This window comes from Malania oleifera, chromosome 5 (genome assembly GCF_029873635.1).
Source record: "Malania oleifera isolate guangnan ecotype guangnan chromosome 5, ASM2987363v1, whole genome shotgun sequence".
NCBI classification, from domain to species: domain Eukaryota; kingdom Viridiplantae; phylum Streptophyta; class Magnoliopsida; order Santalales; family Ximeniaceae; genus Malania; species Malania oleifera.
In genome coordinates this window covers 7256468-7328556 of record NC_080421.1, presented here as the reverse complement: position 1 = coordinate 7328556, position 72089 = coordinate 7256468, and the positions used below count along the sequence as shown (strand labels likewise).

The window sequence follows — 72089 nt, the reverse complement described above, 5'->3', positions numbered from 1 at the left end:
AGTGGTTCGGTCGACCATGTTATTGGGAGTAACCCACGTGTCAATTCAGTCGACCGTGCAGTGCAAGTTCATTTCAAAATGGTCGACCGAATAGTCAACCTGTTGACCTTGGTATGTTCGGTCGACCAAGGCTTCTATGTAGGTTCGAGTTCGGTCGACTGAGCACACTTAATGCAGTGAGACCTAGAGAAACTATAGTATTTAAATAATAAAAGAAAAGGGGAAAAGGAAAATGTAACAGGGGGTTCGTCGACGAGAGAACATGAGGGGCTCGTCGACGAGGGAGCGTTTCGTTGACGAGACGATGTTTTGGCAATTATGAATTTCGTCGACGAGGGGAGAGTTCATCGATGAACTGCCTTCTATACCTTGTCGACGAGGTGACGTGGCTCGTCGACGAAGGCTAGTGTATAAATAGGCCAAATCTTCATTTTTGGCCGAAAACTCTCGCACAACTCCCTTTTTCTCTCTCCTCTTTGGTTCCCTACCCTTCTCTCTTAATTTATGGGTCCGTTCTTCGTCAGATCGATGATCCGAAGCCACCACGACACTCTTGGGAAAGTTCTCTGCATATTTGCTGGAGTGGATCGCCGGTGGGACGAGCTTGAAATTCATCCTAGATTCAAGGTAAGGCTTTTTATTCAGAATTTGGATTTACCATAGTTGTAGGAAATGTTATATATGAAGAAATACTGAAGTTTAGTTATGAGAGATGTTATTTTCAGGGTATTGACCAGGGAACCCTGCGGGTGTTGGAGTGATTGTTTTAGGAGCTTTTTCAGGAATCAAGTAAGGGGATAAACTAAACTAGTTATTTTCATGAAAATGTATATATGATTTTACAGTATCTGATTTTAGGAATATATATATATATATATATATATATATATATACATATTAGCATTATGTTTGGGAAAATATTGTTGTAAATGACAATATGTTTAAAATATATATATATATACCCATTCTGTGTGGCATGAATAGAATTTATTATGAGTTACTGTTTTCTGGGAAAATGTTAAATGATACAGAGAATTTTGAAAATGATATAACGGCGTACGAGTCGAGAGTTTTAAATGATATACCTGCGTATGGGCCAAGAGTTTTATATGATATACTGGCGTATGGGCCGAGGATGTTCTCATATGATATGCCAGCGTACGGGCTAAGCTTGTTACATGTTATACCGACGTACGGGTCAAGCCATTTATATGATATGTCGGCATACGGTCCCAGCCTCTTATTTGATATGTGATACGGCGTACGGGCCGATGATTTTCACGATATATATGAAATGTGATACGATGTTATTGAATTGACAATTATTATAATGGAATAGCAATGTATCACAATTTGAAATATGTTATATGTTATCAGAACCTTGTTGACTTGGTTTAGGCTTGCACTTGCATGGTATCGTAGTTACGTGTTCATGATCATCATGATATTAGTGCTATCGCTGTCGTACAGGGCAGCGTGAGGATGGATAGTTGATGTGGTTATTGAAGTGTTGGCACCCCTGGTGTATGGACCAAGTCTGGCAGACCCATCGTACTTACATACTGTACTTTTGACTTGGCAGTGGTCGGCCAGCCATTGTTAGGTCCCGCCTTCAGGCCACACAGCCTAGTCATGTGGGGGTAATACATGACACCAGCCAGCTAACCTTCCAGGGTTGTTTTTGTATTATTATTATATGAGATGGATTATGCTTATGGAAATCTAGTATGTTCTGCCATGCTATAATTATACACGTTTTTCCCAGATGTGATATAGACAGTTTACTAAATATGTTTATGTATGATTTATGTATAACACAAAAAAACTCATGTTGCCACACACTGGTATTAGTTTATTTTCCCTTACTGAGAGGTGTCTCACCCCGAATTATATGAACATTTCAGCAACCCCAGATAGGAGAGCAGATAAAGCTTTGCTGAGGTAGTTACAGCCGATCTACCCTTTTTGAAGGGTAAGTGTTTTAACAGGGTCAGATGGATTTTGGGTGACGACCCTAGGACTGGTTTTTGACTGTTTTGGGATGTTTAAGTTGAGTATAGTAACTCTGGTATTGTGTTGAATGTTATTATGGAATGTATATAATTTTATGTTCTCTGCTACTTAGGCTTCTGTATTATAACTTTGATGTATCCCTAGTACCCAGGGGTTTAGGTTGATTATGATCTATTGGGTTTATTATATCGATTATTATTATTATGAAAAAAAAAAACAGTAAAAAAAGCAGGTCGTTACACTAAAAGTGTGCATTTAAGTCATGATTTTCATTTGAAGTCACCCTTTTTCATATATTTATAACTTCTAAGTTATAAGGGACTTTTCATGTGATGTTTAGGGACCTAAAGTCAATTTATGGATTAGGTTTTTTAATTAAACCTAAAAACTTGACGTCGGTCGACCGGAGTCTTTTCTATGGTCATTGATTTCCCTATGGTCAGACTATAGCCTTTAAGCATAAACCTATCATGCATTTAGATGCATTATTACAAACCCAAGAATAATAAATGCATTTACAACTAAAGATGAACATGTCTTCTTCTTTGCTATTCATATTTCTATGGAATATGTCAGGAGCATGTGCTCGTTTATGGTGTTTCTGGCTTCCACTTTACTTTCATGTGTGTGATCTAAATGATTAACCTGTTCATGTACTTAGGCACACACATTAGTAACTTGCCGTTTGTCATTATCAAAACTAGGGATCGGACTAAAAAAGTCAACATGGCCCCATTGCAGGTCAAAATTAAGGGCAAAATTGAATAGAACAATCTGCTTCACATTATCAACATCCTATTCATGCTCACTTGTTCAAATTATACTTTAAAGGCTCAATCCTGAGCACTTAATATGGAAAGGACTTCATGTGCCATAAGGAAAGAGAGCGTTTAGAGGTAGAAGAAAAGCTCCAAGATACATGCAATTTGAATGCAGAATTATCTAGAACTGTTGACGGCCTGAAGTGGGAATGTAGAGAGTCGAAATTGGTGAGAGAAAATTTAGAGAAGCATATTCTTGAACTCTCTAAACATAGCTCAAATTAGAACAACGAAATTGAAAGCCTTCATAAAGTGAATAAAAACTTGGAGTTTGAATAAGGTATATTACATAAGGAAATTGAAGAATGTAGAATCAGGGAAGAGAACTTGAATTCAGAGTTGCTAGGAAGAAGCAACGAATTCGAACTATGGGAGGCTGAGGCTGCAACTGTAATGCCCCGGTCACGCCACGTGAGGCTCGGAGTGTTAAGAGACCAAACACGCGTCTCTGATACCATTCACACAGCAGAAATAAATAAATAACCTCAAACATAATACCAAAGTTCTATATTCATATAAGCAAACTCATAAAGTACAACCAAATTTTCCATATTACATTACCAGAATAATTAAACATAAGACTATACATATCCGTTCTTTTTATTTACTCACAAAACTACCCCGCCTTGGAGCTTTCTAAGTTCGATTACCTGGAAGAACTAAAAATATGAATACACCAACGGGGTGAGACACCTCTCAGTAAGGAATAAATAATTTACAACAATGTGTGGCTGAAGTATTTAATATATAATAAAAATATTCATACAATTGCATTTCACCACCAATAGCAGCCAAGATAACGCATTCATAATCACACCATTGTCAACTTCTTTGTCACCCAATCACATGCCCACATACATAATTATTTTTTTACTAGTAATTCTCGAGAATAGGGAAGTCTACCCGTCCATACTAGCAGATTCCCTCTACTCTAGTGCTAACACCAGGGCACTTACCTTTCTCAATAAGCCCTCAGGTTATGTATCTAGGTAAAGTCTTCGAGAATAGGGAAGGTTACCTGCCCATACAAGTGGCTTCACTCGACTCTAGTATCCACAAATAATTACCAGAGTACTCACCTTCGTCAGCAAGCCCTCGGGTGGAGTATTCTACTTTACCATAAAAACTTAAATAATTAAAGTTACCCACAACCAAGAATAACCTATTTCTCAAAGTTCCACATGAACACATAGACCACAATCATTTCACACCGAATATACACAACATCCATTCTCACCCACACAGGGTCTATTTCCATACAAAATGTATCGTCCACACAGGACTCTAGTACACACACATATACATCCACACAGGACTGGTCCACACAGGATTGTCAACCATACAACAAACATGTTCACTCAGGACTGATCCACACAGGACTGTCAACCATACAACATACATGTCCACACAGGACTGGTCCACACAGGACTGGTCCACACAGGACTAATCAATCACACAGATTGCAATACAAACCACCCTATTCATGGTAAATAGGTAAACAAACTCCTCATACCACTGCCAATGTTTACCTCCCAATATAAACGCCCATATAATGACCTCCTCATACCATTGCCAACGCTATATCGCAATTCACATAAACCACAACACAAATCAATAACAAAACCAATTACTCAACACATCCACAACTCTACCACAGTATACACAACAACAGTATTCGCAACCAACCAGTATATCCAACCAAAAAGAAATCACAACCCAAATAGTATTCACAATCAAAATAAATTATCATTCCACAGTACTCGCAACCATTAAATTTTTAAAGCTATTTTCATATCACACAAAGTTTTCCCCAATATATTATATATTTAAAAATAGTATTTTCACTACCAGCATGGTTCATCAAATTATACCTAAATATATAGAATTTATACCCAAAATTAGCCGATTTAAAATTAATAAAAATATTTTATAAATTATTTCCCCTTACCTGCTCCTTGAAATTCCTGCCTAAACCGAACAAAATGAGACCCTGTATTCCAAAAATCCTAACTTACTCAAATCTTAGAAAAATACTCATTTAATACTTCCTAAGCTCCAAATAACTATATTTATTAATAAAATTCCAAAATAACTCACTTACCCTGATTTTGGGATGTTTCCCAAACCTCTCAAATAAAAATTCTGCTCCGCCTATGTTGGAGAGAATCTTCTCAGGAGTCTCGTGGTAGCTTCTGATCGTCGAATTGGGTTAAATTCAGGTCGGATTTGAAGAGAGAAGGCAGAGGGGCTGTTTTTAGAGAGAGAAACAAAAGAAAAAATGAAATCCTCCGCTGAAATTCTGATTTTTGCCTATTTATAAGCAACTTGCCACGTGGCCTCGTCAATGAGATATCTGGACTCGTCAATGAACCTAAAAGCACCACTTATGGACGAAACCAGTAGCTCGTTGACGAAATTCAGATATATGAGAACCTCTCTCGGTAAACCCTTGTCAACGAGACATGCATACTTGGCGATGAGGCTCAAAAGTTTTCTCGTCGACAAGAAAATCCAGTTCGTCAACGAGTGTTTGCTTGTTACCCTTTTAAAATTTCTTTTCCCTTTCTTCTTTATCATTTTCTTATTATTTTAAATAGTTAAAAAAATTTTGTGTTGTTACAGCAACATTTTATTTTGATCTTCAAATATCTATTGTGCGTGAAGTTCTATTTGAAAATAAGTGTTAGCTTTGGTGCAATCCTGAGAGGGGGGTGAATTGGGTATTTAAAAAATTATCGCCTAAGTCAATTGGTTTAACAATAGTATTACACAACCTAGGGTCAGTCTATGCAATCAATAAGTAAACATACACGTGCAGTAAAGTAAAGTGCGGAAAAAGTAAACAATACACGCGATATGTTATCGAGGTTCGGCCAAAGTGCTTACATCCCCACCTTAGCTAACAAACACAAGGATTACCATTATAGGCTCACTTAACAGGTGGAGCGGCACCTAAACAATCAGGTCAATTAGCACAAGGCTGACCTCAACCTTTACAACCAACTCAATTAACACAGAACTGACCTCAACCTACACAATCCTTCCGGGCTGGATTACCGCCCCCTCAAGCCACGCTTGGAATACAACAGATTTCTCAATCAAATGGTACAGTAATTATGCTTTCAAGTAAAGTAGATGTGTACCCAACACGCACATTATAATCAATGCACTACCAAAATATAGGATTTGATAAGCTCAGTGTAGTCTAAGTGTCTACTCTCAAATATTTATGCAAATATTGCAATCAGTGCCTGAGAGTGTAAATGATATGATCTTTGTGTTAAAATAATGATTTCAATCACAATGCACAAACAAAGATTTTTAACACACTTTCAAAATCTCAACAAATATTTTTGTACAAATATAAACCTCAAGAGATATTCAGATTTAAATTATAAAACGATTTGATCTTTGTGTTTAATAAGATAAAATCAATCAAAGAATATTTCAACAAAGATCTTTTTGCGTATGTACAAATATCTCAACAAAATATTTCTCAACGTAAATCACGCGAGATATTTGAAATCGATTTGTAAAAATTATTTGATCTTTGTGTCAAGATGATATTATCAATCAAAAGGTACAATAACAAAGATCTTCACAAGTAAATATCCCAACAGTATTTTTCTCAAAAATAAGCACACGGGATATTTGAAAACGGTTCGTAAAAATTTATTTCACAAACAAAAAGCAATACGAACTCTTGAGTATCGCAAAGATGATGCAAAACTCACAAGCTCTATGAAGTTTTCCTACGGAAGACTTATTAATAAAGTCTTCTAGAAAAAAATCAAGCTTACTCTCGGATAAAAATGTATCTCAATTAACTAGAACTAACGAGAGTGTAAGCTTAACCAAAAACTCACAATAGCACTCTTACTTAGCAAGATTTGCAATGAGGATCAGTAAGAATGAAGAAATGAAGTTTGAATGTGAGAAATAGAGCTTTTGAAAATCAGAGAAAATTTACTAATTATTTTTGCTAATCATGCCTTAATTTTTGCAAATGAAGGGGTATATATAGAATTCTCCAAAAATATAACCGTTCAGGACATGTAGGGAATTATTAGGATAGTTTAAAAACATTTTAGCACAATTAACCCTATTTTATCATTTTAACCACGGTAAAAATAAAGGGGCAACTCGAGAGCATTGGTCGACCGAAGCAAGGTTCGATTGACCGAGTTGTGCACGTTCGGTCGACCGGGCAAGATTTTAACTAACAGTTCGGTTGACCGGACAAAGTGTCCTAAGGGCGATTTTCCTTTTCTGTGCTGTTTGGTCGACCGGGAGGTTTTTGAAATAATTAGTTCGGTCGATCAAAGCGATGAGTTCTCACACGTGGGAACTCAGTCGACCAGGGCATTGACTTAAGAATTTGGCTCGGTCGACCGTATGGTCAAAGTGTTGACTCAAAGGGAGTTCGGTCGACCGGGTGAGAATGAACTGGTAAGTTTGATCGACCAGGCAGTGGTCAAACAGTTGAACCAACACCAGTTCGGTCGACCGAGTGATATTGTATTAAGTAGTATGGTCGATTGAACATGCAATTTAAGTGCATTTCGGTTCAATTTAATTTTGCAATCACCCTTTCTTTATGACCATATATATATGCGTGTGTAAGTGTCCTAGGGTCATTCTAGGCCTTTTTTTGTTTTGAGGAGACCAAAAAAATCCGACATTGGTCGACCGAAGGGTGTTCCCTAAGGTCCATCTATAGTATTGAGCTTATCCATCCTACCATGCAGGTAAGACACTAATTATTACAGACTATGTTCCTATGTTGCTATTACAGACCTAAATATAGAATTGAATTACAATACAACATGAAATAGTTTTTAGGATCTTCAGGTATTCACTTCATGTGCCATGTGCATGCACCATATAATACTTCTGATTGGTCCTACACACAAACTCATCAACCATTAAATATTAGCGTATTTGTCATAATCAAAACGGGATATGGCCAATAAGGTCAACAATGAGGTTCATGAGCTTACTGGTGTTTGTGAGACTCTAGAAGATGAAAGTGCTTCAAAAAGTATTAGTGTACATTTCTTTGACAAAGTTGATAAATAATCAAAAAAATATTTTTGTAACTTTTTTGCAATAACTTTTAGATTTTTTTAAAAAACAATGATTTTATAATTTTTTTGAAAAAAAAAAGAAAGAAAGCACTTACATCAACAAATAAATAAGCCCTTTAGGCAATAGGAATGGTCAACCTACCTGCAAACACAATCTCAATTTACAAGAGGTGACATTTCCAAATTACATTTCCCAATTAAAGTTACCTCATTTCCAAATTCTAGGTCATCTCTACTCATAGAAATCAACATCATTTACAACACAACTTGAATAATAATAATAATAATAATAAAAACAAAAACCCTATATATATAACCACAATTTAAAATTATCATCTCCTATCAATCTATATGGTTACATCGATATCTACCTTGCTATATAGCAGCTTGTAGTAGCTTCTACCATGCTGTTTAGATGCCTTTTCTCCTTCATTCTCCTCTTACCAATTATCCTCATCTCTTCCTCTATTTCTTCTGATAAGCAAAAAATAACACAACAGGTCCAAGCTCTTCTGAATTGGAAGCTTACCTTAGATTGCCCCTCCAAATCTCTCCTCTCTTCCTGGACGACAATAGATAGTCCTAATCCATGCAGTTGCCTCGACATCGTTTGCGACCGTTCTGGTGACTTCTCTGCCATAAACCTCACAAACGCATACCTCACAGGTATGCTTAATCACTTTGACTTCTCTTTCTTTCCCACCTTATCGTCCCTCGATCTCCACTGTACCGGCGACCGCGAAAAGCAACGGCAGCGGCAAGAAGCAATGACGGTGACAACAACGGCCGCGGGGAAGGCTGGAGAGTATGCGCACAGGCCTGAACAAGAAATGAAGGAGGAGGAAAGAAGGGAGGAGATAGAGGAGAGGATCGACGTAGAAAGGGAAAGAAGGGAAAAAGAAAGATTGGGAAAGAAAAAAGGCGGGAGATTGGGGAAATTTTGCGGAGAGGGTATAGTGACAGTTTTAAAATAGTCACTCTTAGTTACATAAATTCTTTTTTTTTTTTTTAAATAAAATGTACTATTAGTGACGAATTTAAAAAATTGTCACTAATACCCTATTATTAGTGACGATTTTTCTAAAGCGTGACTAATATTCTTAACTAATTTTTTTTAATATTTTTTAAATCATAACACTATTAGTGACGGATCTCAAAACCGTCACTGATTACACGCCGAAACTGCGTAATTGGATGTTTTAACCCGGGCTTTACGATTTATATTTTTAATTAAATATCCAAAATTATCCAATATTTTAATAAAGTTCCAAAATTATCATTCTTGAGTTTTATTGTGCAATTTATGAATTTTTGGTAATATTTTATCGCAGGAAAATTTCCGGGAATCAAAATCGACACCTGTTCGTATTTTATGCATAACTTTTCCATTTGAACTCCGATCGAGACGATTTAAATTTCTAGTGAACAAGGAAAGGACTATCTACAACCTTTGTGTTTTGAGTTTTACAAGAAATGGGATCTAAGAGAGTCATATTTGGCTGAGAACGCAGAGAGCAAAGATGAAGAAAAAAAAAAATAAAACCATGTTTTGATGTGACCCGGCCATGCATGGCGGGTCGGGTTAGCTACCAGCGGGTCATAGGTTTTTTTTCCCCCTATCCTATTTATACCTTCTTTTCTTCCCCTGTTCGGTGTGCCTCCGTGCACCCTCTGCACTACCTCTCTTTCCCTCACCCTCTCTTCTCTTCCACAGCCTCCCTCGGATTCCCCGCTGCAACTCCTACCCGCAGCCCCTGCTAGCCAACCAAACACCAGCAGACACCTCTGCCGAGAGACCTGCTCCAGCCAGCACCAGTAGCCTCCTCTGCATCTCCACCTTCTTAGCCCTCTCCCGAACTCCTTGCAATCTCCTACATAGCCACCAATCCTCCAGCTCCGCCCACCCTGCAACAAAGCACAACCAAGTCTCCAGCAGTCCTCTTCAACATCTCCAGTAGCCGAGACCCCCTGCTACAGCAGCAACCTGCTGGAACCTAACCACACCAGCAGACAGCTCCGGCCTCCTTCCCCACCACTCCTGCTCAACCTGCTGCAAGACCCATGAAGCACCCTCGGCTCTTCTTCCAGACCAAGAGGCCACTACTCTCGGCCAGTCTAGCAAGTCCCACACCAGCACCACAGCAAGCAAGCTGCCTCTGCACATCTTTCCGGCCTGAAATTCCTCTGTTCTCTCTCTTTCTCTTATCTTTTCTCTTTCTTTTATTATTACTAATTAATTAGTTGAATATTGTTAACTTTTTATTTGAGCTTATTGTTATTTTTAGATTTTGAACATTATTTGGGGTGTTTCATGATTAGTGAAGTTTAATTTTTTTCCTTTTTTATTATTCTCTTTCGGTTAAATTTTTTCCCGTAGATTAGTTTAATGTTCCAAGTTATTTAATTACTTTAGTTAGGGTCAGTTTCGTCAAAGTTCATATTTTTTTTTTTTTTCAGTTTTGTTAAAGTTCGTATTTTTTTTTTTCGGTATCATTCAAAGTTTAGATTTTTGATGTGTTTGCATTTTTGTTCGAATTCTTGGTTTGAATTATTGATCCATATTAAAGGTTTGATTTTTAGTGTGTGTGTATGTTTGATTGAGTTTCCATTGCATGTTTTAATTCCTTATTTGTAGTTGCCATCTTTAATAATGCGTGTTTAGGTATTTCCTTAAGTAGACTAGGATTTCCATACTTGTTTTTTTTTTTATTGCAAGCATGAGTGGCTAAGTTTGGTAATTTGGATTGTGGGTCGATGTCGTTTGCGTTCCATGGTTTATTAGTTTCCCTAAAATATTATTGCTAACCTTTTATTTGGTTGAAACCAAAAATTTAAGGCATCGTTGATAAATCGCTGGCTCTTATTTCTTATTTTGTTGTTGACGTTGGGCACATCAAAACCTTGATTTAATCTAGGATTTTTATCAACTAATTTACACGACATTCGGTTGATGCTTAATGAGAGTTTGTATTTTCTTCCGTTTGGATGTGGCAAATTTACTCGAGCTTAGTAATAAAATTTCATCTTATTAATGCTTTGATTGGATTAACAAGAAGAGGAGTAAGGCCTAGGGAATTAGTAGATGATGGAAGCAAGCAGACATTGACCCGTAATCCGAGTATTTGGTAAATTGTTTCAGTTAATCTGTTTAATTTGATTGCGTTAGTAGGTTTACATTTTTGGAGAATTGATAAAATTTCAGTTTCATTTTGATAGTTTACTCTAGCTTCTCTCACTTGGTTTACTGTTTTCAAAATCGTAAAAGACCAAAAAGATTTTCAAACCCTATTTGACAACAACGAGAGTTCACTAAACTTACATAGATACTTTGATACTCAGTGGTCCCTGTGGAATACGATCTTGGACTCATCCTTGATACAACTTGACATTTCTGCACTTGGAAGCATAGCTCAGAACGAGTCAAGTTTTTGGCGCCATTGCTGGGGACTAATTGGTGTCATCGAAGTGTTTCTCAGATTTCAGAGGTGTTTTAGAGCTGTGAACGTCTTCACAGCCTGGGTGATATCTACTTCCTCTCCTTTGACCTGTTTGCTTTTATTGCGTTTATACTATGTTTGTATGACTAGTTGGGCTAGAGATAACACATTTAGACTAGTCAGGACAAACTCATCCATCTCATCATTGAGTGAACCCGTTTCACTTGAATCACTTGAATCACTATTTGATACACATAGCATCATGGCTGAGAATGAACCTCATGATATGGAGAACCCTAATAGGACACTTAGAGAATATTTGCAACCTGTTAGGACCAGTACCCCATCCTGCATTGTTCTACCTTTGAATGCAAATGCTTTTAATTTTAAACCTGGGATGATTCCATTATTACCTCATTTTCATGGCATTGAATCTGAAAACCCATATTTGCATATTAAAGAGTTTGAAGAAGTTTGTGCCACATTCATGGATAGAACATGCACTGAAGAGGTAATAAGACTGAAATTGTTTCCCTTTTCTTTAAAAGATAAGGCAAAAACCTGGTTTTATTCCTTAAGACCAAGATCCATTGGGACTTGGCAAGAAATGCAAACTGAGTTTTTAAAGAAATTTTTTCCCATACAAAGAATTAATGTTTTGAAAAAACAAATCATGAATTTTTGCCAAAATGATGTGGAAACATTTTATCAGTGTTGGGAACGTTTCAAAGACCTCTTAAATGCATGTCCTCACCATGGGTATGAGAATTGGAGGGCCATCAGTTTTTTCTATGAGGAGTTAAAACCAAAGATGAGGCAATTTGTGGAAACAATGTGTAATGGTGAGTTTTTCAATAAAGAGCCTGAAGAAGCTTCTGACTATTTTGATTATTTGGCTGAAAACGCCCAATCTTGGGTTGTCTCTGATGTGTATGATAGATCTGAAAAGCAAAAATGTATTAGTGGGGGTGGTAAGTATCAATTGGAAGAAGTTGATGATTTGAATGCTAGGCTTGCATTGATGTCCAAAAGGTTAGATTCCATTGAGCTTAAGGAGGTAAATGAAATGCATATTTTACCATCATCTTCTAAAAAATGCAGCATATGTGAGGATCCAGGGCATGTGACTGATGCATCTCCAACTATTCCTGCTCTTAAGGAAGTTTTGCTTGATCAGTCTAACCCAGTGTGTATGGTTTCTGAGATTTCTTATGAACCTTATTCTGATACTTACAATGCAGGTTGTAGAAGTCATTCAAATTTCAGTTGGACGAATGACCAAGTGGAGCCATCTCCCCAGGGACAAAGTCAATACATTTCTTATGTAGCATCTGGCCAAGACTCGGGACCCTCTTACTTTGCAAATCAGCCTCCTCCAATGCAAAGAAGGGAAATGGAAGATTCCATACAGCAGCTAACCGTTAGCTTGCAACAGTTCATGGCAAGCCAAAATGTATTCTACTCTCAAACTTCTCAAGTCATCAACGAGATAAGCACCGATTTGACTAGACTGAACACATTATTGAATGCTTTGGAGATAGATGAATCTAAATTTCAAGCCCAGCTAGATACTCAAGTGCAGATTGCAATCAGGGAACCGTTATCCTTTATTGAAGCAAATGTTAATGATTGCAATGCCGAAGCAAATCTCAGTAGTGGTAAGGTGACTGGTGCACTAGATGAAGAAGTTGAGCAGAATGGTGAGACTTTAACCTTCATGGAATCAGGTACAAATTTTAATGTTGATGCTTCTGAAGAACCAAAGGAAATTGTTCCAAAAACTTTTCCTCAAAGGCCGGTTCTTAAAGAAGTATATTTCCTGGAAACTATACTGGATAAGGATCCTTTCTTGTTAAACCAAGAAAGACAATTTGAAAATGTGTTGTCTGATATTATGGAAAGTATTGATTTATTCATAGATAACTTCTGTGTAGATAACAAAGTTGATGCATTATGGCGACTCAAATTTGGAGATTCGCTAGTTCAATTTATAAATCTGCACCCACTAGACGAAATTCCTCCCGAGCCTCCTCCAGACACACTGTGACGTTTTTCTTTCCTTTGTTTTCATTTTGTTTCATTGTGTCTTATTTTTAGTTTATTGATAGGTACAATTTCCTTTAGTTCAGTTTTCCTTTTCCATTATTTCTTCATCCAGGTACGCCCCACTTTTCCCGTGCACAGTTTTTCTATTTCCCCTATGCTTTCACATTGAGGACAATGTTCCATTTTAGTTGGGGGGTGAGCATTTGCATGAGACACTATGCACGTATACGTACTGGGTTTTATATTTAAAAAAAAATCATCAAAAATCAAAAAGAAGGAAAGAAAGAAAGGAAGAGAAGTAAGGAATTACATTGAATTATGCTATGCGTAACATTGACTTGTACCCTTCACATACCTGCATATAACCTAAGAACTACACACTTGAGTCATTTATGCGTAGTTTCTCTTTATATGATTTTATGACTCCATGAATAATTGATTGGTAGTACATTTGAATTAATTTGGTTATATAATTTTCTGTATTTACATGACATCTCACGAGGTTGAATACACACTCACATGATTCATTGCACTTAGGGTTTCCTGTGAGCATCGAGAGAACACCCGTGACGACTATGACACCTTGTGAGATATCCTTGAGCTATGTATCGTCCTTTTAAGTGTTAATATCAAATCAGAGTTCATGGAACTCAAATTTTTTTTTTTTTTCTGGATGATTCCTTGTACACTAGTCTTTGTTTTTGATTTGCTAGCCTAGAGGTGACTTCTAGTGGGGAGATAGAAACTTAGGTCTTGTAGCCTACTCAAGATATGAAAGCTGAGCCACCCCTAGAGATAGAATTAGTTCATAGACCACTATTTGAGCTCAATTCCCATTGATTGTTTGAAGATTACAAAAGAAGTGTTATGATTGTCCTAATTGATCAATAAAAGACAGAAAATGAAAAATGAGCAGAAGAAAGGAAAAGAAATAAAAATGCACGTGAAATGAAATGCTAATGTCTGTTCCACAGAAATATCATTAAAAAGTCAAGGATACAACACATGTTCTCTACGTACGAAGATTCTTCAACCAGTTAATGCCTCATATGTGTTCACGACAAGTTTGTGAATAAGTTGATCTAGGGTGGTCTCAGTTGGATGTGGTGAGTAGGTGAGAAGATGCTAGGGTGAAAGACCCGACACCTCATAGATGGGCTAGATCCCTTCCAGACTAGTCCACTCCGTACATTTACCGTTGTTCCTTTTATTATGTGGGATGTTTGATCGCAACACTCCTCCTCACATATAATGAGCGAACCCATTTCTTTCTTTTTGAGTATTTTTGAGGGTATACCGGTTAAGCCGAGTCAAAGCGACCGTTCTGTAGGTGTCCACTGGTATCTTAGGTGTATTGAGTCACACACACACACACCTCGAGAGTCTACCTATTTATACTCGAACTTATACGACTGCATTAACTCTGAATGTGCCACTGATTAACTTCATGTGAGTATACTGCATTTAAATGACATATAAATGATGAAACTTGCATGAGTGATGTGCTTTGGAGAATGTGCATCGAATATGAATGAGCATGTGTGAAATTCGGTTATATTCTTGTATGTGAAACGGTATGTTTGTGTCGCATGTGCATTGATTTCATGATCACTAGAATTTGAAGTTGTAGATATCACCCTAAGATTCATTCACGTCATTTGCTAGAGACTAGCAAAACGTTAGTTGGGGGGTGTCACTAATAAGTGATTATTAGTGATGAATTTTCAAAACCATCACTAATAGTGTAAAATAAGTTATTTTTATATTTTTTAAATAAAAAACTATTAGTGGTGGTTCTCTAAATAATCACTAATAACTGACTATTAGTAACAAATTTTCAAAACCGTCACTGATAGTGTTAAATAAAATATTTCTATATTTTTTAAATAAAAAAACTACTAGTGACTATTAGTGTTGAATTTTCAAAACCGTCACTAATAGCGTACTATTAGTGACGAATTTTCAAAACCGTAACTAATATTATTAAATAAGTTATTTTTATATTTTTTAAATAAAAAACTATTAATGACTGTTTAAAAAACCGTCACTACAAATAGACTATAGTGACGAATTCTCTAAACCATCGCTAATAGTGTTAAATAATTTATTTTTATTTATTAATATAATAATAGTAGCGGCGGTTACTTAATCGTCACTAATACCCCAAGATTCGTCGCTAATATTTTACCGAAATAATTTTTATGCGAAAAATGGTTTCCTGCGATAGTTTGAGTGGAAAAATTCGTTTTTAGTGACGAAAATATACTTTTAGTGACAAAATTGAATCCATCACTAAAAACTAGTTTTTTTGTAGCGTGAGTTTGAAATTTTCTTAATTAAACTAGTATTTAGATTTAAATTACAAAAATACTTATCATCCCAAGTAAGTTTTAATTAATGTGTTGAATACTCATATAAAATAGACGTCACTCACTTTTATAAGTACAACACTTGACTCTGATAAAAAAAAAAAATTAAAATACATAGTGTCGTCAGTAAAATCATTGGATCTATCTAATCTTAAATTTGAGATCTCAACTTTATTATATATAGAAATGTCATGAATTTGTCTTTCACTAAAATTTGAAGCCCATGGGCCCAGGGCCCATCATTTAATATTCTTCTAAGGTTGATGAAGTTAGGCATGATTACACGATGTTTTTAGCCAAATACAATTGTTTTAAGCCTACATCGTGTCTAGCAAGTAAAGCAACTAGGCTTCCAGGCTTGAGAATTGGACTATAAATTTAGTCCAAGAGGGGGGTGAATAGACTCTTTTCGCGTATTTGGGTTTTCTCTACAAAATTAAATAATTGGAAAAATTGCAAGCAATTAAATCACAATATATAAAGTAAATCAAGCACAAGACATAAAATAAAGAGTATAGGGAGAAAAATCTTAACACCGGTATTTTAACGTGGTTCGGCACCAAGCCTACGTCCACGCTTTAGCACCAAGTCAAAGATTCCACAATCCACTAAGAAACTTTTTCATCGGTGGAGAAGCCTTACAATTTGAGAACAAATCCTCACACTCAGGAACAAATCCCTACCCGCTCGCAAAGAGCCTTCGGCTCACCAAGAACCTTCAACAAATGGTTCACAAAGAACCTTTACAACAAGAAGATGATTTACACAATATGCTCCTTAAATGAGCTGATTGCAAATACAAAACAAATCTCACACTTAATCTCTCAAGTAATGATTCACACAAGATAGTAAGAGAGAATGAGCACTTGAAATGAATAACTAAATGCAAAGTGCTTAGGTTTTGTAATCAAAGATGTTTTTCACTAAGAATGATAAAAAACTTTACTAAACAAGTCTATGAACTTATATTTATAGCCAAAACCCTTACTAGCCATTATTTGACCGTTGGGAGCAATTTCCAAAAGAAACTAGCCGTTTTCTAGTTATTATTGCACTGTTCATGATGCGTCTCGTCGACTAGTGACCCCCACTTGTCGACTAGTGGCACCCTGCCAGCAATATTCGTAAACATTCCGCTTGGACTCGTTGACGAGTTGCACTCAAACGTCGACGAGTCAAGTGTTGACGAGTGCCTAGAATCAGAAAAAGTCATCAACATGAAAGTTGTGGTATTTTTCCTTAACTTTCCAGGGATGCAAAAATTGTCTTTTTTGAACTTTTTTAGTAAAAGTTATACTCCAAAAATCGAAGAGCGTTCAAAAAATTTGATAGGTGCATAATTGAGGTTTTAAACCCAATCAGGACCAAGTTTGTAAAAGATTGTAACACTAATATAATTTAAAACTTGTCCTTATGAAATTTATTTTAAATATAAGATATCTTATTTATGAAAACATATTTGAAAGCTCATTTTGATATCTCATATGCTAAGTATGTTCTTTATAAAAGTATACTTGACTTTCTTGAGGCTTTAGGACATAAAGCATGCTTATGACACAATCGGGAATAAGTGTGAAAATGTTTATGAAACCAAGATGTTGAAAACTTGTCCCTTTCGAAAATATATTTGAGTTTAGGATCTATTTAACAAACTCTTTGATTTAACTTCAAAAACCGTGAATGTTGAGTTTATGACTTAAGCGAGATCTTAAAAACTCATGTGTCCTAGTATGCATGTGTTTGTTCAACTCTTACTCAAAAATCGTGTATGAAATAAAACTGCAGGAGTTACAAAATAAACTACCTCAAATACACACCCTATTACATATAATACAACATTAAGCTTCCTTTGGTGTGCTTAAGTAATTCTGAGTGAGTGTCCTTTTGATCATTCCTTCTTGATGTCAACTTGGTTTGATCTTTACTTTCGATCAAATACTTCATGTGTTCGTCACATGAACCTATACTAAACATCATCTGCAAAGATGGAATGCACTAGGAACAACATATAGGTTAATATCATCAAAACATATAAATCATGATTATGTAGCCCCCAAGGATAACAATCTTCCCATTTTTGATGATATCTAACCTATTACTATTTTACTTAATTTTTGCATTTGTGTTTATACTTACTATAGCTTAACATGTAAAGATTAGTATACCTAGAACGACTAATGAGTTGTTATCATCAAAACATGACAATTGAGATCATGTAACCACCAAGTCTAACAATATATATATTATACTATACTATACTAAATTGTCCAAATTTAAGTAAATTTAAGTCTAATGCATAAAATATGTGTTCAATTTCAAGTCAAGATTATATATATTATACTAAATTTTTCCAAATTTAAATTTATTTAAACTCAACGCATAAAATTTGTGTTGAATTTCAAGCCAATATTTTGTTAAACAAAAGAGAAAAAAAATAAGAAATTTATTTTTTATTGTATTTTCTTGGTTTATGCTAAATATTATTAAAATAAAAATTTGTAAAATGTGATTATAATTAAAAAAATGTAAATGTTAATAAAATTCTATAGAATTTTTTTCATGCATTTGCCATATATTTTACACTTTTTTTTTTTGTTTACTTTGTTTGATAACCAAACATGTCTTCTATATTAAGTTTGTATTTTTTAGATATATTTTGAATTCCAAACTCGCCCTTATTATTTTCAAGTGCAAACTACAAGAAAAATCTCTTTTATTTTTCTTCTATTTTTGTTATTGTTTTTGCTCCCATTAAATAAAAAGAATTATTTTGAAAATAATGACTTAAATTGACACAATGTTATTCAACTTAAGTATGGATGTGAGAGTATCATAGTATATTTTTTGTTCTATTTTTGTTCAAAAAAATGAAAACCATATGATATTAAATCATTATTTTTATAATCGCAAAACTATCCTAGTAATAAATGCCCACATTTCTTTAGGACCCCAATCACCAAATTAAATGTATTTGACTACACAATTTTAAATTTAATTAAAACTCGTTCATATAAATTTAAGCTTACATGAATCAAATTTAAAATATTCAAATTATATTTTAACTCAATTCTAAAAATGTCAAATACAACATATTCAGTATGTCATCTCTTACATATGTTTATTTACAACGAGAATTTCACTTTGTTTTCTCTTGTGCTTATTTAAAATGAGAGTTTCACTTTCTTTATGGCGAAATATTTGATGAGTCCATAGAAAGCAGGCGAGTACACCGAGCTAGTGTACTTTTAACTCAAAATAATCCAATAAATATCAATTAAGTTAGCTACTAACAAATTTCTATCTCTATAAAACATGATTGACCTTCGCTATTCGCTCCTTTTATGATGACATTGCTCCTTTTATAAAACTGTGCCCTCGCAACTTGTTTTCGATTTATATTGAAATATATTTTTTAATCATTTGTAGATACATAGGCTTTTAGTATACTATTTTATCGATTTCAAAAAACAAGTTGACCTTTTGTGATAAAAAGAGGTTTTCAAAACCACTATGTCTTCCCATTAATATTTTTACAATCAAAATGAGCTGCTGTATATAATTAAGTTTAAAAAAGTAAATCAAAATTCTAACCTATCACCTAATTAAGTTTACAAAAGTAAATCAAGATCCTAACTAATTCCCTTAATTTAAGCTAATGTATTCTTAACATTTTGTAAGCTTTTTTTGTGGTTAATTTGAGTTGCACTTACTCCCCCTTTTTAAAAAAAAGGCAAAAGACATGGACCTTCTATAAGGTTTGGCAAAAAGATAGGTATCTCTCTTGATATCTCAAAAATTTCATTGATCTATCATGAGGTTTAAAAAGAAGTTTGTCATAAAGACACAATTCTCTCGGTAAAAAAAAAAAAGACTTGTCGTTTTACAAAATACAAAGGGAAGTTTATGATTTTTTGGCAAATCTTAAGGGATGTCCTTAGAATTCTTGAAACCTCAAGTAAATTCTTGAAAATTTTGAAATCTCATGAGAGGTCATAGAGTAGATTAGTGTGTTTTGCTTTTGAAAAAAATAGAGGAAGCAAAGATTAATCTTCTTGGAATAGGGTGCTTAAATTGTGAACCTAGCCTTTTTTTTTTTGCTAGAATTGCATTAATAGAGGATAAACTTAATTTACCAGGAACATGAAAAATAGGGTTTGTTATTACTCTTATCCATTATTCCATTTGCATGAGCAGTTTCATAACATTTTTTTTTCTTATTTGTTGTTCTATTTTCTATTGGAAAACTTGAAACATGCTAATTAATATTAGATATTTGTGCTTATAGTTTTTATTAAATTAGTTTTTTTCTAATTATGAAAAATATGCATGTCTGTTTTTAGACAATTTACTTCTTTGGGTTCCATTGCAAGTTAAAAATGCAATGGAAATTGTAGGTTCTCTAACGACCCCGACCCGCCACGTGGGCTTAGAGTGCTACTTTAGTGATGTATGTGTACCTAATACCTTATTCATCATATATAAAACACATATACGTAGCAGAAATAAAATATAAAATTTTCAAATTATATTACCAGAGTTCTATTTATGCACAAATATATCAATTTTCAAATAATTTCATACCATAAAACTAAATAAAAATAAAATTTCTATCTATACATTACCTACATAAAATTTTCACCACTAGTCCAGCTCCTCTAGTTTGCTAGACCTGATCTTTAGGATTTCATGAAAAGACAGTTTGTAAAATAGGGGTGAGACACAACTCAATAAGGGAAAGACTAAGTTAACTCAGTGTGTGGTCAACGTGCATTTAGTGTACAGAAAATAACCAATTTACTAAGTATATAAACACATTTATGAAATTATTCTTATTTTACACTTACACACCATTAGTCGAGGATAGGGAAGATTACCCGCTTATACAAGTAACTTCCCTTTATTCTAATACCATTATTGTTATTAGGATACTCACCTTTCTCAGCAAGCCCTCGAAGTTATCTTATTAATTATTCGTTTTCACATAAATTAACAGATATGCATATAAGACACTCTCTGTGACAAACACGCCATTTACTTTTCCCATGGCATGGGTTGTGCGGCCCGAAAACTGGATTAAGCCTGGGTGATTAGTCCAAACAAAGTAAAAAACAACATCCTCTATAAACATGTTTGCAGACATCCACAGTAAAGCTGCAGGTCTGACACCCTTATTTCAACCTCACGCAGGCAGTCGGCTGGGACCCTCTACACTTCTATTCAGAACATTGTGGGTGCATATGGTCTAACTAGCAACGGTATCGTGCTCACAATACACTGGTCCCCAGGGTTCCTAAAGCATATCATGCAATTTAGATGGTAGAAAGCATCATTTAAAACATCAATTCACATATATTTCCTATTATTTCAAAAACTTGACCCCCAGCCACAAATACAATTTGGCTCACAGCCGTTTAAACAAAACCCCGACCCTCGACCATCAAATCAAAGTCTTGCATTATTACAGTTCTAGTATTTTTCACAACAATTCCAGTATTTCACAATCAATTCAGTATTTCAAAATCTAAGATCCAGATATACAATAATTCATACCAATTAAATCATCTACCACACGATTTTCCACATTTTAACATATCCATATAAACAAACAAGCTTTCCACCGTTCATTTTATTCAAAAATACCATACCATATATCCTAAGTTTGTAAAATTCATTTTGAACTGTTGGTTTTCAAAATAACCTTTAAATTCTTAAATAAATAAATATATAACAATTTAATCAGTTCATATTTAATAAAATTTTGACTTAACTTAATTCCCCTTACCCGATTCCTAAAAAGTACGCTAACACCCCGGCCTACGCCCCACGGCGTTCAAAATCCCTGAAACCCTGAAATTCAAATTTAACCACATTATTCATCACAATTTCTAGATTAACTTTCTCTAAAATTTCTCTAGGTTCTAAATTTCCTAAATAGCCTAATAAAACTTAAATTATTAAACTTACCCCCGATTTAAGATTGGTGCCCTGGAGCTACAATTCGAAAATCCGCTCAACTAGATTGTAGAGAATCTCCCCACGAGTCTCCTGACAACTTCCGTTCGTTAATTGAACTTATGGTTTAAGAAAATTTGAGGTAAGTTTGAGCATTGACCTTATCCCAAGAGATATACCTACGCCGCTCTCACAACAAATCTGTTCCAGTTGAAGTATCGGTGGTGGAGAATGAAGTCCAATGGTATTTTCGGATTTTCGATCGACCGAATATTGGAGGCGAGATTGAGGAGAGTGGGAGAAATGAGACGAGGAGTGAACGGAGTTGCGTTGCCTCTTCTTTCTTCCTTTCTCAGGAAGTTAATTCCTTCCTAAAGCCTGGAAGGTTATATATATATATATAAAGTATTTTATTATAATATTATATTATATTATTTAATAATTAATTAATTATTTTAATTTTTAATTTTTTTTATAATAATTTTTAATTAATTAATTATTTTTAGGATATATATATTTATATTCTATTTTTTTTAAAAAAAAAATAAACGACCTTTAGTATTTATATGTGGTTCTTATAATATTAGAAAAATTTGAGACCCCTTAATTTGAATTTGTACGAATTTTCAATAGAACTCACATTATTTTTAATTTTTTTTCCTAATCAAATAGTCGCATGAAGTGTGATGTCATGTTTACATTATGGATGGGTATTCAAAGATTTAGTTCATTTTTTTGAGAGCTTTTTCAAAGTGAAGAAACCTAATAATAGGGTACTTTATCTAAACTCTGAACAAAAATCATAATAACTTGTCATTAACTTCTTTTAATTGTTATATGTAAAGCAACAATTTTTGTTATTATTTTTGGTTTGTACATAGTCAATTTTAGTTTCTTTTCCTATTTAAAATACATCTTAAATACAATTTTTTTTGTTAGTTGCTTACTTTGATGGGTTTTTTTTTTTTTTTGCTTAATGTTAACTACATCTTTGAAATGACTGCTATTGAATAATACAAGAAAGGCGATAAAATATTTCAAGTATATGCACAATATAAAATGAAGGCTCTAGGGTTAACAAATAAAGTCATGAATTTGAATACACTATCCAATGAATAAATAGATAAAAAATAAAAATTAATATAATACTTTGAGATAGTATCATTAACAATATTTCACAAAAACAGTTGAAGGTTGTAAATTACACAATGGCCTCTTGAAGTATAGCATTTTCATTGTTTATATTTTTAAAATTCTTTTGCCCTCTAGATCGTTAACTTTTTTTTAATAACATTATACTGAGGCAATCAACACTCAAATCCCCATACTCTGGCAGTAGTGAATATTAGTTTTCTATTCTTAAATATGTTGTTCGAGAGATGTTGGGCTTTCTAAACTTGTTTAACGCATGTGTTGAAAACTATACTAAATTTTTTTTTATAAATTGGAGGTCCCTATAATGGATCTAAGTTGATCTCACATTTTTCAATATTTAAACGTAAAACCTACAACATAAAAATCTTGGAATTATCCCACATTAGTAAAGAGTAATAAAATATGATTGAATACCAAAATTGCACCATTATATATATATATGCGATACAAGAAATATTCAGCTTCAAATATTACTAATAAAAAAATTTAGAGACTTTTCATCTTCCAAACTTATTAATAATTTTTCAGTTATATGTTTGTATTAATTTGTTGTAAGTACATGATTATTAAAATCTAATTAGCAATACAATTAATGTAGTCGTTGGGGATAGTTTATGAATTTATATAAGAAATGGATTAATCATAAAAATTATAAAATTTTTAGACAAGTCAAAATTGGTACCTAACAACCCCTTGTTGATTATGTTAGTGCTTTTATTTTTTGATATCTTGTAAAACCCTAATCTTTGTTCCTAGTAGTTACAAATTTAAACTTTTATACCTCTTAATAAAAATCATAATAGTCAAAACCTGAGAAATTCTTATTGAACATTTCAAGGTTGGATCTTGATAAGGGTGAAAAAATAATATGAAGATGAAAATAGTACCCACTATATATATGGGTCTCCAATTGACGGGAAAAAAAATGGACCTTTTATAATACAGAGCACATGACTCGAATTTCGAGAAAGATATAAAAATAAGTATGAGATAGGCTTCCGCATACCCCACACTAAAAATTTAATTAGTGTGACACTTTATTGAACAAAAGAAAAAAAGAAAAACTCTTGCTAAAATTCCAATTTTATCTCTTCCTATTTATGTATAGTACTATTAAATTAAAAGGGAATTCCCTTTGATAAAAAAACAAAAAATAGAAAGAGAATTCTCATTTTCTAAAATTATGTAACAACTAACAACCTAGTAACAACTCGCCTCATTAAGTAGACATTATTATAAAATAAAAATAGTTATAAATAAATTACAAAAATTATTTTATAATTTAACATAATTAACGGAGTTATTTGTAAAACAAAAGATTATTTTATTTAGAGAAGAGGCATGAACGGAAATCAATAAACTAATTAAGTGAAAAAAATTATTTCAAAGGAAAAGTAATTATGGAGAGTCACAAATTTTGTTAAATATCCATGGTGTTGGTACCTATTTTTTAAGTACTAATTAGACACGAGACTGATTGATAATAAATATCTATCTCTAGGGAATGATTTGATCACATCATTTTTCTCTATTTTTTTAGTAGCAAAATATCTTTTAATTTAAATAGTAATAATAATGTCTACATTAAAATTTTTATTATTTAATACAAATTGTATATTTTATTAAACAATAAGATAACATATAAATACTTTACTCAATTGGCCTTATAATTTTTTATTTTTTAAAATTTTAAAATACAAATTGTATATTTTATTAAAAATAAAACAAAAAAATCTTACTAGCTAACTAACCCTAATTTTTTTCCAAGGCTTTTGCCCCATTTTACTAAAGGTTGTTTTGATCAAGAATTTTGTTATGAAAAAAGAAAAAAATAAAATAAAACTTTCTTCAATTGTATATTTTTCTATAGTAAATACTATCAAAATGAAAATTTGTTCTAACATGTTTAGAAGTTTAAAAAATCAAGTGTAAAATCAATTTTTTTTTATTAATTTAATTTTTTTTATTTTATCTATAACTTGACCTTGATAATTAGACATGAAAAAATAAATTTTATTTTATTTTTTGATAAATATTTAGATAAAATTTAAAATCTTCAAATCAGAAATATGGTATTAATAATAACTCATCAAAGTGACGTAGGGTTCAGTTCACACCATTAGACCTCTTGCCTATAGGGGTTGAAGTCTGACATTATATCATCGGTGAATTTGAAGATATTAAATTTGAAATCACCATTTGTCGCAAGTCTTCTTCTTTCTTTTAAATTTTAATGAGGCAAGTCATGCTTCTCTTGTTTGGTCTCGCAGAACAACGGTGCGGCATGTGCTCTCTCCCTCTCTCCTATTTTAGCTAGCTACTGAGGGGAAATATTTGATACTGGCCTCAACGAACTCCATCATCCTCGGAGAATTTTCTTTTCTTTTCTTTCCTTTCCACTTTTGGTTTGGGCTTCGTAGTCCTTATAAGAACACTCACCCTTCTAGCCATTTTCACCCTTCTGAGCCTCTCTCTCTCTCTCTCTCTCTCTCTATAACAATGGAGCTTTCTTTTCTTCCTCTTCTTGCACTTTCTCTCCTTATTTTCCTTGTTCCCAAACTGCCCAGATCCCAATCTGCAGGGAACAGCACTACTCATGACTACGTCGACGCATTATCGAAATCCATTTTGTTCTTCGAGGGGCAGCGGTCGGGGTTCCTGCCGGCGGAGCACCGGATGGCGTGGCGGGGCAACTCGGGGATCGCCGACGGCGAGGATCGCGGCTTTGACCTTATCGGTGGCTACTACGACGCCGGCGACAACGTCAAGTTTGGGTTCCCGATGGCGTTCACGATCACAATGCTGGCGTGGAGCGTGGTGGAGTTCGGAGACTTGATGCCGCCGGCGGAGCTCCGGAACGCTCTTGCCGCCGTCCGGTGGGGCACTGATTACCTTCTGAAGGCGGTGGCTCAGCCCAATAGGATCTTCGTGCAGGTGAAGTTAGATACTAACCATATAGTTAATAATTTTAAAATATACTTTTTCAAATGGAAGTTTCACATGTAATTAAGTGAAGTTTTTGTCGAATGCGTATGACCTCATGCATGCATGGTGCGTGTCTAGGTCATATTATGTATGTGATTGCCTTAATTAATTAATTCTGCTAGCTCCTTAAATTATAGCTGCATGTGTTTTATTTGCCATTAAATTTATAGTATGTCTAAGTGTTCTGAAAGTATTATTTTATATTTGTATAAAAATGATTAATCTTAATTTTGATTCGTATTTTCCGACCACACCCCCAGTTGAAATCTTACAATATATTAATGTTGTGTGTGTAATTTGCAGGTGGGGGACCCACGGCAAGACCACGGGTGTTGGGAAAGGCCGGAGGACATGAACACCGCCAGGACCGTGTACTCCGTGACGGCACCTAAGCCGGCTTCAGACATCGCCGGAGAGATGGCGGCGGCCCTAGCTGCTTCTTCCATGGCATTCCGATCATCCAACGCCAGTTACTCGGACACGCTGCTGAAGAATGCCATCAGAGTGTTCCAATATGCAGACACCTACCGAGGAAGATACACTGATGATATTGAAGTTAAAAGCGGTGCCTGCCCCTTTTACTGTTCCATTTCCGGATATCAGGCGAGTTCATATATATAAAATATGTTAATTTAATATTATAATAAATAATATGAGTTAATTTTTTTAAAAAATTATCAATTTCTTGTATACGTTAACAAATATGGGTTAAAATTTTAAAAACAGCACTTACTTGATTATTTACTAATTTTCTCTTTAGTATTTCAAAAATATGAATTAAAATTTTTTTAAAACAATATTTATAAATTAAATAAGTAACCCGGCCCATTGGGTATCCAATCTAAAACTTGTTTAATTCGTTAAATAAATGAGATTATAAATGAGCTAGGCGCTAAAATGTGTTTGGGGGTATTTAATAAATTTTCTTTATATATGTGTATAGGATGAGTTGATGTGGGGAGCAGCATGGCTAAGGAGAGCAACGCACAACGATTCCTACCTTAATTATGTGTTGAAAAATGGCCAAACATTTGGAGCTTACTATAATATTTTCGAATTTGGGTGGGATAACAAGCATGCAGGCGTCAAAATTCTTCTCTCCAAGGTAATTAATTTATTAATCTCAACAATTAATTAATATTTTTCAAGGATTAATTAATTAAAAACTAATCAAAAAAACAATTGTAAAAAATAATATATCCTAATACGTTTTAAAAATTAATTTATAGTCTAGAAAAAATGACGGTTAAAATATTCATTTTTGATTCCCATGGATTCTCACAAAAATATGATATTTTATTTTAATATTTATATTATATATTCATTACAGGAATTTTTGGAAAATGGAACGAATTCTCTACAGCCCTTCAAGGAATTATCAGACAGCTTCATGTGCTTTCTCATGCCGGAGGCACCCTCCCCTTACCACATAGGCTACACACGTGGAGGCCTCATGCACAAGTACGGCTGCTGCAACATGCAGACCGTCACCACCCTCTCCTTCCTCCTCCTCGTCTACGCCCACTACCTCGAACAGGCGGCTCCGCCGTGCTCCGCGCAGCCTGGCCGCGTCACCTGCGGCAACGCCACCTTCGGCCCCTCCGCGCTCCGCCGCCTCGCTCAAAGCCAGATCGACTACATCCTGGGGGACAACCCGAAGAATATGTCCTACGTGGTGGGCTACGGCCCCATATATCCGCGACTCATCCACCACCGTGGCTCATCCCTGCCGTCCATCCAGGACCATAACAGGACCATGGGGTGCAGAGACGGTGACGTGTATTTTAGATCAGCCAATCCCAACCCGAATGTGCTGGTGGGGGCCGCCGTGGGTGGGCCCGGGTGGGACGACGGCTACGTGGATGACCGGTGGAACCCAGGGCAATCGGAGCCGACCACCTACTATAATGCGCCGCTAGTGGGCGCACTTGCCTACTTTGCGGCTTCTGCCACTGTAAATAAAAGTGTTTCTTGTTAACATAGTTCAGCATTTCGGTAAAATAAATATTGGTCCGTTCTTTTTTTTTATGCCGGTGTCCAGCATCTACTAGATTACTGGGATGCAACATAGTCAAGACTAATTCCATTCACACAAAATCCACCCCAAGCCCTGAAGGTAAATCGAGATTTGCCCAAAAATATTGGTCCGTACTTGTTCATATGATATAGAACCACTTAATATATTTCTTTAGCATTCTATTTTAGCCTTTATGTAACATTTATAACTAACTGTACATCATTCAATTATATCTCTTTTGTAATATATATTTATATTTTTTTTCATCTATCAAAAGTATAAATTGCCACGTGTCCATATATAATATATTGTTTATTTAGAAAATTCAAAATAATTTTCATTTACATTTTTCATCAATCATATTTCAAAAAATTAATAATAAATTATTTATTTATGTAAAAAATCAATTGAACAGACAATAATAGACAAAATGTAATAAAAACTTAAATGAACTTTTCTAATTTAGTTGCATGAATTTAAACTCCAAAGCTGAAATTTGAAAACACAAATATCTTGCTTTGTTCGTGAAATAGATACATTTTGATTCCAATTCCATAGTTTGATTTTGCATAAATGAGTGTGGAATTGCATTCAAACTAAAATATCACCTAACCAAGCATTAAAAATTAAGGAATCAAAAAATGGATTTGTATAACTACTATTTGTTACTAAATAAATGTAGTAATCACACTCTAACATCCATTCGATTCTTATTTTGATTATATTTTTTCTTTGATTTCTTTTTTACTCCAATCAACTCGATTTTCAAACCATATAGAGGAATATTTTTCATTGCAATTGAATGATGAAATATTAATCACCTATTCGTAACAATAGATTTGAATGGTTTTAATTAAAATGAGAGATTTAAAATTACAAAAGCATTGCTCATTCAAGTATATTTTTAAAATTAACATGATAGGATCAATTTGTAAGACCAATGGCCAAAATGGACAATACCTCACTAGAGTTAGGCTTGGAACCGTTACATAGTCTTGACGTACACATGATTAACTTAACACATCCTATTTCTTTTGAATAAATAAGAAACTACAGTTAAAGCATTGTATGGACAAAGTTATAAGATTTGGTTCGATGGACTAAGAAGAAAAAAAATTTAAGACTAAAAAGAAATCACTATCTAATTAATTACTTAAATTCTTCACATCAAAATCCAACTTTTTCATAGTGGATACTTTTAGTGCATCTCCCATGAAAAATGTACACATATACAAATTAGTGCTTCATGAAAAATATATATAATCTAAATATACAATTCCCTTGCAAATTGTTATGAGTCGGTGCTTCTTTTTTCTATGTGAACGTGAAAATAAATAATAACATTAACTATATTATTTTCTTGAAAAAAAATTTATTACAAATAAATATTTTCAATGTTTCTAACGAACTAAACTTGAGAAAAAAAAATATTTAACCTGCCAATGTACAAATGTGTCCACATACCAAATATGTTTGCACAATAATAAAAAAATTTTACCAGTAAAATAAACACATAAAGGAGAGAAAAATGCTTGGAAATGATTAGTAGCAGGAAAAGCCTTTCACACAAATTCACTATTTTTTCATCCTCCAATATCTGACTTATTTGGGTTAGTATGTCATTATCCTAATTCCCATGGTATCATTTATTAAAGAAAAAGGTGGAAGGGGTAGTGGTTGAAAGATGTAGATTCAAGAAAATAGTATTTCTTGATGACAAAAAATGTAAGGAGATATAGATACAATTGCATGTTGGTTTAGTTAGCTAGTTACTAGTTCGGGTGACTATTGGAGATTGCTGTTATACATTGGTTGTAGAAAAGGATTAGGAGGAGAGAGTCTCCTAATATAGCTACAACTCCTATGCACATATAAATGTTGTTGTGTTTTAATGACGAATGTTTTAGAAGAAATAAGACCATCCTAGTAACTGTCGAATAAACATTAGTAAATAACTACCAACTTTGATACTAATTTGGAGAACTTAAAAAGAACATAGTGTTTTCTCAACTTTTACTTCTGTATGCTATAACTTGTTAAAACAATGAAGGAGCTTTCTATATATAGAGAATATCATATGAGATAAATAGACATGAAGTGAAATGACAATTAGTAGAAGGAGGGAGTCATGGGGGCGAAATGCTAGCTAGGGAGTGTGTGAGATAAAGAAATGTTTGAATTAAATAAGAAAATTTAAAATGTGATAAAAATGGAAGAGTCATCAAAGATTTAATGGAAGTACATCGGAGATCATGTAACAATTTAGGACAAATTGAAATTTCTTTCAATAAAAAATAATATGGTATTATAAAAATTGTCATATGGTGGATGAAAACTTCTTCTGCCTTTTAAAAGTAGTTAAATTACTTCTCAAGCTGCATGTCACTATTGAGAAAGTGATTTCTTGGTCATCATTTAAGATCAAGTCTTATATTTTTCTTTTCTTCCAGCATAGTCAACAACGACGTTTAGGCTTTCAGGAAAAAACTTCAAATTGGGAGGACGATTCGAAAGAGTGAACTTGACGATATCGAATATGATCTCTCTATGCGGATCGAGAAGAATTAAGGGCATATAACTAATGATATGGTTAGTTGCCGAATATAATTCCCTCCCAGACTTTCAAGAAGTAAGTTGGTACGCATACCAATTCACAATCCTTAGATCCTCAAGTCTAATGTCTCTACAAAACTCCGTGAGCCCATGAATGTAGGCTTGCGTTAATATTTGAATGGGCTTAGAAATGGGCCCAAGGCCAATCATTTATTATCCCAAGTGCGCATGAGTAGTTTCGGCCCAACCCACAACCTTCGTTCAGCTGGTTCCCGTGAGACGGCGATCGTCCAAACCCAACCTACTTAGTATTCTCAGCCTCTAAGCGAGCCCAGCAAGTCAAGCGGGCCGGCCTGCAACTTTTCCTACCGCAATATGGGCCTCAGCCCAACCTACTTGCAGGTTGTGAAGGCCCTTCCGTAGGGCATGGTTGGTTCGCAGGATAAAAATTATTTTAATAAAAACATATTATTTTTAAAACTTTAAGTGTTTTTATCAGCACAAATCCTTGCTTGAATAAGCATTATATTTTTAAAAGTTTTAAAAGATGACACGAAGCCAAACACATCCCTCTCAATTATTTTATATTTTTAGACATATCATTCTTTCAACAAAAGTTAGAAAACATTTGAATTAGCATTTAAAATATGAATGTGACGCTAAATGAAATGATATCATTCAACTTAACTGTGTCGAGGGTATTATGACATTTTTTTCCACATAGGGGTTCTATGAAATTTGTATAATATTAAACCATTATTAATTTATGGCATTAAATTAAGTATGCTTTTAGTTGTGAATTCTTTTTATATTTTATTTTTTAGTTTTTCAAATAATTAAAAAATAGTTTATTTTTTAGTTTTTCAAGTTTTGTATTAACAAAGGTTCAAAATATAAAATAATATTTTTATTTTTATTTCTAAATTTCAATTAATTATAAAAAGACAACTTATTTTCAATTTCTCAAAAACTATATAAGATAGTTTGGGGATCATGAAATTTAGGGCTAGAATTTGGATTTCAAAAAAATAAAATAAAAATTAATGCATAATTTATATAAATAAAGTTCAAGTAGTAAAGACGACTTGTGAGTTTGGTGATCCTTGTAATAACCCGGGAAAAATAAAATAAAATAATTATTAATTAATTAATTAATTAAACATGATTAAATTAATTAATTAAGTAAACAAATAAAAAGGAATAGTGTGAAAGAAAAAAAAAATAATAAAGAAATATTTATTGTTAATCAAATAATTAATTAAGCATTATTAAATTAAAATAATTAAATATATGGTTTATTAAAGGAAGCAGAATCCAATTTGAATTTGGATTCTGCTTTCAGCAATTCAGTTCTGCGCCCCTCCTTTCTCTTAGTCTCCTGCTCTCGTTCATCCACTCCTCTGTTTCCGTCTCTCTCTTTCTTTAATTTCTCGATAGATATTCGGCCGATCGAAAAACGGAAGGTGTCGTTGGATTCCTAACTCTCTGCCACCGACATTTCTACTGGAACAGATTTGTCGTGGGAATGGCTTACGCACTGCTCTTAGGGAAAGGTAATTTTTTCCAATTTTCTCAATTTTGCTTTAAATCTTCTGTTAAATCGATGATCGGGTACCACCTCGTGGTTCTATTTGCGATTGCCATCATTTTGACGTGGATAAATTTTCAATTGAGGTTTTCTTGACCCTATTCCAAAGCAAGAGTGAGATTTGAGAAATTTGATAATTTGGTTAAATTTAAGAGTATATTTATTTATTTATTTAGAATATATGGCTCTAGGAAATATTAAAATAATATTTTATTTAGGGTTAATTTAATGGAATTATAATTTTTGATTCAGGGTCCGGGTGAGCGCCGCAGGTATTTTTCGGGATCCCTGTTGACATAGTTCAAGAAATCAAGTAAGGAGAAAAATATGTATTAAATCAGAATTTTTTTGAATTTAATGAAAAATAAATTGTGTTATATATACATGTATATGTTCGATATGAGTTTAAAATGTCAACCATTTAAATTATATTTTTTCGAGTTTAGGGTTGTTTATTATATATGTATATGCGAAAATGAACTGATGAAAGTGGAAAAATATTTTCAAGGTAATTATGTAAGAAATGAAAAATATTTTCAGTAAATAAAAGTTAAATGTTGATTGACTTATTTTACAGACAATGTATGAATTTTATTACTAAACTGTGTGGCATGAGATTCTGTGCAAATATATGTTAAATATATGAGATGCAGGTTAAGTAAGTAATGCATTGTGAATGAAATATGATATGAACAGTGCTACTTGTGTGTGTTAATGCAGCCATGTAAACAGCTGAAATATGCTGGGTAAACAGCTGAAATATGCTGCGTAAAACAGTTGAAATATGCTGAGTAAAACAACTGAAAGATGTTAGGTAAATGTATGACAGCTAAAATATACTAGGTAAAACAGCTGAAAGATGTTGGGTATGAAATGAAATGAAATGAAAAGGGAAATAAATGAAATGAAAATAAAATGTGAAATGTGAAATGTGAACAATGCAAAATGGGAAAGTGTGACGACCCTGACCCGCCACATGGGTCTGGAGTGCTACTTTAATGACGTCAGTGTAATTGATACTTTATTCATTAAATATAAAACACACATACACAGCAGAAATAAAATATAAAAACCTTCAAATTACATTACCAGAGTTCTAACTATCTTTATACACAAAAGTATCCATTTTCACATAACTACATCTCATAAAACTAAACAAAAATAAAATCTCTATGTACACACTACTACATAAATTTACACCACTATCCCGACTCCTCTAGCCCGCTAGACCCGATCTCTAGGATTTCTTGAAAAGACAGTTTGTAAAGTAGAGGTGAGACACAGTTCAGTAAGGGAAAGACTAAGTTAATGTCAGTGTGTGGCCAGTATGCATTTAGTGTACAGAAAATAACCAGTTCACCAAGCAGTTCAATATATTTATGAAAACATTCTTATTTCACACTCACACACACAATTAGCCGAGGATAGGGAAGATTACCGGCCCATACAAGTAGTTTCCCTCTACTCTAGTACCATTACTGCTACCAGGGCACTCACCTTTCTCAATAAGCACTCGAAATTATTTTATTAATTAATCGTATTCACATAAATTAACAAATATGCATATAAGAAAGTCCCTATGACAAACACGCCATTTACATCCCCATGGCACGGGTTGTGCGGCCCGAAGGCTATACTAATGTCCTGGGGGATCCACCTAGACAGTAGTCACCCATACTCTTCGCTAACATACTCCGTGGGTACACGCAGCTCCAACTGCTGCTCCGATTGCCCTCACCCAAGGGTGCATTTACCTCACGTAGGCAAATTGGACAAGGCCACCCTACACCTCTCAGCACAGGTGTGGGGGCACACGACCACATAACAAATATCTAGCAATGGTACCGTGCTCACACTACACTGGTCCCCAGGGTTCCTAAAGCATATCATGCAATTTAAATAATAGAAAATATCATTTAAAACATCATTTCACATATATTTCTTGTTATTCCAAAAACCCGCCCCCCGGCCAAAAATACAATTTGGCACATAGCCATCAAATAAAACTTAGCCCTCGGCCGTCAAATAATAATCCCGGCCCTTGGCCAATCAAACAATACCCGGCCACTGGCCGTTAGTTCAAACCCTTAGATTTCATAAACAGTTCTAGTATTTTCACAAGCATTTCCAGTATTTCTTAAACAATTCAATATTTCACAAACAATTCAGTATTTCAAAATCTCAAATCTAGATATACAATAATACATACATATTAAATCATCTGCCACACAATTTTTCATATTTTAACATATCCATATAAATAAACAAACTTTTCACCGTTCATTTTAATCAAAAATATCATACCATATATCCTAAGTTTGTAAAATTAATTTTGAACTGTTGGTTTCCAAAATAGCCTTTAAATTCCCAAATGAATAAATAAATAAATATATTTATATAAGCATAACAATTTAATTGATTCAAATTTCATCAAATGGCTGACTCAACATAATCCCCTTACCCGATTCCTAAAAAAAAACTCGATAACACCCCGGCCTACACCCTAGGTGTTCAAAAACCCCTGAACCCTGAAATTCCAATTTCACCATATTATTCATCATAATTCTTAGAGTAACTTTTCTTAAAATTTCCCTAAGTTTTGAATATCCTAAATAGTCTAATAAAAGCTTAAATTATCAAACTTACCCCTGATTTAGGATTAGTACCCCGGAACTCCAATTCGAAAACTCGCTCTGGCTAGATTGTAGAGAATCTTCCCACGAGTCTCCTGACAATTTCCGTTCATTAATTGGGCTTATAGTTTAAGAGAAATTGAGGTAAGTTTGAGATTTGACCTTACCCTATGAGCTATACCTACGCCGCTCCCACGACAGATCCGCTCTAGTAGAAATGTTGATGGCGACGAACAGAACCTAACGGTATTTTTGGATTTTTGATTGGCTGAATAACGAAGACGAGATGGAGGAGAGTGGGAGAGAGGAGCATAAGAGATGAAGAAGAAGGGGGGGGGGGGGGCTTGCTTCCGCCTGAAGGATTCTAAAATCCTTCAGGATATATATATATATATATATATATATATATATATATATATATAATTATAATATCATATTATTAATATTATTATATTATATTATTTAATTAATAATAAATTAATTAATTAATTTTTTTTAAAATTAAAATTTAATTTAATTTAATTTTAATTTTTTTAAGAACATATATTTTTTCTTTTAGGATTACTACACTCTCTCCTCGCGAAAATTTCGTCCTCGAAATTTGTTAACGATTACCAATTATCTCCTTAATTCACGATCCCTATCTATAGAAGAGTCGAAAGCCACCTACATAGTGGTCCCGTCCCAAGTTTATTAACTACCCTCACTTATGGCGGAGGAATACCGTGGTTACAATACTACCTTTGGGAAATTACAATATTTATAATAAATTTCCCAAAGACTATCCATAATTAAAACTACACACAACTAACTACACAATCTATTATAATCTCTCTACATACAACTATACCCTTACCCGCCTGGCACTAGCCCTCGTTGAACAGCTGTTGGTACTTCTGGCGTATTTCTGTTTCAAACTCCTAAGAAGCCTCCTCAACTGCATGATTTCGCTACAGCACCTTCACTAACGGTATATCCTTAGTACGCAGTTCCTGTATTTTCCGATCCAAAATATGAACTGGTACCTCCTCGTATGCCAGAGTATCCCCGATCTCCAATGATTCATAACTGATCACATGCGAGGGATTTGGAACGTACCTCCTCAACATGGACACGTGGAACACGTCGTGTATCCTGGCCAGTGCTGGGGGTAGTGCTATCCTGTACACCGCCGAACCAATCCTCTCTGGAATCTCGAACGGCCCAATGTATCTAGGGCTCAACTTGCCCTTTTTTTCCATACCTTATCACCCCCTTCATTGGAGCAATCCTCAAGAATATCATGTCCCCTATTTCAAATTCTAGCTCCCGTTGGCGAGTATCCGCATAACTCTTCTGTCGACTTTGGGCTGCCTTGATCCTTTCCCTGATAAGTTCAACCTTTGTAGAGGTCTGCTGAATAAGTTCTGGTCCCAAAATCTGCCGCTCGCCTACTTCATCCAATACAATGGAGATCGACACCAACGACCATACAAGGCCTCATATGGTGCCATTCCAATGATGGTCTGATGACTGTTATTGTATGCAAACTCAACCAATGACAGTTATCAGATCCAACTGCCCCCAAAATCTAACACACATGCCCGTAGCATATCCTTGAGAATCTGAATGGTTCGTTTAGACTACCCATCCGTCCGAGGGTGAAATGTAGTACTAAAAGTGAGTTGAGAACCTAACGCTCCTTGCAAACTCTTCCAGAAACAGGAAGTGGACCACGGATCTCGATCTGAAACGATGGACATGGGCACGCCATGTATTCTGACTATCTCCCGAACATAGAGTTCTGCCAGCTTATCCATAGAATAACTGGTTCTAATCGGAATGAAATGGGCAGTCTTCGTCAATCTGTCAACCACTACCCATATGGCATTCTACCCATACAACGCTAAAGGCAATCTCGATACAATGTCCATCAAGATATTCTCCCACTTTCACATAGGGATGTCCAGTGGTTGAAGTGGTCCCGCTGGCCTCTGATGTTCGGCCTTCACCTACTGACATGTCAAGCACTAACCCATAAATTTAGCAATTTCCCTTTTCATGTTACTCCACAAGAACGATTATCGTAAGTCTTTATACATCTTCGTGCTACCTGGGTGAACAGTATAAAGAGAGTGGTGAGCTTCCCCCATAATCGTCCTCTTTATCTTTACATCATCTTGCACACACAATCAAGTGTGAAATCTGAGAACTCCATCCTCAGCAACATTAAAGTTTGTGTGCTGCTCATCCTGTAACTTTTCTACAATCTCCTTCAACTCTGCATCTTTCAACTGAGCTGTTTTGATTCTCTCCCGTAAAGTCGGTTGAACCACCAGACTAAAAATGAACGTCTGATGATTTCCTTCTACCAATTCTACACCCAACCTCTCCAGGTCCATCATGATTTGGTGCGAAGCCATAACTGCTAAGGCTGATGTACCCCCAGATTTCCGTCTCAATGCATCGACTACCACATCTGCCTTTCTTAGATGATAACTAATGGTGCAGTCGTAATCCTTTATCAACTCAAGCCATCTGCGCTGCCTCATATTCAACTCCTTTTGGGTGAAGAAGTTCTTGAGATTCTTATGGTTAGTAAAGATCTCGCAACTTATACCATAAAGGTAGTGTCGCTAGATTTTCAACTCAAACACAACTGCTACTAGCTCCAAGTCGTGCGTAGGATAGTTCTTTTCGTACCCTTTCAACTAGCGAGATGCATACGCAATGACTTTCCCCTGCTACATTAGAACACAACCAAGTCCTTTTTGTGATGCATTATTATAAATTACAAATCCACCCTCACCCGATGGAAAGGTCAACATTGAGGCAGTGACTAGACGCTGCTTCAACACCTGGAAGCTTTGCTCGCACTCGTCGGTCCAGTCAAACTTCACATTCTTCCTCATGAGTCGTATCAAAGACCCTGATAATATGGAGAACCCCTCGACAAATCGGCGGTAGTATCTGGCAAGACCTAGAAAACTTCTGACTTCCTACACGTTCTTAGGCCTTGCCCAATCAACTACAACCTCTACTTTGCTCAGATCCACTGAAATTCTTTCCTTGGATACCACATGACCCAAAAATGCAACCTGCTCTAACAAGAATTCACATTTTTTTTAGTTTAACAAATAACTTCTTTTCCTTAAGCACTTGAAGTACTAGTCTCAAATGAGCTTCATGCTCCTCAAGGCTCCTCGAATAGACCAAGATATCATCTATGAACGTAATAACAAACTAGTCTAAGTACTCGTGGAATACCCTGTTCATCAGATCCATAAATATCGCTGGAGGATTCATCAACCCAAATGGAAAAACCAAGAACTCGTAATGGCCGTACCGAGTTCGAAAAGCAGTTTTCAGTACATCATCTGATCTAACCTTCACCTGATGATATCCAGATCATAGATTGATTTTAGAGAAAATCTGCGTACCCTGAAACTAATCAAACAGGTCGTCAATTCAGGGTAATGGATACTTATTCTTCACCATTACCTTTTAATCTCTTGGTAGTCGATGCACATTCTCATCAACCCGTCCTTCTTCTTCATAAACAACACTAGTGCACCTCAAGGCGATACACTCGGTCTGATAAACCCCCTGTCTAGAAGCTCTTGTAGTTGCTCCTTTAACTCCTTTAATTCAACTGGAGCCATTCTATATGAGGCTTTGGAGATTGGTGTTGTTCCTGGGATCAAATCAATTGCAAATTCCACCTCCCGATTAGGAGGCAACCCCGGTAAATCCTCTGAAAAAACCTCAGAGAACTCCCTTATCACTAGGATATCTTCCAACTTGAGTTCCTCCTTCGAAGCTTCCTTCACCATTGCAAGGTAACCCTGGAATCCCTCCAAAAGTAACCTCTTCACCTGAATAGCAAAAAGGATATGTGGTGCCAAATGCACACACGACCCAACAAATACAAACTCCTGCTCCCCAGGAGGTCTGAATACCACCTCCTTCCTACGACAGTCAATGCTTGCGTAGCTGGATGCTAGCTAGTCCATGCCAGAATAATGTCAAAACCATGCATATCAAGGACTATCAAACTAGCAGGCAACACTCTCCCCTAAATCTCTACTGGATAATCCCTATTCACCTTGCTACAAACTAACACTGACCTTGTCGGTGCGCCCACTACTAACTCTGTTTCTAACAGTTGAGCCCCTAACCCATATAGTTTAACAAATCCCCAAGACACAAATAAGTGGGTTACACCTGAATCAAATGATACAACAACACTATCTGAAAATATGTAAATAGGATATACCCCGACTTAGAAATTTCACATTTAACATAATTAATGCAAATATGGAATAATGGAGTTGATATAATATACAGATTCTAATTTAGTAATTCATATTCTAATTCTATCACAAAACCATTAAGGTAAAAATCTCCATCCTAGCATTAACTTCACACACATACCCACTCATACTAACATTCCAACCTAAATTTCCCGAGTTCAAGTCCCTCAACCTAGAAATGAAACCATCGATGGATTTACCGTGGTTTTTTGAAACTCGCGACTGATTTAGAAAATCACAGAAGTCCGTCAATAGATTTCCGCCTCCAAGCTTCCAGACCAAACTCATCTTAATCTAACCACTCCTATCTCTATCTTATCTCAACCTATACTCTGGTAATTATCAATCCTCGAAGTCTGCAGAACCTAACAAACGTAGGCTTTGATACCACCAGTAACGACCCCGACCCGCCACGTGGGCCCGGAGTGCTACTTTAGTGACGTCAATGTACTTGATACCTTATTCATCAAATATAAAGCACACATACACAGCAGAAATAAAATATAAAAACCCTTAAATTACATTACCAGAGTTCTAACTATCTTTATACACAAAAGTATCCATTTTCACATAACTACATCCCATAAAACTAAACAAAAATAAAATCTCTATCTACACACTACCTACATAAATTTACACCACTAGCCCTGCTCTTCAAGCTCGCTAGACCCTATCTCTAGGATTTCCTGAAAAGACAGTTTGTAAAGTAGGGGTGAGGCATAACTTAGTAAGGGAAAAACTAAGTTAATGTCACTGTGTGACCAGTATGCATTTAGTGTACAGAAAATAACCAGTTCACCAAGCAGTTAAACACATTTATGAAAAAAAATTTATTTCACACTCACACACACATTAGTCGAGGATAGGGAAGATTACCCGCCCATACAAGTAACTTCCCTCTGCTCTAGTACCATTACTACTACCAAGGCACTCACCTTTCTCAGTAAGTCCTCGAAATTATCTTATTAATTAACTGTATTCACATAAATTAACATATATGCATATAAGACACTCCGTGTGACAAATACGTTATTTACATCCCCATGGCACGAGTTGTGCGGCTCAAAGGCTAGACTAATGTCCTGGGGGATCCACCCAGACAGTAGTCATCCATACTCTCCGCTAACATACTCCATGGGTACACGCAGCTCCAACTGCTAGTCCGATTGCCCTCACCAAAGGGTGCATTCACCTCATGTAGGCAAATCGGACAAGGCCAACCTACACCTCTCAGCACAGGTGTGGGCGCACACGGCCATATAACAAATATCTAGCAACGGTACCATGCTCACACTACACTGGTCCCCAAGGTTCTTAAAGCATATCATGCAATTTAAATAATAGAAAATATAATTTAAAACATCATTTCACATATATTTCTTGTTATTCCAAACCCCCCCCCCCTCCCGGCCAAAAATACAATTCGGCATATAGCCATCAAATAAAACTCGGCCCTCGGCCGTCAAATAATAATCCCAACCCTCGGCCGTCAAATAATAATCCCGGCCCTTGGCCAATCAAACAATACCCGGCCACTGGCCGTTAGTTCAAACCTTTACATTTCATAAACAGTTCCAGTATTTTCACAAGCATTTCTAGTATTTCTCAAACAATTCAGTATTTCAAAATCTCAAATCTAGATATACGATAATCCATACAAATTAAATCATCTGCCACACAATTTTCCATATGTTAACATATCCATATAAATAAACAAACTTTTCACCGTTCATTTTAATCAAAAATATCATACCATATATCCTAGGTTTGTAAAATTCATTTTGAATGGTTGGTTTCCAAAATAGCCTTTAAATTCCCAAATGAATAAGTAAATAAATATATTTATATAAACATAACAATTTAACTGATTCAAATTTCGTAAAATTGCTGACTTAACTTAATCCTCTTACCTGATTCCTGAAAAAAACCCGATAACACCCCGGCCTACACCCCAGGTGTTCAAAAACCCCTGAACCCTGAAATTCCAATTTCACCATATTATTCGTCATAATTCTTAGAGTAACTTTTCCTAAAATTTCCCTAAGTTTTGAATATCCTAAATAGTATAATAAAAGCCTAAATTATCAAACTTACCCCTGATTTAGGATTGGTACCCCGGAACTCCAATTCGAAAACTCACTTCGGCTAGATTGTAAAGAATCTCCCCACGAGTCTCCTGACAATTTTCGTTCATTAATGGGGCTTATAGTTTAAGAGAAATTGAGGTAAGTTTGAGATTTGACCTTACCCTATGAGCTATACCTACGCCACTCCCACGACAGATCCACTCTAGTAGAAATGTCGGTGGCGGCGAACAGAACCCAACGGTATTTTCATATTTTTGATTGGCTAAATAACGGAGACGAGATGGAGGAAAGTGGGAGAGAGGAGCAGAGGAGATGAAGAAGAAGGGGGGGAGGGCTTGCTTCCTTTTGAAGGATTCTAAAATCCTTCAGGATATATATTATAATATCATATTATTATTATATTATATTATTTAATTAATAATAAATAAATAAATAAATAAATTATTTAATTTAATTTTTTTAAATTTTAAATTTAAATTTTAATTAAATTAAATTAAATTTTAATTTTTTAATAACATATATATATATATATATATATTTAGGATTACTACAGAAAGAGTCATTTATAGTGAAATGCAATGCAATGTTAAGTCATGAATATGAACAGATGTATACAATTGAATAATGATAGAAAGAATGATGTATTATGATATTAGAAGTATGTATGTATGTAGAACATGTTACGATTGGGCGAGGCGTACCTTTCGCCTGAGAGCTTGTTAAGTAAGGTGAGTGCACTATTAGCTATAGATGTGGTAGTAGCCGCATAACGTACTAGGGCAGAGAGAACCTACTTGTATGGGCGGGTAGATTTCCCTATCCTTAGGGTTTTTGCCGATAAACTTTTGTATGAACTGTGTGAGTACGAGATCAATTTATCACTTGAGGGCTTACTAAGTAAGGTGAGTGCCTTAGTATGCTTTAGCTGCGACCTTTAGGTTGCCTAAATATCAGAGTAGAGGGGTACTACTTGTATGGGCGGGTAATCACCCCTATCCTCGAGTAATCTCGTGGGTTAAACATTTGCATGTGTTTGATTAGGTTCAGGGAATGATTTCGGAAATTATGTTAACGATTTTCAAATGTTAAATAATATGTCATATATAAACTCATGTTGGTCACACACTGTTTTAATATATTGTTTCTTCCCTTACTGAGATGTGTCTCACCTGAATATGAATTTATCTTTTTCAGGATTTTCTTGAAATCGAGCTTTGAGAGCTCGAGGTTTTTATAGCATTATTGGGAAATAGAAAAAGAAAATGGTATATTTCTATGTTAATTTTGGGGAATGTAAATATTTATATTTTATGCCTTTATGTTTTAAGGCTGTTAAGTAAGAAATGATTATGAAAATACTGAAATGTTTTGGGAGTTATGTAAATTTATGGAAATGCAGGTGATGGATGATTTATTATGGATTATAGTTGGAATTAGTAAACTCTGGTACTATGTTATATGGAGATTATATTTATGTTTTCCGCTGTGCATATCTTGATTATGTATTATCAGAGATTTTATTAGGTATAACGCACCGGATCTGGGTTTAAGGGTTCGGGGCATTATAGGTGGTATCAGAGAAATGTCCAGCCGGAAGTGTGTTTAGATTCACATCGCCTGGATAAGGAAATATTAGTGTATTAGGTTAGGAATGATTTGTACCAGCGTATAGGATTGAGTTGCGATAAGGATAAGAATGGGTAGATTAAGATACCGTTAGGAATTTTGAGTTGTGTTTCATAACCTTGGGGGCAGAAATCCCTTGATGGTCTTCTGTGTTTTTCTGAAGAAGTAGCTAGCTTTAGAAAATCATGGTAAATCCATCGATGGTGATGTTTCCGAGCAGAGAAATTCGAACTTGGGATTTGAACTTGATGGTGAGGTTAGTTGATTTTAGAGGTTATGGTATCGAGGGAAATCAGCAGATACCACTAGGTAGATGTGGACGAGCACGTGGTTATACGATAGTCCTGGATGAGGCAGATAAAGCCAAGAGGGCAGGTATGAATTTATGTTGAAGATGATGATGATTTTATTTAATTATTGATGATGCAAAAATTTATTTGGGAGATATATTTACTAGATGGTATGAGGTATAGTAAATCATAAAATTATAAAAATGAAAGATTAGGTAACGAATTTCGAGGATGAAATTTTTTAAAAGGAGGGAAGAATGTAATAACCTGAGAAAAAAATAAAATTAATTATTAATTATTAATTAATTAAAAATGACTAAATTAATTAATTAAGTAAACAAATAAAAAGGAATAGTGTGAAAGAAAAATAATAATAATAAATAAATAAATAAATATTAATGGTTAATTAAATAATTAATTAAGCATTATTAAATTAAAATAATTAAATAAATGGTATGATAGATATATATAAGTATATAAATATATATATATATATATATGATAAGTAATATTTAAATATATATATATATATAAAATATGTTAATGATATATATATAATATATGGTTTATTAAAGGAAGTAGAACCAATTTGAATTTGGATTCTGCTTTCAGCAATTCAATTCTGCGCCCCTCCCTTCTCTCAGTCCTACTCTCATCCATCCACTCCTCCGTCTCCGTCTCTCTCTCTCTCTTAAATTTGTCGATAGATATTTGGTCGATCGAAAAATAGAAGATGTCATTGGATTCCTAACTCTGCCACCGACATTTCTACTGGAGCAGATTTGTTGTGGGAACGGCTTAGGCACTGCTCCTAGGGAAAGGTAATTTTTCCCAATTTTCTCAATTTTTCTTTAAATCTCCTGTTAAATCAACGATCGGGTACCACCACATGGTCCTAGTCGCGATTACTGTCATTTTGACATAGATAAATTTTCAATTGGGATTTTCTAGGCCTTACTCCAAAGCGAGAGTGGGATTTAGGAAATTTGGTAATTTGACTAAATTTAAGGGTATATTTATTTATTTAGAATTTATGGCCCTAGGAAATATTAAAATAATATTTTATGTGGGGTTAATTTAATGGAATTAGGATTTTTGATTCAGGGTCCGGGTGAGCGCCGCAGGTATTTTTCGGGATCCCTGTTGGCGTAGTTCAAGAAATCAAATAAGAGGAAAAATATATATTAAATCAAAATTTTTATGAATTTAATGAAAAATAAATTGTGTTATATATATATATATATATATATATATGTATATGTTTCGGTATGGGTTTAAAATGTCAACCATTTAAATTATATTTTTCCTAATTTAGGGTTATTTATTAGATATGTATATGCGAAAATGAACTGATGAAAGTGGAAAAATATTTTCAGGGTAATTATGTAAGAAATGAAAGGCATTTTCAGTAAATAAAAGTTAAATGTTGGTTGGCTTATTTTATAGGCAATGTATGAATTTTATTGCTAAACTGTGTAGCATGAGATTCTGTGCAAATATATGTTAAATGTATGAGATGCAGGTTAAGTAAGTAATGCATTGTGAATGAAATATGATATGAACTGTGCTGCTTATGTGTGTTAATACAACCATGTAAACAGTTGAAATATATTGGGTAAACAACTGAAATATGTTGGGTAAAATAGCTTAAATATGTTGGGTAAAACAACTAAAAGATGTTAGGTAAATGTATGACAGCTGAAATATGTTAGGTAAAACAACTGAAAGATGTTGGGTAAATGTATGACAACTGAAAAATGCTGGGTAAAGCAGCTGAAAGATGCTGGGTAAAATAGCTGAAAGATACTGGGTATAAAATGATATGAAATGAAATGAAAAGGGAAATGAATGACATGGAAATGAAATGTGAAATGTGAACAATGTAAAATGGGAAAGAATCACTTAAAGTGAAATGCAATGCAATGTTAAGTCATGAATATGAACAGATGTGTATGATTGAATAATGATAGAAAGAATGATGTATTATGATATTAGAAGTATGTATGTACGTAGAACATGTTACGATTGGGCGAGACGTACCTTTCACCTGAGGGCTTGCTGAGTAAGGCAATTGTATTAGTAGCTACAGATGTAGCAGTAGCCGCATAACGTAATAAGGCAGAGGGAATCTACTTGTATAGGCGGGTAGATTTCCCTATCCTTAGGACCTTTGCCGATAAACTTTTGTATGAACTGTGTGAGTACGAGATCATTTTATCACTTAAGGGCTTACTGAGTAAGGTGAGTGCCCTGGTAGGCTTTATCTGCGACCTCTGGGTTGCCTAAATATCATAGCAGAGGGATACTACTTGTATGGGTGCGTAATTACCCCTATCATCGACTAATCTCGTGGGTTAAACATTTGCATGTGCTTGATTAGGTTCAGGGAATGATTTCAGAAATTATGTTAACGATTTTCAAATGTTAAATAATATGTCATGTATAAACTAATGTTGGCCACACACTGTTTTAATATATTGTATCTTCCCTTACTGAAATGTGTCTCACGCAAATATGAATTTAGCTTTTTCAGAATTTTCTCAAAATCGAGCTTTGAGAGCTCGATGTTTTTATAGCATTATTGGGAAATAGAAAAAGAAAATGGTATATTTCTATGTTAATTTTGGGGAATGTAAATATTTATGTTTTATGTCTTTATGTTTTAAGACTGTTGAGTAAGGAATGATTGTGAAAATACTGAAATACTTTGGAAGTTATATAAATTTATGGAAATGCAGGTGATGGCTGATTTATTATGGATTATAGTTAGAATTAGTAAACTCTGGTATTATGTTATATGAAGATTATATTTTTATGTTTTTCGCTGTGTATATCTTGATTATGGATTATCAGAGATTTTATCAGGTATAACGCACCGGACCCGGGTTTAAGGGTTCGGGGCGTTACAATCCCAATGTCACAGGTTCGATTCCCCCTTGAGAGTTTATTCCGGTAAATTATTAGGGGTGCATCAATGGATGGACGACTTTCTCCCCCCTAGGTTTGGTGCCGCACTATAGTGTCCAAAATGCCGCGATGGTGGCTAGAGTCCCTAGGTTATAAAATAAAAAAAAAGTTCAATATTCGAAAGTTCATGCCCTCACACACAAAGCAAGAGTTAGAAATTTAGAAAATTCTAAAAGAAGTAACTTTTCCATATAAATTTGAAAAACTAGAAAGTAAGGTGATACTTTTTTTTTTTTTATCATTGAAAAGTTAATAATGGAATATATTTTCACAAGAAAATAACATCAAAACTCTTTATTGTTATTCATATTTGTATAAATTTTTTTTCTACAAGTAAATATGTCCTAAATGTTTTTGCCGATTTCGTTACATGACTTCGAGTTTAAAAGGAGTTCATTTATATGATTTTGAATTTTTTTATATTTATAAATTTTGATAAAACGTATTGAATTTTTTTTTTGTTAATTCTAAAAATGTCATAGACAACACCCATGGTAATTTATAATATATAGTTAATTTACTATATATATATATGTATATAATTTATAATATATAATTAATTTACAATAAGAGTTTCACTTTTCTTTCTCTTATGCTAATATAAAATCAAATTTTCATTTTCACTTAAAAGCAAAAATTTTTATGTGCCCTTTGAAAGGGAATGCGTGCATCGAAATAGTGTATTTTTAATTTAAAATAATTAAAAAAATCGATTTGATGATGAATTTCTATTTTTATAAAATATGATAAGCTTATGTTACTAGCTCCTTTTCATGAAATTGTATCCTCATAATTTGTAACACCCCGACCCCGAGGGGCCTGGGATATTAACTTTTTACTACTAATTTACAGCGGAAGCAAATAAACTCAATTTTATTTAAACCAGAGCGCTAATTATTCATGTTACAATCACTTATTTCAAATGAAGAAAATTACACAAACGTAAATATCTGAAATCATACTAATGTTTCTAAATAAATCTTTATTTTTCTAATTCCCACCCGCATGCTTGCTAAGCCTGATTTCCGACATGTCCTTCAGAGTTATCTGAAATAAAATATGATTGGGGTGAGACGACGCTCAGTAAGTAAATAAGATTATTATTAGTGTGTGGCCAAAATGAGCTTTTAAAGAATTTCGTAAAACAATATTTAATACTATAACTTCAATACTGCTTTTAGAATAAACATAAATTTAAAAATTTCTGCATAAAACTTTTGTCATCAATTTCAACAGTAAATTTTTACAATCATATACTATAACTGTTAAATTAAACTTTTAACTTTAAAACTGTAAAAATATTTAATGATAAACATACATATACTTTTCCTTATACGTGTTCCTTAGATCGTCATTTAAGTACCAAAATGATCCTTTTCACGTAAACTTACACTTTTCCTTCAAATCATCAGTAACTTTGTACACGTAATTAAATATGTATAAACATATATTATAAAAACCCACCCTTAGGCCTGTTTGCCGTAAGTCATGTTTACCCCCATGACTGGGTTGTGCGGTCCGAAGACTGGACTTAGCTGGCTGGCCGACCAAACTAAATCAACGTACGTAAACTTTAAGTGAGATTTTCCTTATTAAGTCCTGGACTTAAACCAGGTGTGCACTTAGGAGAAATTCACTAACATAAATAACCACTCTGTAAACAGTGTGGGTGCACTCTGATCCGTATAAACTTTAAGCTGCGGTACCGAGCATCTGTAACTTTGAACTTTCGTTGCCATAAGGGGTTTTAAAATCATCTTATTATAATTTATGCAATTTAAAATAATATCGTGAAAATCTCATCTTTACTCATATTTTCATAAAAAAAATGTAACGTAAAAATAAACTCATGCCACACAATTTTTGTGTTAAATATATATATAATTTTATTTTTGAATAGAAAGAAATGCTGAAAATTTACCCGAGGGAATTGGAACATTTCTTAACCCAAAAATAGATGCAAGTAATTTAAAGATAGAACTGGTATAATTAAATATGCGTAAAAATAAACTCATGGAAATTTTGTGGAACTAAGTAACATAATTAAAATTTACGTACAAAATAAACTCGGGTATGAATTTAAAATAAAAAGAAACTAACATAATCAAAATTTACTTACCTTCTTCTTTCACCGTGTGCTACGAACACAATAACTATCTTTAAGATATGAGATCGGAAAGAGTGGGTGAGTGAGAACTTAATCAAAATTCTCACTCCACCACAAATTCTTTCACTCACTAATCCTTCTCTTCCTTAGAAAATTGTTGTGAAAAATGAAGGTTGAGAGCTCCCTATTTATAGGAAAATTTTGGGGAAGAAATAGAGTTTATAAAAGTGTGGGGAGATAGGTGAAATTATAATTTTTTTAAATTAAAGAATGGGCAAGGGATGGGCAAGGTATGGGTTGAGTATGGGATAAGGATGGAAGCCATGTGGGAGTGCTTGCCACCATTCCCACTAAATAATTTTTTTTTTAATTAATTACTTACCTAATTAATTAATCAATAACTTAATTAATTATTCTATTATTTTATTATTTTTTTTCTAATCATTATTATCGTTATTATTATCATTGTTATTAATTTTAAACTACTTTTAGTATTTATTTATTTTTGAACAAGAATTAAATTTTAAAACTCATGTGGGCCCCACATGGTCTTGTGGGCCCCACACAACTTCGAGACCCGAATGGATCCTACGTAACTCGAATAACTCTTATACGATTTTATGCATCCTACATAGTTTTGAGACTTGTAAAAATCTCCATACGGCTTCGGGACTCATGTGGGCCCCACACAGTCTTGTGGGCCCCGCATAGGATACCTATATTATTATTATTTTATCATATATTTCTACAAATTATATCAGTTAAAACATTATTTTATGTACTTATTTACGTATATAAACAGTGTCTTGTGGCTCCAGGACTCATGTGGACCCCACATAGTCTTGTGGGCCCCACATATGATACCTATATTATTATTATCTTATTATGTATTTTCGACAAATTATATCTGTCAAAACACTATTTTATGTATATATACTTATTTACGTGTACAAATAGTGTCTATCCTGTTTATCCTATGAAATTCCATTTTGACCAGGCCGACCTCCAGGGAGCGACTGAGCCGCAATGGTCTCTGAGCACTCGCTAAGACAAGGTCTTTCTTAGGCATCAAACATGGAATCAAGGACCCTACAGAAAAACACTTCTATATTGATATTAACTTAATGACCATTTTTATTTTATTATAATTATGCTTTAATCGTATATATATTTTTGGGTCATCACATAATTTGTCTCAAATTTATATTCAAATACATTTTTGTAAACATTTATACATTTGTAGTTTTTAGTACTCTATTTTATTGCTTTCAAAAAGTAAGTGGACTTTTCATGACCTAATTATTTTTTAGTGGATAATAATTTGAGTGCACTTGCTCTTAATTTCAGAAAAAGAAAAAAATTGGGTCGAGTAAAGATTTAATAATCTTCTAGATTAGAGTATTTAAATTACTATTTATTTTGGCTAGCATTGCAATAATAAAGGGTAAGCTTAATATATTAGGAAGTAAAAAAAAAAATTCTTAAGTTTATCTATAATTCTATTTTTGTGAAAATTGAGTTGTAGTTACATTCTCTTTTGTCATATATTATCTATTTTTTATTGGAAAAACATGAAACAAAATAATATTGTATGTGTGTGAATGTTACAACTCAATTATCATGATAGTTTTTTTTTTTTTCATTTTGTAAAAATATGCGTGTTTTTAGGAAATAAAAAAGTTTGTACAATAAAAAACTACTTGTGTAAGCGAAAATGTAAACAAAATAATTCCGGAAAAACCTTGTCAATTGTCAACAAAAAAATCATAGGTTCGATATTGTTTGATTTTTTTTTCTAACTGTGACTATAATTGCTTATGAAAAAATTTTAAAAATTGTTTTTATAAAAAGCTTTTTGTTTGTTTTATGATTCTTTACATTTATGTTGAATTTGATAAGGAGAATTTGAGATTATCAAATTGAATTTATCTCTAATTGGACACTAATTCACATTATTTAGATTTTTCCTAATTAAAAGTCACAAGAAGCACGATGTATGTGTTTACTTTATGAAGCAATTTTCCACTTTAGCTCTTTTAATTCTTTTTTTTTTCCCACTTTAGCTCTTTTAATTCATTTTTTCTTACTTCTTTGAAAGTAAGGGCTGCTAAAAATAATGTTTCTGTATGATCACTTTAACTATTATTTAAAAGCGTGATTTTTCGATATCATTTTATTTTATTTTTATAAAATGCACATTGAGCTTGAATACCTTGTTCTCTCATTATTAATTCGATGGGTTTTGACTTTTGATTATAAATTGATATAATAAGGATGCTAAAATATTTCAAGTATACATCAGGTAAACAAAAAGATGCACGAATATGCATATACTATTCATTGAATAAACAAATAGTGAATGCAAAAAAATAAAAATAAAGATAATTGTGAGGCACAAGATTATCAATATTTCATACAATCAATTTAATATGTCATTTTTCATTTTTTAGATTTTTAAAATTCTTTTGCTATTATTGGTATGTAAATTAACATTTTCTTTGGCAATCAATAACCCAAATCCCCATCCCCTCATTTTTTCACATTGGGGGAAACTTATTGGTATGTAAATTAACATTTTCTTTGGCAATCAATAACCCAAATCCCCGTCCCCTCATTTTTTCACACTGGGGGAAACTTCATCCATTGTTCTCATATATAGCTGGAACTGTCGATTGACACGCTTAAAGATGTTATTAATATGAATGTCCAAGCTAGTCTTAAACATGTTCAAAATCGTATCCCGTTTGTAAAGTACATGCCAAAGTGTAATATAATGATTAGCAATGTGTTAAATAATTAAATGAATGAATAGTTTATATTTATGCACATGTTCTTGAAGATTAAGCTAAATCTATAGGGTTCGATTTGATCAGAGTGAAAACAAAAATGAAGATTTATATTCAAATTGCTTTACTAATAAAAAAAAATGTTTAGGGACATTTCTTTTTGGGTAATCTCGTACTGTGTTTTGTTCCTTATCACTAGAAAAATATTAGAATTAAAAGGAAAAGTGATAAGACGTTCAATCATTTGTTAAAATTAGTTAACTTTTTCCTACTAAATCATTACATATATACTAACAAATTATGAAATGTCATATCACTTGTGATTTTTTCTTATAATAAATAGAGTTTTTTGCCTCATATTTGTTAGTAAGTTTTGAATTATAGCTTTTGGATTAATTTATCATAAATATATAAGTAATTAATAAAATTTGATTAATAAGTATTGTGATGTTTAGGGTAAGATAAGTATAGTATTTTTGTAATACAAAAATAGTAATGATACACTTACCATTCAAACATCACACTATACTTGACCATTTATTTATATAAATATTGTATCATACATAAAATACAATATGCTAAATAAAGTAGAGAAAAGTGGCTAAAGATAGTTTATGTTTTTTATATAACAGAAGAATTCAATTACAAATTGAAATTATATTTAATTTTTAACACAAGCAAAAATGTAACCAAATTAATAAATTAAAATCAACACTCTAAACTTGCACCACATCAAAATTTAATTCAATAACTTTTATTAAATGATGGAATAATAATATGCTAGCTAAGTTAGTAGTATTTTTATTTTATGTATGCTATTATTTAGAAAGGGTATTCCCATTTTTTAATTAGAACATACACGAGCTATCTTGTATGCAACTAGTTTTAAAGTGTATCAATGAATAACTAACAAAAAATGTGAAAGCAATTTAAGAATTTAACATAATAAAAGCAAGAAATTAGTTTATGAGATATATATTTTTTTTTGGCTAGACATTAGGGTTTGAGTTTTAGGGATATGACGTAAATTAAACTTTGATATTTAACTTCTCCTCTCCAAACAAGTTGGTACCTTTTTAATCATTTCCAAAATTGAAAATACAAAATAAAAGCTATTTTCACAAGTGAACATGTCAAACATGACATACTTTCCCTTATCTTTTTTTTTTTCTTTATTATATTTTGGTAGAAACTTGCCCCATCTCTAATAACAACAAACATTAAGAAAGAGTGATTTTTTACATGAAATTTGAAAACTCTAATCAATTACAAATATATAGTATAAATTAATCATTCATTAAAATAGTGTGTGATCCATAACATGGGAACTTTCTCGACAATATATGTACCTCTTACTTATACGAGACGAAATATTAATATGCAATATTCATAAAAGATATATATATATATATATATATATTTGTGTGTGTGTGTGTGTGGGGATATATATGTATTCAATATATTTATATATGAAACTATATTCCTTGTTAGTTTTTTTTTTTTTCTGGTTTAATGAGGGAAGTCATGCTTCTCTTGTTTGATCACTGGTGCATGCATGTGTTGTTTCTCTCTTAATTTCCTCTTTTGGCTACAATATATCTCAGAGGAGAAAATATTTGATGCCAACCTCGTCCATCTCCATCCTAGCTCCTCGCACCAATTTTCTTTTCTTTTCCTTTCCATTTTTTGGGTGGCCATCGTCCTTATAAGGGCTCGTTCTGATGCACACTTCTTGCCACCTTCACCCTCCTGTGGCTTCTCTCTCTTTCTAACAAAGATGAAGCTCTCTTTTCTTAATTTTCTCGCACTTTCTCTCCTTATTCTCCTCGTTTCCAAACAGCCCACATCCCAGTCTGTTGGCATTACTCATGACTTCGTCGACGCACTATCGAAATCCATATTGTTCTTCGAGGGGCAGCGGTCGGGCTACCTGCCGGCGGACCAGCGGATGACGTGGCGGGAAAACTCGGGGCTCGACGACGGCAAGGATCTCGGCGTTGACCTGACTGGCGGCTACTACAACGCCGGCGACAACGTCAAGTTTGGGTTTCCGATGGCCTTCACGACCACAATGCTGGCGTGGAGCGTGGTGGAGTTCGGAGATTTGATGCCGCCAGCCGAGCTCCGGCACGCTCTCGCTGCCGTCCGGTGGGGGACGGAGTACATCCTGAAGGCTGTGGCTCAGCCCAATAGGATCTTCGTGCAGGTGAAGATGCCGGCCATAGCCCTTTGCTTGATTAATAAAAAGTTATCTAATAATTTATCATAGTATTTAAGAAGTCTACTTTTTCAAATGGAAGTTTCAAATCTTATGCATGTATGCGTACGTAATGTGATTGTGTTCTTTAAATATTATATATTTATGTTTATATCATATTCTACGTATGTACATATCTGCTTGTACGTAGGTGGGGAATCCACGGCTAGACCACAGGTGCTGGGAAAGGCCGGAGGATATGGACACTCCCAGGACAGTCTACGCCGTGAGTGCACCAAACCCGGCTTCGGACATCGCCGGCGAGATGGCGGCCGCCCTAGCAGCTTCTTCACTGGCCTTTCGTTCCTCCGATGACGAATACTCCGGCACCCTACTGCAGAACGCCATGAGAGTCTTCCAATATGCAACCAACTACAGAGGAAATTACAGCGATAATCCTCATGTTAGGAGCGCTGCCTGCCCCTTCTACTGTTCCTACTCTGGATATCAGGCATGTTTATTCAATTATAATTTTCTATATGTAGTATAAGGGTGAATCACTCGAGATGGGTTTTCAGAATGTTAACATCAATGATTTAATTTCTTTTAAAATGTTTTTACATTTAGGATGAGTTGCTTTGGGGAGCAGTGTGGCTAAGGAGAGCAACCCAGAACGATTCCTACCTTAATTACGTGTTGCAAAATGGCCCAGCTTTTGGGGCTTATTATAACATTTTCGAATTCGGGTGGGATAACAAACATGCAGGCTTCAAGCTTCTCCTCTCTAAGGTACGTACCTAATTAATTAATCAATTAATCAATTCACAATCATTTAATTTAAAACATCTAGCGAATAGTTCCTTATTTACCAATTAGGCACCAAATTTGATTATAAAAAAAAAAAAATACAACTACAAAAGCCGTAAAAGTATTAATTATGTCGTTCATCTATTTATCGTAGGAATTTTTGGAAAAAGGCACAATCATTCTGCAACCCTTCAAGGAATTATCAGACAGCTTCATGTGTTTTCTCTTGCCGGAGGCGCCGTCGCCGTACCACGTCGGCTACACTCCGGCGGGCCTCCTTCACAAGAACGGCTGCTGCAACATGCAGAGCGTGACCACCTTCTCCTTCCTCCTCCTCGTCTACGCCAAGTACCTCGAGGCACCCCCGTCCTCCGCCGAGCCCGGCCTCGTCACCTGCGGCAACGCCACCTTCGGCTCCGACGCCCTTCGCCGCCTCGCGCGGCAGCAGATCGACTACGTCCTCGGGGACAACCCCAAGAACATGTCCTACGTGGTGGGGTACGGCCCTAATTACCCGCGACGCATCCACCACCGCGGCTCATCCTTGCCGTCCATCAAGGTCCATCCCCAGATCCTGCGGTGCACAGATGGCTACCCGTACTTCATCTCGACCAAGCCGGACCCGAATGTGTTGGTGGGGGCCGCCGTGGGTGGGCCAGGGTTGGATGATGCGTACGTGGATGACCGGTGGGACCCAAGGCAGTCGGAGCCGGCCACCTACTATAATGCGCCGCTGGTGGGCGCACTTGCCTACTTTGCTGCAGCTGCCAACGGCGATGCTAGTCTCACTCGTGGTTAATATTTTACCATATACTAAAATAAGTATTGGAACGTCCTTGGGCATATAATATACTGCCATTTATGTATGCCTATATATTTAAACAAAGTTTAATATTGTTTCATTGAAGTTGGAATCTTAAATTGGAGATAGAGGGGTACAAAAGGGAAGAAAAGTAATTGTGCTTCAGAGGACCTCTAATATTATTTATAAAGGAAAAAGTTTAATATAAGAAAAACAAAATATGCAAGGAAAGGAAAAAATATTTTTTGAATTTTTTTTAATAGAAAACGAGTTGAAAAATTGTACTTTAAAAATATTAAAGTAAACATCTTCTCCATTTAAGTTATCATCTCCTCGAAAGTTAAGTAAATTGAGGAAGTCGGTACATTGTCTTATTGTGTGTCCTTTTAATACAGCTACATGCTATCATATTTTTCAGATGTTAAGCATCTTCAAATTATATATATATATATATATATATATAAAACAAGAAAAGAGAAAAACAAATAAATTCATAAAAGAACAAAATAATAATAATAAATGAATAAGTGAGGACAAAATGATTTTATTTTTATAACTTTGAAGACGGGATAAAGGAAAAATTATTATGAATTTTAATGATCTGACAAAATAAGGATAAATCACCTCTATGAAATAGTACTATAGTTTTTAATTGTTTGCAATAGTACTTTACTTCAACAAACTAGCTTTGTTTTATTTCTTAAATCTCTTAATTAGTGTTTAAATTAGTTCTAACTCAATTATTGGATTTCCTCTTCACTTAATAAAATGTTTATTCAGAGGATACCCTAAAAAAAAGAAGAAGAAAATTTTATAATATCACATGAAAAATAGTTCTCCTTACTTTTCAACTCTCGTTTCATATACAAATTTAGTGACTAGTTTCCGAATGATTTGAAAAAAATTTGGACCCAAATAAGGATGATTACAATTATATTTAAAACCTAGCATACAACCACAGAAAAATGTAGAGGAGTAATTCTCTTATATAATTTCTCCAAAGACTAATACATTTACCATGAAAAAAATTAGCATTATTGCATGCCTTCACATTTTGCCATGTGTTGGTCCACCTAGCTATTTGTGCGTCATAAATAATTTTATAAGTTGAGATGCTCATCATTTTTAGAAAATAATTAATGAATGAAAATTTCAATAAATATGCTTCTTATTTTTTTTTTCTTAAAATAAAGTTGATATGTATTCTTAATTTTTGAAAAATATTATTAAATTTCAGAGTAAGACATTTGATTAGTTTCCTTTTTTTGAAAATAAAAAAAAAATCAGTAAGGTTTTCAAAATTGATACATTTATAATAGAAACCAATAATTAATTTCTAAACATAGCATTGCAATTAATTTATTCATCCATTTAATGAACATATATTCCTAAAAAGAGACTATTATAGTTTTAGAATCTTTGAAATCTTAGGGAAAGTCATTTTCTTATTGATCAAATCTCAAGAAAAGTTAATGTCTTTTATCTTATAAAGTATATTATTTATATAATTTTTTTAATGGGTTCATAATTTTATTTATTTTAAATTTAAATTATTAAAAATGAGTAAAATTTTTAGAAGTCAAAGAAAATTCTTGTTTTGCTGTTATAATAATTCCATCACTAAGTTTGAATATATATATATATATATATATATAAATATAAAATTATGGTATGTATGTATTATTGTTCTTAGTTAAATTGTTCAAGATTCACATCAAGTATATATATATAAATAAGTTTGACAATTAGTTAAAAAAGAATTTAATGAATTATTTTAGTTTGTTTCTTTCAATTGTAATTAATATTTTTTTGGGATACTTCAACATTAATAATTGAAAATTAATATTAAAAAGCATGCATTTTAATTGGATTCATGAAATTATTTGAATCTAACTAACTCATTAATTAATAAGGTTGGGTCGAGCCAATAAACGAGTCTACGAACTATAAATGCCTATTTTTTGTATTGTGTGTGGGAATATAATAAACTATTATTTATTTATTCAAAAAAGTCTTGAGTATTCTTTTAATTTAATTTTACTTGTTAACTCAAAATCAACAGAAACTTAGATTGAAGTTTTAGAGGTCATAAAAGACCCTAATTTTGTTTTTATTTGCATAATTACATTATTAATTAAGCTTGAATACATAATATGGTAAGTATATATTAATATATAAAATTTATTATTATTTTTGTCGTTGAGAATTAAATCCCGTTTGGAACTTAGAAAATATTCGAGAAATGAAAGATTCCTTGATTCCTTGAGAATTAAAAATAAAATAAAATATATACTAAATTTATAAACACAATTGGATTTTACACATATTTAATATTTAGTTTTTCCTTATTTTTAATCATATGAAAAAAAAGTTAATTTTTGATAATATATAATAGGGAAGGAAAGTATAAAGAAAAATGAGTTTCATTTTTATTTTTATTTTTTTGGTAAAAGAGGACGACACCTCCTTTCTTAATTTTGTTAATAGTTCTCACTTATAGCGGAAGAATACCGTGAAAACAAAAGGACACTTGAGACTTACAAATAACCAATAAAACACCTCATACATCAAATCAAACAAAAAAGAAAACAATCATTTACTCGTACCAAAAGAAAACCGACTAAACATACCTCATATAAGTCATACCCATCTTTATTTTCCTTTCTTTTCATTTCCTTTGCTCTGGTAAAATTCTTCATCCAAACAAATTCTTAAATTTTTGAACAAATTTTTAGTTAGATCCTTTAAAATTCATCCGAATAAATAATTTGAGCTATTAATTAGAATAATTTTAAAAACTATTTTCCATTTGCATGCTTTCATAATTTTTTTCCTAAATAGTTCAACATTAATAATTTTAAATAAATAACTAAAATATTATTTATTTTAAATCACTATCAGCAACTACGCCAAATTAAAACTATTTATATTATAAAAAATTTTAAAATTTATAATAACTTTGAATAATATGGTTAGACTTGCGTACAAATGCATGTGCTCAACCCTCACTATAACAAATGTGAGAAAGCATACGAATTTTGACATGACAATAAATATTAAATTATAATAATATAAATATTTTAATAATATCGCACTTTCCAAAATGCAAGTAGTTATTATTTTATTGATTAAAATTTTAGAGCATATAGGACATTGGCAGTCACAAGTAAAGGGAGAAAATTAGAAAATACTAAAGAAATAAAAATTAATTTGCAGCTTTCTTTGGAACGTGGTATGCCTTGGATGGAAAGCCAAGAATTTTCATCTTAAATTCTTCTTCTTATGGTCCATTCTGTTTTCTGTGTACGCACCGTCACCCTATCAAATCCCCCCATAGCCCTTTTGCCTACCGGCTAACAGTCCATAAATCCTTCCATCCACGCGCGACTTCACTCGTGCTGGGTACGCGTGACCCGGCAGCCGCTAGGGAGAAGGAGCGCGTGCATTGCGCCGCTTGCCCGAACGCAGCAAAATGGGTGACGCACTTCAATGTCCTCATTCGCTTTTAGTTACTGAGGAGGGACCCACCGAACCCGGCCACTCCGTCGTTAAGTACTCGACTCGACTCTCTGTGATGCATGTGAGTGTCGGCATTTTCATTTTCACAACTCTTCTCCCTCTCTTCATCAATGGGGTTCTTTTCTCTTGGTCTTCTTGTAGTTCTTGCTATTATTTCTGTTCTCAAATTGCCGGTAACGGAATCGGGAAACCACGACTACGGAGACGCATTGTCGAAATCGATAATGTTCTTCGAGGGGCAGAGGTCGGGGTATCTGCCGGCGGACCAGCGGCAACAGTGGCGGGGCAATTCGGGGCTCTCCGACGGCTCGCAATGGGGTGTTGACCTCACCGGCGGCTACTACGACGCCGGAGACAACGTCAAGTTCGGATTCCCGATGGCGTTCACGACGACAATGCTGGCGTGGAGCGTGATCGAGTTTGGCGACTCGATGCCGCCGGCGGAGCTCCGGAACGCGCTGGTGGCGATTCGATGGGCCACGGATTACTTTCTCAAGGCGGTTTCTCAGCCAAATACGATATTCGTGCAGGTAAGCGGCAAGGGTAGTTTTGTAATTTCAGGCCCATTAAAATGAGAAAACTGACCCGTGAAGTAGGTTGTGGATTTAGTTGAGAGCACGGCCTCTTGGTTGAGCGACCCTTTGGGTCCTACCAAGTACTACCGGTTCCCACTCCTGGTACCCAATATAGTGATTGGTGAAATACTTTACCACGCGCCTCTAGACGCGTGAAACACACGTAAGTCCTACTGTACTGTTGCAGGGCACTGCTAGACTTGTAGAGGTCCAAAGGGGCGAACCCATTTTTAGATGGGTTTTGGGTATGCATGTTTTGAAATCGCAATCACTTTTAAGTTCACACAATTTAATTAATTTTTGATATTTTAATTTTCATGCTTAAAAATTTTAATATTACAAAATACTATGATTCTATATATTTGTGTATATCAAATGATTCGAATAGAATGTTTGGCTCCCAATATTTCAAGATAAGGATCTTATAAGAAATGATAGAAGCATGGAGTCATTGTCATTTTTAGTTGATGGAGCCCTAAAATGTGGTGGAGGTAGGTTTTGATCCTTAGACAATTTGTCCCTAGTTCACAATTGAATGGTGCTACATGCTTCATGCACGTGAATGACGTTTTTATTGTTCTTTGAAAAATTTAACAGTAAGTAGAACCATACATATTTATGTTATATATTTATTAGTGTGATATTTTCTTATGAATTGTCAATTTAGCATTAGAATTTTGTTTGAAATTATGAAACCTTATGAATAACATGACATATATAATACATCAACTCTTACGACTAATTATTTTAATTCATGTTTGATGGTTAAAAAGCGTGAGACAATAAGAGATGTAAAATTGCTTAGGTGACCATTTTTCATCTGAGCTCACAAATATTGATCTTTTAATTTAAACGTGTTGAAAGAGAAATAAACGTGTGGAAGTATAGGTAGCGTAATTTACCTAATCATCTCTATATACTTACAAATTCTACATCTCTTGTGTTTTTAGAGAAAGGTATAGACATTATTAATGTTGTAATTGTTTGCATTACGATTTTCATGTGACTTTCTTCATAAGAGTAAACTATATAAATTATATAATAACTGAGTCACGCTAAATATAGTTATGTTTTATATGTCTCTTTTTATCTATTTTCATAAGTAGAATTGATCTTCAATAAGTTCTTTTGTGAGACTTCTTATTATAAATGAATGTAAAAATGTATAATCATGTTTTAATTTAATTTTTTTTTTTTAAAGAAAAACTAAAAGGTCATCAAACTTTTGGGAATAAAAATAGAATAAAAATTGTCATTTTAAAGATTATTTGGCATGCGTACTTTTGGGCTTTCTTTTTTATCTAAATACTTTGCATTTGCCATTTATAATTAATGCTAAATAAAACATAAAGAAACTCATTGTGATAATATATTTTTTCAGTGATGAAATATGTTTTTTAACTCACTTTATTTAAAATAAAAAATAAATAGTTTTAAAAAAACAAACAAACAAACAGAAGGGTGGACCTGCAGTCTACACATTGAAAATGCACTTACGGTTTTGGATTTTGGTCATGGCATGGGCAGGCCGCGAAGTAGGGGGGTGTGTGCATGTGCCTGCACAAAGGCTGCCCTTTATCTTCTCTTCTCGGTAATTGAAAAATTGTCATTATTATTAATTGACGAGGACCGACCCAGATGCTAAGCCTGCGCGTGAAAGCACTTTCCCCATTAGGGTCACCGGTCCTACTTCACCCCCTCGAAGTACCCTTCAATTAGATTACACTGCCCTATAGTCTGGAATGTTAGGGTCTTTAGGGAGACAATTATTCAAAATCAAGGGCTAAAACGGGACATTCCCTCTTCCCGGCTGTCCCTTCAGAAAATTAATTTTAATTTGGATTCAATTAACTATTGCGTACGATATGGGCAGGTTGGCGATCCAGTTGCAGACCATAGTTGCTGGGAGAGATCGGAGGACATGGACACCCCGCGGACCGTCTACGCGGTGGAAGCGCCGAACCCGGCGTCGGACGTCGCCGGGGAGACCTCGGCGGCCCTCGCGGCCGCCTCGATGGCGTTCCGGTCGTCGGACCCGGGGTACTCGGAGACGCTGCTGCGGTACGCCGTTAAAGTGTTCGATTATGCAGACACTTACAGAGGATCTTACAGCCAGAACCCCGCCGTTAACGACGGCGCGTGCCCCTTTTACTGCGACGGCGGTGATTATAAGGCAACTTTAGTTAACTAATACGTTCAATTTTATAATTCAATGTTCATTTTTTATGAAATTAGTCTATTCATTATGAAATTTATGTCGCAGGATGAGTTGCTGTGGGGGGCGGCATGGCTGAGGAGGGCGACTCAGGATGAGACGTATCTAAACTATGTGGAGACCAACGCGAAGATGTTTGGTGCGGATGAGAACATATACGAATTTGGGTGGGCCAACAAGCATGCTGGTCTCAATGTCCTCGTCTCCAAGGTAACTTCTGCCCTGCCATGGGCAACATTAGAATTTATGAAATCTGTGACTTGTTAGGGGTCTCGGGTTTTGTGTTTGATGCAATATCTTATTTAAAACTATCAAGATAAACTGTCTATACAGATATGCATAAAGGGCAACACTCATATTCTATGCATTTAAGATTTTAAGTATGTCAAATTCGGGCACTGTTGACTAAGTCAAAAAGAATTATAACCTTCCTATACATATGATAAGACACGCAAATTCCATGTTCGCACGGAGTCCCTCCATTTATAATGAGGATAAGATTTGTGAACTCGTTAGGCATGACCTGATTGACCAGCACGTTTAGTTAGGAAACCATGTATACAAGGTAAAAGAAAACACTTATATTCTATGTTATGGAGTAGTAGTATATATTGGTGATAAATTATATGGGAGATCCATATTTTTATATGTTTATGTGTTGATTTTTTGAGTGAGCATTAAATGTAGAAGAAGTGAAACTTATTTATTCTATATTTTACATTTAAACGACGAATGTATAAACTATATCGAAAGATAAATCTTTTATATATAGTTTGTGATGATTACATGATTAAATATTTAGGATTTAATAAACATTTTTATTTTTTTAGATTTCTCTAATTAACTAATAAGTAGCTTAGAGTGCAATTGACATGATACATACTTTTATGGCACGGGATGACTTTTTATATAATAAATAAAAGTTTGCATGGTCTGAAAAATATTGATATATAAGAATTGAGATTGATGCACCCCCAAAATCAAATTTAATAAATACCCTTGATCACCCCCAAGGTATGGTTTAGGTGGTAGTGTGGGCTGCAGGAGTGCCTCTCATGAGCTCAGGTGTTCAAACCCTCTTGGGCTCATTTCCGCTCTTGAACTCCTGAATTTACCTTTCCTTTGAAATTGTGAGATAAACTTCAAGGGGCATAGGATTAGTCACGTGGACCGTGAAATGGACATGTGGATATCCAATGCGTAATCCAAAAAAAAATAAAAATAAAAATAAAAAAATAAATAAATACCCCCGATCAAAATCTGACACAAATTCCCAAAACTATCAAATTTTATTTATTTAATTATTTAATCATTGCAGGAATTTTTGGACGGAAAGGTAGACACACTGCAATCCTACAAAGAATCAGCCGATAGCTTCATATGCGCGCTGGTGCCGGACTCCCCAACAGCCCACATACAATACACCCCGGGGGGGCTCATATACAAGCCCAACGGCAGCAACATGCAGCACGTCACCTCCATCTCCTTCCTCCTCCTCGTCTACGCCTCCTACCTCTCACGCGCCGCCCAGCCCCTCGCCTGCTCCTCCGTCCCCGTCCAACCCGCCGATCTCCGCCGGCAAGCCCGGAGGCAGATCGACTACATTCTAGGGGACAACCCCAAGGGCATGTCCTACATGGTAGGGTACAGCGACTATTACCCGCAACACATCCACCACAGGGGCTCATCCCTGCCGTCCATCTCTGATCACCGCGAGTTCATCGCCTGCAAAGAGGGGACCGTCTACTTCAACTCCACCAATCCCAACCCGAACTCGCTGGTGGGGGCCGTCACCGGTGGGCCCGGCGAGGACGACGTCTACGAGGACGACCGGGCGGACGCTCCAAAGTCCGAGCCCACCACGTACATCAACGCGCCGTTGGTGGGCGCTCTGGCGTATTTTAGTGCCAACCCCAGTGCGTAGGTTAGTCCGCAGCCGTTCGAGTCAGAAACAAGTTGTGGTAATGAAAGCGTGTGCGTGCGTGTGTGGCTCAGTGGCTCTCGTCTTGCTTTACTCGAGCAAAGAGGGAAGAGGCTAGCTAGGGTGTTTGAAGTTGAGACCCCTAGGTCAGAAAAATGAGTCCAAGTGTTTGTGGTGATTACTTCTTTTGTTTTTGTTTTTGTTTTTGTTTTTTTTTTTAAAGGAGCTTTGTTTTGAAAAGATGAAGCATATAATTGCTTTCAAATCATAGAAATGTAAAATTTTGTTGCAGCAAATCGTTGCGACAATTTGGTTAATGTTTGGAAAGTTGATTTTGGAGGAAGCTGGCTTGTGCGGTCGATTTAATTTCTTCTAAAGTTTAAAAAATGTATTGATTAATTTTTAGAACTTGCAAATAATATTATATTATGAAATTTTTATTTATTTAAAAATCACATAAATAACACTTAGTAAGCAGACTAAATAGTGAAAAAAGGATGATTTGTTAGTAGTCAATGAAAAGCTTTTATTGTTTCTGTTTAGAATAGTTAAAGTGGTGTATTGTAACGACCTAACAATTTTTCTATATTTTTTTTCACATAATAATATTTATAATAATTCTAATAATCTGCTAAATTATCAAAGTCATGATCAACCTGAACTCATGGGTACCAGAGATGTACCTGTCATACAATTCTGATACCTAAACAACTCTGATACCTAAACAGCGGAAAACATAAAATCGCATACATGCCATGAAATACCAAAAACCATACGAGAGTTCTACCAAATCTGTCATTTATATATACATACATCCCAAAAGGACCAAAAAGTATCATAGGGTCATAACCCAAAAATCTCTCTGACCTTAGCTCACCTACTTATCCTACAGACAGGGTAGCTCAATCCACTTCTACTGCTGCGGGGTTTTATCCGCCCTCTTACCTGGATTTTCTAAAATATTTGTAATTTTACGGTGAGACACCTCTCAGTAAAGGAGACAAATTAATATCAGTGTGTGATAACATGAGTATTTTTTGTGATATACATATAAACTGTACATAATTCATATCAGGTATAAACAATTATATCACATTTGAATAAAACATGATTTAACATAACATAGTTTAATATACTAAATTCCTGTACTGAAAAATCATTTTATATAAACAAATCATACTTGAATTATTAGCCAGGATAGATAGATAATTAGCTATCGTCATGTCTTACCCCCAACATAACAGGGTTGTGTAGGCCAAAGGCGGGACCTAATACTGGCTGGCCGACCATGTTAAGTCAAATATCGGTTATAGTGTAAGTACGATGTGCCTGTTCCACCTGTGTCGGACTACCAGGGGAACTACGACGATACTCCCATGAAGCTACATCGACTGCTATCTCCCACACTCAACATAAAATGTGTGGTTGCACTAATATAAACGTAAACGTAAACCTACATACAGCTACGGTACCGTATTTCGTGAAACTAAACTAAACTATCTGAGTTGTGATAACATATAATACATTTCATGATATTGAACATAACAGTTTCATATTTCAGGGTAAAACATGACATAATAATATTTTCTTGAAACTTGACATAACATGCATAATTATGGCATTTTATGTCATCATATCATAACGTAAAAATCATGACACCGACACTGACATAACATGATGTACTTGTACATGAAAATCTTGCACTTGTTAACATAATATTCTTAAAACCATAGTACTTGTATTATTTTTATAATTTTCCTGAAAACTACTAAAACATGCTTATCTTGGAAGAATTATAATATTTCAAAATAATATAATTTTCATGGAAATATTATCCTCATGCCACACATATATAAATAACCTTCTAAACTCATAATTTGTTCTAAAATCATATTTTTTTATAAAAATGTATTTAAATCATTTCTCTGTTCAACAACAGTATTCCCAAACATAATTCTATAACATACATATTTTCTTGAAAATAAATGCTAGATAATAATAAATAATTTCATGAAAATGCTGACTTAATTTATTCTTTTACCCGACTTACTGAAAAGCCCACAATTTAAACCAAACCTACACCCATGTGTGTTTCCCAGCTCAACACCTTGAAATTACATTTTTCCCAACAAACTCCAGTATTATTCTATCTAAAGTATTTTCCTCAGTCCAGAAACACCAAATATCTTATAAAATTTAAAATAACCAACTTACTCAGATTTTTGGATAGTACCCAAGTTGGCCTAACCAACAAACTACTTCAACAGACTTGAAGAGAATCTTATCAGGAGTAGTGTGGCAGTTTTCGATCGTCGAACCAGCGAAAGACGAAGTCAGAAACTTAGAGAGAAGGAGGGGGAAACGAAACTTAGAGAGAGAAAGACTTGCATGCAAAATTTTTCGCTGAAACCCCGAGTTTAAGATATTTACAAAATATGGATTCATCAACGAGACACGTCACCTCGTCAACAAGTCCATGAAGGGAGTTCGTCGACGAACACTTACCCCTCGTCGACGAATTTCAGGCCTTGAAAACAGCCCTCTCGGTAAGTTCTCGTCGACGAGACATGCATCCACGTTGAAAAGCCCAAGAAGCCTGTTTGTTGATGAGCACTCTGCACTCGTCGACGAGACCCCGCTGAATATTCATTTTGAAAAATCTTTTTCTCTCATTTCTTTTATTTACTTAATTTCTATAATTCTTCGGGTCTCTACATTCTCCCCTCCTTATAAAACTTCGTCCTCGAAATTTACTATCTATATTGAACACCATCCTTTGAAGAAAATGGACTACTTATTTTATTATTTGCCCTCACTTGTGGCGGAAGAATACCATGGTTACATTCAGGGTTTTGGGAGATTACAATACATAAAAGAAAAAAAAAATTCTCCCAAACCAAAATACTACCGACTAACAGAAAATTATCACATGTACTAACTAACCAGTACAAAAGAAACTTAACATACTTACCTGCATCTTTCCTAACTACTGTTGATCCCCACTAAATACATGTGGGTATTTCTATCGTATTTCTTCCTCAAGCTCCCATGAAACTTCTTCCATTGCATGGACTTTTACTAATGGAATTCTCTTATTACGCAATTCATGTTCCTTTCTATCTAAGATCTACACTGGTATCTCCTCATAAGCTAGTGATTCTCTAAGTTTTATCCCTGCATAATTGACCACGTGGGAGGGATTTGGGATGTATTTTTTCAGTATAGAAACATGAAACACGCCATATATTTTGGATACAACTGGTGGTAAAGTTAGCCCATAGGCAACTAACCTCACCCGTTCAAATATCTCAAGAGGGCTAATAAACCTAGGGTTCAGCTTACCCTTCCTCCCAAACCTCATGGTACCTTTCAGTGGCGCTGTAACGACCTACTTAATTTACTACATAATCGACCATATTAAATACCCTGATATCATTGACTTATAACATAACAAAGTCAACCCGAATCCGTGAATAACGGGGACACTCCTGTCATACACAGCGGACACCTAAGCAGCAGTAAATATAAATTTCATTCACCCAACCATAGAATACAACATACCAGAATTACTTATATTCCACCATATTACTGCATATATATACAATTCTCAAAACACCAAAAGATAAAACAAAGATCATAATTGCCTCCAATAGCGCGGAGCTTGGTCCACCTGTCTGTCTAGGTTCCCTGAAATGGTTTAAGTTAGGATGAGACACCTCTCAGTAAAGGAAATAAACTAAATACAGTTGTATGACAACATGAATATTTGTGTGCTATAATAAATATACAGTACATCATATTATATGCCTAGAAATACCGATAACATCATGTATTGCCCCCCATGATGGGTTGTGCAGCCCGAAGGTAGGACTTGACAATGGCTGCCCGACCATTGCTGAATCAAAAATGTCTGTAAGTATAATAGGCCCGCCACATCCTGATTCGAAATTCCAGGTGGACGTCTACAACTTTACATTGAAAGCCACATTGACTATCCATCTCCCACCCCCTCTACTGGTAGGGGTTATAACGACCCGACCCTTTATACAGACTAGCACCATTAACCCAAATACATAATACCTGTACCTATTCAAGATACGTAGACAACCCGCCTTAAACAGGGACATACGGGTTTAAATAATACATAATTTCAATGTAAATGTTGTAGAAAAATATAAACATTCATTGGGATTTCTACTAGAATTATACCAGAGTTTACTAATACATCCACAATTACATAAATCCAGACATAGAATATAACCTGTTATTACAACCCTCCAAAACGAAACTTCATCTAAATTTAATACATGATTTTAAATGCTTACGTAAGCTAAACCAAAAACAATCTCCCCAGTCCCCTTTAGCTACTAAGACCGACGTATTGATGGACCTGAAAACAAAGGTTGTATAATAGGGTGAGACACCTCTCAGTAAGAAAGAAAGTGTTACAACAGTGTGTGACTGCATATATGCATATTTTCGTAAAAACTCATAGATTTGAAGCATTTGTTTATAATACTGTAACATATAACATTTATCTGCACATCAAGTATTTAAATCATGTATATGATTACTAGAACACTTCCAATTTGGTATGACAATTTGCCTACTTACTCCGTGGCACGGGTTGTGCACTGATTGCTTTTGACAGTGCCTTGTTCGTGCAGACAAAGCCGAGCATCTTTTATAGTCCGACCGCCCCCTTGTTTATTTTTACCAGTAGCTTACTAACTCCTCGCAGGTTGACCATCTAACATACCCGTACTGATTTCTCATGTATGGTTGCACTGTACTACCAGCATCGGTACCTAACCCTAAGAGTTTATTTCAACCCCCGAACTGGAGTATCTTTCAACCCCTTTTACTGAAGTTTCTTTCAACTTCTTTTGGTCACAAGCTGTGGTTCCAGTATCATATATACAATTTATAGAAAAATATAGTAACCTGTGCAATTTCAGTATTTTAACAATTTCAGATAATCACATTGGGTTCAAACCGATGCCTATCCACTCAGTTTACCCCTTTTGTTTCACTGATACAGTTCGATGTATCACCAGCTTCTGTTTTCCACATACTCAGTATAACAAATTGGAAGTTCGTTCCCATAATCTATATCAATAGTATAGAAAATTCATACATTTCCCTTTCAACATATATCACACGAGTTTAGTCTAAAAATCAGCTAAATGATATAAATCCAGTAAACATCATTTAAAAGGAAAAGTAAATGATTCAAGCATTTCCTATTACAATATAAATGCAAATAAGTGATTTTCGTAAGATTTGGAGATCATATGCCAAAATCCTCGTTTTTTACCAAAAATCGTTAAATCATAAAATCGGCATTTCTACTTAGTATAATTTAGCAGATAAGCAGTTAAATCATACATATAAATATAAACTAGCTTTTTTAGCGGTTTAGTTTTTCCAAAAATGCTGTTGTAATCAAATTCCCCTTACCTTAAACTCGAAACAAAACTTCGTACGAAACTGATCCAAACCGACAACCCGGGATCCTCAAAACCTAAAAACCACAGAATATAATCTTACTATAATTTCTATTACTATCCAAATATTCAATCGAAATTGAAATCAAATCCTTACCTCGATTTTTGGGAAAACCCAAAAATTCTCAAAATAACGATCCGATCCGCTAAAGTTGTAGAACTTCCTCCTCTGATCCCCACAGGAACTTTTGTTTTTAGAAACGAGCGTTCGATAGCGAAGAATCTTAGTGAGAGAGAGAGTTTCCGCTGGTTTAGAGAGAGAGAGAGCTTTGGGAAGAAACTTAGCTTCTAAGCAACTACAATGGATATTTATAGGGCCTTTGACCAAGTCAAACTTTTCGATGAGGCGGCGTCTTTGTTGACGAATCCGCCACACAACTCATCGACGAAGCCATCCCTTCGTCACCGAACCCAAGTTCCAGATATTTCTCCAACCCGCTTGGTATTTGCTCGTCGACGAAGCTATGAATTTTGTCGATGCGGCTTTGACGGACTTTGTCGACAAACGTGACTCCTTCGTCAACGAACCCAGCTTATTATGGGTTTAGGTCTCTACAATCTCCCCTCCTTATAAGAATTTCATCCTCGAAATTTACTAACCTTTGCTAAACATAATCTTTTCTTATAATTCTACTTTACAAAGAGTCGATCATCACCTACTAAGTGACTTTGGTTCAATTTCATTACATATCCTCACATATGGCAGAGGAATACCATGGTTACAAAAAGATATATCAGAAGATTACATCTATAAACAAGACTCTCCCAAATATCATACCATTCAATCTATACCATCTACATTACTATATATCTACGTACTATCAAATAATTACGGGTACTTCTGGCGTATTTCAGATTCTAATTCCCATGAAGCTTCTTCCACTATATGGTTACGCCATAGTACCTTCACGCGTGGTATTTCCTTAGTTCGTAATTGCTGTACCTTCCGATCCAATATTTGCACCGGTATTTCCTCATACGATAAGGTATCACTGATCTCTAGAGGTTCGTAACTTAGTACGTGTAGGTAATAAAATAAGTAGACCATTTGCTTTTATGGGATGATAGAAGGTAATACAGAGAGTAAATTTCTAGGACATAATTTTATGAGGGGAGAATGTAATAACCCAAGAAATTCCCACAAGACTCGTTGACGAACACAGGGGTTTCGTCGACGAGGGATCCTTAGGCTCTCGTCGACGAGGTCCCGTCTCATCGATGAGAAGATACCGAGAGAGGGTTTAAAGAAGAATGAAACTCGTCGACGAGGGTGTGGGTTCGTCGACGAACTTTTTATAGGACTCGTCGACGAGGTGACGTGTTTCATCGACGAATTCAGCCCTATAAATAGCTGAAACTTGGAATTTTGATAGAAATTTCAGCGCAGAAACCCTCCTCTCTCTCTCTCTCTCTCTCACGAAGCCCTCCCCTTCTATCTTCAATTCTGGCCCCATTTCTTACCGGATTGAAGGTCTGAAGCCACCACGACACTCCTGATGAAGTTTTCTACAAGTCTATCGGAGCAGATTGTGGGAAAAGTTTATTTGAAATTCATCCCAAATTCAGGGTGAAGTGTTTTATTTAGAATCTACTTTCCCTACAGCTATAAGAAGCGTTGTATACAGAAAAATACTGATATTTTGTTCTGGGGTATTTTATTTTTAGGATGTTGAGTTAGGAACCGTGCAAGTATAGGGCCAGAATTTAGTAGGGGCTTTTCAGATTTAAGGTAAGGGAAATATGCTATGCTAGCAATTTTAATATGTATACAAAATATTATGAATATGTATTTACAAGCATGCAGATCATATTATTTTGTTTCCATAGAATTATGAATATTATCTTTATAACAAAATTACAGAAATCAAGCATGAGATTGTGTTTACTCAAATGTGTGGCATGAGTTTATTTTATAGTATTAAAGATATACAGATATTTAGATATTTCAGATTATTAGCAATGAATGAGACTTATAGTATTTCCCAGAGAAAAACATGATTTCTAAACCATAACACTCAGACATTTTATTCAGACAGATTATACAGTGATAGCATCAAGATGCTACAGCAGATTATTCAGAGATTACAGATATTATATACAAAGTATACAGATATTATATACAGAATATACAAATATTATATCCAGAGTATACAAATATTATATACAGATATTTTATACAGATATTACAGATAGTACAGACAGAGAACACAGATGTTACAGATAGATAATATATATATTTTAGTCAAATATCTTAGATAATATAATTCAGAATTATAGTGTTATGGTTGTTTTTGAAATCATGTTAAAAGCAGTAAGATGATTATATATTTATATATGTATACAGTATTACACAATATCAGATCCCTGTGGAAATTACAGACAGATATATTTACAGCAAAGCACGGTACCGTTGCTAGTTTCCGACACGTGCAACAACATGACTCAGATAGCGTGTGGATTCCGTCTAACCGTGTTAGGAGAGATTTGCAGTCTCCCCAGTATGCTGGGTTGAGGTAGCTGGTTAGACGATCACAGAGGTTTGAGATAGTCCGGAGTGATTGCAGTGGGCTAGGATCTTCATAGATCATTACAGATTGGTGGATGATAGAAATTGACTTACCTAGAGGGCCGACCAGAATAAGTTCAGCCTACGGGCTGCACAACCCTATCATGAGGGGATATATCATGATATACAGATCCTAGGGTATAGCAGAAGTTCCTATGTACAGATATATCACACAGCAGCAGTTTATATTATTATAGTACCAGTACCTTCAAATAGCAAACTCAGATACACAATCATATTTTAAAGATTACATCATAGATAGATATATTCTATACAGTTTATCAGTTTTCTCATATTACAATATCAGTATTATTACAGTATTTTAAATAATTAACTCAGCAGCCACACACTAGTAATAGCATATTTCCACTTACTGAGCGTTGTCACATCCCAATGACTTATTATTTTTCAAGGGATCCTGCTAGGTGAGTAGATCAGGCTCGCGGTTAGAGATTGTCTTGAGCTACCTTAGTTGGAAGGGTAGGTGTATTTTTTATGCCAATGATTTGGGGTAGATTGTTTTGGGATGTTGTCACTAGGTATTTTGTGTTGTAAATTATATTTCAGAGCTCTATAGTTTTTTGGTATTGTATTGTATATAGTAGTTCCAGTTTTGTGTACCGCTGCTTACTTATGTATGACAAACAGAGATTCTTTAGTGCTCTTTTGAGCCTGAGTTATTTTCAGTACTATTTCAGACAGATGATACTTATGAAAAAAAAATGTTGAATAAATAGTAGGTCGTTACAGTAACCCTAAAACAAAATCCATAGCTATGTGATCCTATTTCCATTCTGGGATAAAAAGTGGCTGCAACTGGCCTGCCGGCCTCTGGTGCTTAACCTTTACCTGCAGGCACATCAAACATTATGCTACATTCTCGGCAATCTCCTTCTTCATACCACTCCACCAATAAGACTTTTGCAGATCCCTATATATTTTTGTGCTGCTAGAATGAACTGTGTATAAAGATTTGTGAGCCTCTTCTAGGATGGTCTTTCTGATATTAGCATCAACAAGAACACATAATCTAGAACGGAATCGCAAAGCTCCATCATCTGTAATACAAAATTCCTCTTCCTGACCACTCTATACTCTGACCATTACCTATACTAATTCTGGATCCTATTTCTGAGCAGCTTTAACCCTTTCCTATAGAGTAGGTTGCA

The 72089-nt window shown here is 34.5% G+C and overlaps 3 protein-coding genes across 3 annotated transcripts; all 3 read left to right on the top strand.

Annotated features, from left to right (window-relative positions):
• Nucleotides 1-25379: 25379 nt before the first annotated feature.
• LOC131155826 (endoglucanase 24-like) lies at nt 25380-27843 on the top strand. Its single transcript, XM_058109270.1, has 4 exons — nt 25380-25814; nt 26169-26468; nt 26809-26970; nt 27196-27843. Exons 1-4 carry the CDS (start codon nt 25380-25382, stop codon nt 27841-27843), a joined length of 1545 nt encoding a protein of 514 aa, XP_057965253.1.
• A 24745-nt stretch (nt 27844-52588) lies between these two features.
• On the top strand, nt 52589-54614 carry LOC131155825 (endoglucanase 24-like). The gene is made up of 4 exons (XM_058109269.1): nt 52589-53017; nt 53220-53519; nt 53636-53797; nt 53970-54614. The coding sequence occupies exons 1-4, from the start codon at nt 52589-52591 to the stop codon at nt 54612-54614; spliced, it is 1536 nt and encodes a 511-aa protein (XP_057965252.1).
• A 3104-nt stretch (nt 54615-57718) lies between these two features.
• On the top strand, nt 57719-63190 carry LOC131156442 (endoglucanase 24-like). Its single transcript, XM_058110138.1, has 4 exons — nt 57719-58666; nt 60585-60884; nt 60975-61136; nt 62245-63190. The coding sequence occupies exons 1-4, from the start codon at nt 58247-58249 to the stop codon at nt 62848-62850; spliced, it is 1488 nt and encodes a 495-aa protein (XP_057966121.1). The 5' UTR covers nt 57719-58246; the 3' UTR covers nt 62851-63190.
• The last annotated feature ends 8899 nt before the right edge of the window (nt 63191-72089 follow it).

Coding starts and splice junctions, on each gene's coding strand:
- LOC131155826 (XM_058109270.1), top strand. CDS start 25,380: ATGGAGCTTTCTTTTCTTCCTCTTCTTGCACTTTCTCTCCTTATTTTC. Junction 25,815..26,168: donor CCAATAGGATCTTCGTGCAG/GTGAAGTTAGAT, acceptor TGTAATTTGCAG/GTGGGGGACCCACGGCAAGA. Junction 26,469..26,808: donor GTTCCATTTCCGGATATCAG/GCGAGTTCATAT, acceptor ATATGTGTATAG/GATGAGTTGATGTGGGGAGC.
- LOC131155825 (XM_058109269.1), top strand. CDS start 52,589: ATGAAGCTCTCTTTTCTTAATTTTCTCGCACTTTCTCTCCTTATTCTC. Junction 53,018..53,219: donor CCAATAGGATCTTCGTGCAG/GTGAAGATGCCG, acceptor GCTTGTACGTAG/GTGGGGAATCCACGGCTAGA. Junction 53,520..53,635: donor GTTCCTACTCTGGATATCAG/GCATGTTTATTC, acceptor TTTTACATTTAG/GATGAGTTGCTTTGGGGAGC.
- LOC131156442 (XM_058110138.1), top strand. CDS start 58,247: ATGGGGTTCTTTTCTCTTGGTCTTCTTGTAGTTCTTGCTATTATTTCT. Junction 58,667..60,584: donor CAAATACGATATTCGTGCAG/GTAAGCGGCAAG, acceptor CGATATGGGCAG/GTTGGCGATCCAGTTGCAGA. Junction 60,885..60,974: donor GCGACGGCGGTGATTATAAG/GCAACTTTAGTT, acceptor TTTATGTCGCAG/GATGAGTTGCTGTGGGGGGC.